The sequence below is a fragment of the Lithobates pipiens genome, unplaced genomic scaffold (genome assembly GCF_037356315.1).
Source record: "Lithobates pipiens isolate NorthernLeopardFrog02 unplaced genomic scaffold, aLitPip1_a1.2 Scaffold_1, whole genome shotgun sequence".
Taxonomy (NCBI): domain Eukaryota; kingdom Metazoa; phylum Chordata; class Amphibia; order Anura; family Ranidae; genus Lithobates; species Lithobates pipiens.
This window is the reverse complement of record NW_027507685.1, coordinates 67813558-67885646: the sequence shown is the minus strand read 5'-3', so window position 1 is coordinate 67885646 and position 72089 is coordinate 67813558. Positions and strand designations below refer to the sequence as shown.

General features: G+C 46.0%; 1 protein-coding gene across 1 annotated transcript; it reads left to right on the top strand.

The window, feature by feature from the left end:
* The first annotated feature begins 11797 nt into the window (after positions 1–11797).
* On the top strand, positions 11798–63260 carry LOC143928102 (vomeronasal type-2 receptor 26-like). The gene is made up of 7 exons (XM_077452771.1): positions 11798–12142; positions 12289–12580; positions 20617–21423; positions 30506–30568; positions 39142–39147; positions 59519–59642; positions 61416–63260. Exons 1-7 carry the CDS (start codon positions 11922–11924, stop codon positions 62315–62317), a joined length of 2415 nt encoding a protein of 804 aa, XP_077308897.1. The 5' UTR covers positions 11798–11921; the 3' UTR covers positions 62318–63260.
* Positions 63261–72089: the final 8829 nt, after the last annotated feature.

The following is a 72089-nucleotide window of genomic DNA, read 5'->3' as shown; positions in this document are numbered from 1 at the left end:
GGGAAGAAGAAATAGGGCCACGAGAGGAGAAACAGAATATAGAAAAAATCTTGCACCTAACACACGGGACATCGAAAAATCTTAATACAATAGAAATTAATTACAAAAGCCTTGCTAGAAGGTATAGGACACCAGACAGGATGAGGAGATACCAGGAAGAGCAACTCGGGATGTGCTGGAGAGGGTGTGGACAGCAAGGGAGTGCGGCACATATCTGGTGGGAATGCCCAAAAATTAGAAAGTACTGGAGAGAAACATTACCTTTAATAAAAATAATAACAGGAACTCAGGTACTAGAAAATCCATGGACATGTCTTTTCCATGGTACAGACACCCCAACTCAAAAGTACAAAGAAGGCCTCATAGGAAATTTAATAAACGTAACAAAGAGCTTGATACCAAAAATTGGAGACAGGTGGAAGCCCCAAAATTGAGGGAATGGATAGGAAAAGTAGAGGATATGTATAGAATAGAGGGATGGGAAGAGGATGAGAAGAGTGGGGAAAAGAAATTCCGAAAGAAATGGGAGCAATGGAAACTGTTTAAATCAACGAAGAAATATGAAGAGGTAGTAGGGCTATGGGGGGGGGGGGGAGTAGGGTGCATATATATATATGTATATTATGTTTTATACTTTTTGTACGGAACTTTTTTTTAAATAAAGATTAAAAAAAAAAAAAAAAACTATAGCCACTGTAATCCAGCCCAAATCGTATGTTACTTACTGTTTAAAGAAACTTTAAAAAACTTGTTTCCAGGGGTTAGGCAGCGCCATCTTAAGTATTGTTTTCTGAGTCCACAGTGGAGTGTATTTCCGCCCTTACATTGAGCACTTCCTGTACTGTTAACCAAGTCTCCTTCTCAATCCAACGTTTTTATGTGTCAGAAACCATGAATCAGACTGAGACAGAAGTACAATTAAATCACACTTGTTTATTAATAAAAATAAAAAGGTAAATAGAAAAAACGTAGTCAAGCATAGCCAGAGTCCAGTAACCAGATCGGGTAGTCAGCCAGGCCAGAAGTCAGGGATCCAAGTAGAGCAACAGCAAGCAGGATAAGTAGCCAGAAGGGATGTCAGCAAGCCAGTCTTTAAACAAACCATAGGAGATGGTTTCTAGTGATGTGACCAAGGCGAAGGCAGAGGTGAAGTGAGCTGGAAGGCTTTAAGTAGGCAGGTCAGACGAGCATCATCAGGAACAGCTGGTAACTGTGGAGAGAGAAGAGAGCTGGCAATTAACCAACAGCTGAGCGGCCAGTCCAGAGAAGGAAGGGCAAAGCCAGCCCTGACAGTACCATCTCCTCAATGACCCCTCTCCCTCGGAGGGCCACCAGGCTTGAGGGGAAACCATCTATGGAACTCGCGGAGGAGGACAGGGGCATGTACATCAGAAGATGAAATCCAGGAGCGTTCCTCCGGACCGTACCCCTTCCAATGCACCAGGTACTGTATGCGCCCACAGAACCTACGGGAGTCAACAATGGATTGTACCTCATACTCCTCATGGTTCTCAACCTGAATAGGGTGAGGACATGGCACCGAGGTGGAAAATCAATTACAGACCAACGGTTTCAAAAAGGAGACATGAAACACATTTGAGATGCGCATACTAGGAGGAAGGTCCAACGAGTAAGCCACTGGGTTAATCCTGCGAAGGAAAGGCCCAATAAACTTCAGTGAGGGAACACGAAGCCGGAGGTTGCGAGAAGACAGCCAGACCCTGTCCCCAACCTGGTAGGAAGGGGCAGGCAGGCGTCTGCGGTCAGCATGGAGTCTGTACCTATCATTAGCATGACGCAAAGCCTCCTGGACTTGTACCCAAGTGGAATGAAGACCATGGAGATGCTCCGCTAATGCAGGAATACTCTGCGGAACAAACGAGTCAGGCAACATGGAAGGTTGGAAACCATAATTTGCCATAAATGGAGACAATCGGGAGGCAGAATTCAAGGCACTGTTGTGAGCAAACTCTGCCCAAGGTAATAGGTCAGACCAGTTGTTATGATGGTCAGAAATATAGCAATGTAGGAATTGCTCCAAGGACTAATTGGCTCGTTCTGCGGCCCCATTAGACTGCGGGTGATACGCAGAAGAGAACGCAAGCTGGATTCCCAACTGTGCACAAAAGGCTCGCCAGAACCGGGAGACAAACTGACTGCCCCTGTCCGAGACAATCACCTTGGGTAGGCCATGTAAGCGAAAGATCTCCCGAGCAAAAATGGAAGCCAGTTCCTTAGAGGTAGGCAACTTCTTAAGTGGAATACAATGACACATCTTTGAGAACTGGTCAACCACCATAAGGATAACCATGTTGCCTTGGGAGTTGGCAATTCCACAATGAAATCCATAGACAGGTGAGTCCAGGGCCTCTCTCTATTGGGTATGGGTTGTAGGAGGCCCACTGGAAGGTGTTGTGGAGTCTTACTCTGAGCACACACGGGACAGGCAGCTACGAAGGCAGTAACATCAGCCCGTAGACTAGGCCACCAGAATTGTTGGGAAATGGCCCAAATGAGTTGATTCGTCCCAGGATGGCCAGCTGCCTTGAGAGAATGGTAAGTCTGGAGCATAGCAGTATGTAGACTCTTTGGGAAAAAGCAGCGGTCACAAGGTTTATCAGGAGGAGCATGGACCTGAGCAGCAAGAATTCTGTCACCCAAAGGAGAAGTAAGACTGGTGCGAACCGCAGCCAAGATACGATCAGGAGGAATCATAAGAACCGGAACCGACTTCGACTTGGAAGTGGAGGAAAATCGTCGTGACAAGGCATCAGCCCTTACATTCTTAGTACCGGGTAAGAATGAGACAATGTAATTAAAGCTCGACAAGAAAAGAGCCCATCGCGCCCTTCTGGGAGAGAGTCGCTCAGCCTCAGACAAGAATGTAAGATTCTTATGGTCAGTAAGAATAAGAAGAGGCACAGTGGTACCTTCAAGGAGATGTCTCCATTCTTTCAGGGTAAAATGATCGCCAACAGTTCTCTGTCACCAATCTCATAATTGCACTCAACAGATGACAATTTCTTGGAAAATAGCCACACGGATGCATAGTGCTCTCAGAGTTGGACGTTGAGACAGAAGGGCGCCAACTCCAGTCTCAGAAGCATCAACTTCTAGGATAAAAGGCAATGTAGGATGAGGATGTGCCAACACAGGAGCTGAAACAAAGGCAGCCTTGAGAGTCTCAAAGGCCTTAATGGACTCCGGAGACCAACTCTGTGGGTTACCGTCCTTTCTGGTCATATCAGTCAGGGGCTTGACCAGAGACGAAAAGTTATGAATAAACTTCCGATAGTAGTTGGCAAAGCCCAGGAAACACTGCAGAGGACGTAAGCCCACGGGTCGAGGCCACTGTAGGACTGCCGAAAGTTTCTATGGGTCCATCGAAAAACCAGCAGTGGAAATGACAGGAATGTAACCTGTTCACGATGGAACTCGCACTTCTCCAGTTTACAATAGAGATTGTTCTCTCTTAATTTCTGAAGCACACGACAGACATCTGTGTGGTGGCTCTCCAGGGACTTGGAAAATATGGGATATCATTGCGATAAACCACCACACACAACTGCAACAAATCTCGGAGGACATCGTTAATAAATTCCTGGAAAACTGCTGGGGCGTTACAAAGGCCAAATGGCATTACCAGGTATTTATAATGGCCTGTTCTGGTATTAAACGCAGTTTTCCACTCGTCATCCTCCTTAATGCACACGAGATTGTATGCCCCTCTCAAGTCAAGCTTCGTGAAAACCGTTGCTCCCTTGAGGTGGTCAAATAACTCTGTAATCAATGGAATCAGGTAGGCATTCTTAATCGTGACATGATTGAGACCCCTATAATCTATACAAGGTCTCAGTTCACCAATCTTCTTTTTCACAAAGAAGAAACCAGCACCAGCAGGAGACGAGGATTTGCGGATGAAACCTTGAGAAAGTGCATCAGCAACATGCTCTTCCATGGCCTTATCCTCCAAGACCGACAAAGGGTAAACCCGGCCATGAGGGGGTATGGCACCAGGTTGAAGGTCAATTGCACAAGACCGATGTGGAGGCAAACTACCGGCTTGAACTTTATCAAAGACATCGCTAAAATCACGGTACTCCTCTGGCAGGGAGGGGAGTGAAGAGGTGCACGGGACCTTGGATACCTTCAGTAAGCATGTCTCACTGCATTGTGGTGACCAGGAGAGAACCTCAGCACGGAGCCAGTCAAAAGAGGGGTTGTGCCTCTGTAACCAAGGATAACCAATAACCAGCGGAAACCTGGGTGAGGAAATAACTTGGAATTGGATTATCTCATGGTGAAGAGCCCTTAAGGCCATGGACAACGGAACCGTCTCATGAGTCACATGGGTAGGCTGTAAAGGTCTCCCATCAAGAGCCTCAATGGCAAGTGGAGTGTCACACAGCTGCAGCAGAATCGAGTGCTGCGAAACAAATGTAGCATCAATGAACAGGCCTGCAGCCCCAGAGTTGATTAGAGACTGTATCTCGATGGACGACTCAGCCCAAGAAAGGGTGACCAAAACCAGGGGCTTATCCTTCTGGATAACTGGGGACGAAACAATGCCACCTAAGGTCTGCACATGACAGGACCTAAAGGTTCGGGTGTTCCCTGGACGGGTACGACAAGACTTCAAAAAGTGACCTGCCTGGCCACAATAAAGGCACAATCTCTCCCTCCTTCTAAAGGCTCTCTCATCTGCAGAGAGACGCGTGAAGCCCAGGTGTATGGGTTCATCTTCACTGACCAACTCAGTACCAGGAGGCATGGGAGGTGGGACTACAAAGCTCGGAGGCAAACGTACAGGAGGCTTTCACAAGCGCTCCTTAAGAGAAAGTCTTTCTCTGAGTCTGGAGTCAATGAGGATGACAAACGAGATCAACTCTCCAGTTCAGTGGGTATATCTCGGGCTGCTATCTCATCCTTGATGGAATCCGAGAGACCATGAGAAAAAGCAGCCACTAGGGCCTCATTGTTCTAAGCAACCTGTGCTGCCAGAGTACGTAATTCAATGGCGTAGTCAGAAGCAGTTCTCGTACTCTGTTTGATGGACGTGAGGCACTTGGCAGCAGAAGCGGAGCGTTTGAGAATGTCAAATACCCTTTTAAAGGAGGCCACAAACTGAAGGTAACTCAAGACAACAGGCCAAGGCTCTCTCAGAAAGCAAAGATATCACGAAACCTACTTTGCTTCTGTCCATGGGAAACGCCTGGGGCAGCATCTCGAAGTATATCTCAACCTGATTGAGAAACCCTCTGCATTGAACTGGATCACCCCCAAATCAGGGGGAGGCAGAGCAGAACCAGACATACCTCTTATAGAGGTAATACTCGAGGCGGGTGCCTGCACAGAGACTGGCGCAGCAGCAGGGACGGCCTGCGACTCAGGTTGTACCAGAGCAGCCACCGTGGGGGATTCCAGGTGAGCCATGCGATTCAGGAGCGTTTGTAACGTCATGGCAAACTGATCCATGCGGTGATCTTGCTTATCCAATCTGGAAAAAAAATTACCAACAAGTGGATTGACTGTATCTTCTGAATTCATGGCCTTCGCCTATTGTCAGAAACCATGAATCAGACTGAGACAGAAGTACAATTAAATCACACTTGTTTATTAATAAAAATAAAAAGGTAAATAGAAAAAGCGTAGTCAAGCATGGCCAGAGTCCAGTAACCAGATTGGGTAGTCAGCCAGGCCAGAAGTCAGGTATCCAAGTAGAGCAACAGCAAGCAGGATAAGGAGCCAGAAGGGATGTCAGCAAGCCAGTCTTTAAACAAACCACAGGAGATGGTTTCTAGTGATGTGACTAACGCGAAGGCAGAGGTGAAGTGAGCTAGAAGGTTTTAAGTGGGCAGGTCAGATGAGCATCATCAGGAACAGCTGGTAACTGTGGAGAGAGAAGAGAGCTGGCAAATAGCCGACAGCTGAGTGGCCAGCCCAGAGAAGGAGGGGCTAAGCCAGCCCTAACACTATGGCAACCCTGCTTCCCTGCTCATAGCGGACTTGTTTTATTTCATAGTATTTACTTGTGCCAATTGTCTAATGTTTGCCTTTGTCAGTCTTATCAGCTTCAACTGATAAGACTGCAGTAATGGCCAGGTTTACACTGCATATGAGGACACATGGTGTGTAGGATGAAGCTCTGAATGATTCTGCAGCCTCCTGGGATATCAATGGTGTGCAGTAGGAAGTCCTGATAGCAGATAAACAAACACATAGAGAGTGTGCCGTAAATCAGGGGAGATCTGGGCATGCTCAGTGACGTCATTCTAAAGAACAAAAAGGATTACAATAATACTAAGCAAGTAAGGAGATATCTACAAGCAGTGTTCATTAGGGTTTTTTTATGCTGATTTACATGGGACAACGTTGTCGGGGAGAGTTTACAACCACTTTAAAGGTACAGGAACGTCGCACAATTTCATTCCTGCATGTCAGTCTGACTTGAGGGGAGATTTCAGAGACATCTGTGTGGGATTCTGCACAGATGTCTATACAAATCGCACCCTGAAGTTGCCAAAAGTAGTACAGAAACTACTTTAGGGAATCGGTGCGGCACCGCAAATATTGCATTGCACCGATTTGAACAGTGCCATTACCGGCAATTGCCATCGATTTAGCATGAGATTAGACAAGTCAAAATGCATGTCAAATTGCATCAATGTGAACCTAGGCTTAATCTATCTATTATTATATATGTGCTCCAACTTTGGAGACTCAAATTATATGCCCTGTACACACAATCGGACTTTCCAACAACAAAACTGGGGATTTTTGCTCGAAGGTTGTTGGCTTGCGGTCACACAAATGTTGGCCAACAATTATGAACGTGGGAACGTGGTGACATACAAGACGTACAACGAGCCGATAAAAAGGAAGTTCAATAGCCAGTGTGCCACCCTTTGGGCTCCTTCTGCTAATCTCGTGTTTATCTCGTGTTAGTAGAAGTTTGGTGAGAGACGATTCGCGCTTTTCATCCTTGTGCTTTTCAGCCTCATGCTTTTCAGTTCGTTTCTGCTTTTCAGTTTGTGCTTGTCGGTTCGTATCTGTTCTTCAGTGTGTGTTGTCAGTTTGTTCCTGTCTTTCAGTGCGTTCTATATATAGTTCGCTTCTGATTTTCAGTGCGTTCTTGTCCACTCGTTTCTGATCTTCAGCTTGTTCTTCTCAGGTCCTTTCTGATTTTCAGTGCGTTCTGTCAGTTTGTTCTGAGCAGCCATTTGTTTATTAGCCATGTTGCGGTTACATACTTGTCGTAGAGTTCGTGCTGTGGTTGGGCTTGGTGTTGGAGTTATTGCTTTATTCCAAGTCCAGTCCATGAACGGGGAGGAGGCATTCTTGGACCGAGAATTGGTTGCTTAATCGTGACCAATTCTCTCATATGTCTTTGTTGCGGGAGCTTCAGGAGAATAATCCTGAGGATTTCAGGAATTATCTCTGGATGACGGTCCCTGTCTTTCACCGTCTGTTGGCTTTGCTGTCCCCTTATATTACGAAACGGGACACCTGCATGCAGCAAGCCATCTCTCCCAAACAAAGGCTCATCGCCACCTTGCGGTACTTGGCAACGGGGAGAAGTCTGCAGGACATCAAGGTCATGACTGGGATCTCCTCCCAGGCCCTGGGAATCATTATTCCAGAGACCTGTTCTGCCATCATTCAGGTCCTGCAGAAGGACTATATTAAGGTAAGTTTTAAACTTTAACATCTCATTCTATGTATTTAATGTTTGCTAATGTATTGTATTTATTTCATCATTCCATAATTATCATGATTGTAATAAGCTGTGAATGTCCTATTTGTCCTCATGCATGCTGTAAGCTTTTAATGCTCCTTTTTTGTCCTTCATGCATATTTGCCTTCACTAAACTCCCCAGCATGCTATCATGGGCCCATACACACCTAGCCTAGTCGCTTAGTGTATTTTGTCAGCTCCATTCCAGAGCTTACCTTAAACACCCCTTAAATGTGTGCAAATGTTAATGTTGTCCTTAAATTCAGATAGAGGGTAAGAGGCTTTTTTTGGGGGGCCAAAACTTATTTGGAACCCTCCCTCCTCCCAACCGCTAAGTCAACGATACCAATATTCTAACTGCTGACTTTGCCAAACCCATACACACTATACCTACCTCTTTTTTGTTCATATTTATGGATGAATTCATCAAAGCATGTAGTGCAAGTGCCTGCCTGAATACTTTAAAATGGTACTGTTTAAAGTTGGGTTCTCCTATTATCCTGATAGGTAATTGCAGAATGTAAAAATGTGCTTCAATTTGTACAGTGTGTATTCATATTTTTGGATTAAGAAACTTCTTATCTGCCCAGTGGGCTACCAATAGTGTAAGTAAGGAGGGGCTGGCCAAAGTAACACACATTATTTATGCATTCAGTTCTCAATGAAGTGGAGAGGATTACCTGTCCAAAACATCTCCCACCCACCCTAAAATGTTTACAATGGGCCATCTGAGAGGGTGAGGAATCTGATAAGTGGACCTTATACGTTTGTCTTTGAAAACTATTTTTAATAAATGTTATACTTATGTTGGCCAATAATGTTTGTGTCTAATCTGCTTGCAATGTTACGTGCAAAAGTTGTTGTTTTTTTCTTGTTTGACTCCACAGTTTCCTTCCAACCCACAGGAATGGCAGACTGTGGCCTCCCATTTCCACCAACAGTGGGACTTTCCCAACTGTGGTGGTGCAATAGATGGGAAGCACGTCCGGACCGTCCCACCACCCAACTTGAGGTCACACTACCTTAATTATAAGGGGTACAGTAGTAAACTGATGTTGGCAGTGGTGTTGAGTTCCTTTATCTGGACTTAGGGAAGAATGGCCATATGTCTGATAGAGGAGTAAGGGACAGAATCCAGGCCATCGCTATCAACACTTCCTTCAACAATTCCTTCCACATCACTTGAGGCTCCTGAAGTCCAACCTGGGCCTTCCACCCAGGAAGAAGATGTGGAGGAGCCCAGCTTGACCCAGGTATAGCATTGTTGAACATATTTCTTGTCAAAAATTGAATGATGTTAACTAGATGTTATTGATCACTAATTTCAGATTTAACAAAGTGGTTTACATATCAATAGACAGTAGTAGCCAAAAATGATTGGGACAAGAATAAAAAATGCTGGGGTCAGAATGATAGTCTTTTTATATTTTTTAACATTCAATTTACACCAGTCATGAGCTCAAAATTGTGTGTGATTGATGACCAAAAACCTCAAACTATGTACCATTTTCCTACACAGGAAAGTCTCAGCCAGGAGAAGGCCGTGGCAAGCAGTCTGACGGAATCCCGGGTTCCTCCTCTCCACCATCCAACCAAAAAGATCAAGGAGGCAAGGAATCTTGAGGAGTCCGCGGCTGCTTTCCTAAAAAAAAGGCTAATGCGGCACTTAACACGACCCCTGTTGGCCACAAGGCATTTGGATGTGTCACTGCAAGCAAACTAGAACACATGAAGGAGGGCCAATGCACGATCTGTGAAGAAATTATTCTGAAGGCCCTAAACAAGGGGACGAGGGGCAAACTCACAACTCAAACCCACCTCTGTGAGTTGGACCATACTCTTCCACCACCTCCAGCAACACCACCAACACCACAGCCACCCAACCCACCCCAGCAGCGTGGAAGGAAGTGTTGAGAGTGATGGCCTGGCTTTGGTGTGGTCTGGCAAAAGAACGCAGGTTGTTGTAAGGCCATAGCCTCGGTACATATATGTCATCTGCTGCTGCTCCCGATCTCTCTGGGTCCTGGCCCGTATTGTGCTCCCTATTGAATGGACTCCTCAGGTTACCAATTTTGACAGTCAAATAATTGATGTCTGCCCTGGGGTACAAAGGCTTCGCCAATTCCAACTGTTTCTCCAGCGCTTCCTTCTTCTTTATTTTGTTATGACCCTGTGCTCCCTATTACATTTCAAATTTTTCTAAAATACAATGTCAAATTAACAAGGGACACCAACAGAGTTGTATCTTTGAGGTTAGAAAATACAAGATAATAATTGTGTTGTAACTTGACACACAAAACGAAAAATAAAAATTAATAATTTGTCCCGTGACAAATGTGATATCTCCATTATGAACGCTAGTTTTACAAGACTGATCGCTTCTGGCTTCTACTTGATTCTGAGCATGCGTGAACTTTTGTGCAACTGACTTGTGTACACACGATTGGAAAGTCCGACAACAAATGAACCTGCTAGCCAACATTTGTTGGCGGAAAGTCTGACAACAAATGTTCGATGGAGCATACACACAGTCGGACTTTCAGCCAACAAGCTCACATCCAACACTTCCCGTCTGAAAATCTGACCGTGTATACGCGGCAATAGAGTTAGGACTGCAGTAAACTGGGGTGCTGTGATGTGGCCTCTGCAGCTTACCCATGAATTTGCAAAAAATTTCTTTTGCAAAAGTGCAAAATATATTACATTCATAAAGTGCAAAAGTTCATAAATTGATCACTAAAGTACTCCTGTGCAAACAGTTCATGCATGCCAGTGTCCCACACTGTATAGAGCAATCCTGATGGCGCAGTGCTCAGACATTCACCGTTGTGACACCTTCACCATAAATCAGATGGCGGGCTTACCAGACCACCAGCGATCTTCCTTACTTAGGAAGATCATTCAGGGTACCCCTGATGACGTTACATATAACAAAATGATCATAGGGATGATGCACACACGCTTTTTGAATTAATGACTGTTTGAAGGATAGCACTGGCTATAGTGGAGAGATTTATAGCCAGTAGCATCTTTGTTTCATATGTAAGTGCACTAATTTTAAAACAAAAGGTTGAGACCATACTACACCATGAGGAGTCTCTCTGTTTTTCGCCCATTTTAATTCTGAGGATTCATCCATCCATTCCATCTGAGACGGTGAGCTGGATTATCTTGTCACCGTAAGGGGAACACAGTGAGGCTGGCAGGGGGAACACTTCCGGATTTCCATCCGAGATCCCAATAAGCGCTGAATGATCTTCCTGAGTAAGGAAGATCGCTGGTGGTCTGGTAAGCCCCGTCTGATTTATTGTAAAGGTATCACAACGGAGAATGTCTGAACCCTGCGCCATCAGGATCAATCTATTCAGTGTGGGGCACTGGCATGCATAAACTGTTTGCACAGGAGCACTTTAGTGATTAATTTATGAACTTTTGCACTTTATGAATGTAATATATTTTGCACTTTTGCATAAGGCCATTTTTGGATTGAATAATATGTTTTGATTGGATTTTCTGTTCACTTCAAAGGTTTTGCACTGTCATATATGGTGTTTTGCACATGGTAATTTTATTTAGCACTGCACATAAGGATGTACATATTTGATTAACCTGGTATTTAGGTTTTAGTGCACAGCTGCTGTATTCACTTTTGATAACACACTAGCATTGATTTTTTTTTCTATATATTATTTGTTTGTATATACTGTAACTTAACCTGTCCATATCTCTAGACCTACTGATTACTGACCACAAGGGTGGTTTTAATAGGACTCAATTGCCCACACAATGAAAGGTTCACCCTAAATAAATGATTTCAATTTACTTTTATACTTGCACATTTTTTTTTTTACATGTACTGTATATTCTGTTAATGACCCTGGGACTTAGCCATCTGTGCTTAGTAAGAACTGCATCTCCAAAATTATAGTCATTATTCATAAGGTAGCAATTTCATCTTCACGCTATGCAATCACTATTCCCTCTGGGCAGTTCACATATATAAATGTTATTATATAAATGCTAGAACACCAAAACATCTTAATACAATGTTAGCAGAACTTAGTCTTGAAACTTATACTGAATATTTATGTAGTATATTTTTGAAAATACATTTTGACATTTAGAATTTTAAAATTTTTTAAATTTATTGACGTACTAAATATCACGTAAAAAAGGGCATGCAGCCATGATGTATATAGAAAAGAATGCAATGATATTGTTGTTTCTGTGTGGTGGTACATGTCAGTCTCTACAATATGGCTGCAGACCAGGTAAACCTTATCCTCAAAGACCCTTCTACATGAGCGGAGACATTCTAATAGGAGGACTATTTGACATACACATGTACTACAAAACTGAGGCTTTTAACTATTCAAGCCCTCCACATCTCCAACAAAGGAAGATAAGGTGAGTGTTATTCATAGTGCTCGCATTATTGTTATTTTTATTATAATTTAAAAGAAAGTTATATTAGCATGATTTTTTTTTTCTATTATGTATTAAGACTCAATAAAACATGATAATAAAAAAGTGAACATTTTAATCATTTTCAGCATGCTGCTTGAAGACTTCTACAACTTTTTAAGTTTAGTATTTGCCATGGATGAGATCAACAGCAATCCTAACATATTACCAAATGTAACTTTGGGCTATAATATATATGATTCCTATGTTGACCTCCTCAGAACCGTCCAAGGTGCTGTTCTTATTTATTCAGGATACACTTTACAATATCCTAACTATAATTGTGATCAGTATGGAGTTCTCGCTGCTGTCATTGAAGGGATGTCATCTAGCTTTTCTTTACAATATGCTAATATATTCGGAATGTATAAGTATCCCCAGGTAAAATACCTACTTAAAATAAAAAACAAATATTTTGTAATGCATGCATAATAATGATAGATAGATAGATAGATAGATAGATAGATAGATAGATAGATAGATAGATACACTTGTTTTTCTTAGTTCTTAATGGTGATACTACAATTTATGAAGTTAGTCTGTCCTCCAATTGTTTTAATGGGTTTCCTCTGGGTGCCCCACTGTTCTCCCAAACACTTACTAGTAGGTTAATCATCCCCAAACTACACTCACCCTAGAGTATGGAAGTTAGCATTGGAAACTCCTGCTGTGACTGATGTGGACATTTCTATATATAAGTGTAAAACATTCTATAAAATATCATCACTAAATAAATAATAAACAATTCCTACAATTTTCACCTATTCTGCTTATTTCAAACATTTTTTGTAGTGACAGAAAGAAAGATTGCCAGAACAGAAGGGAGAGATCAGGTCTATGGTAAAGTGTACTTAAAGGGTAACTCCACTTTCATGGGGCAAATAAAGAAAAAATAATAGAGCATATACAATTGGGACACAAATCATATTGTAATTGAATTTTATTAAAAAATTCCCTTTGCTTTTCAATCTGCAGCTCAGTAATTTTCTGAAAATGCAATGCAATATGGCAACCTGGAGGTTTTGTGTACACAAAAAGTGTACAGAACGCCCCTAAGAAACATAATTTCCTGCTTGTGTGATTGACTCACTGATTTTCCCTGAAGTCTGCACTAAGATACAAGTCAGATTTCAGACATCCCCTGAAACAAAAATGTCATTTTTAGTGAGATACTTCCAGTAGGAAATCCTGTGGGACGCAGACCCTACAGCTTTCCTCGTTAATGCCCTGTGGGTGCTGCAGCCGATTGATAATTATGAAACCAATCCCATTGGATTGACTTACCCGCAAGGGCACAGACAAACACACAGGGATTTCTTCAGAATAAGAAAAGGTAGGAATCTGCAACAATCCTTGTATTGTACATAGACCACTCAGAGGGTAATGTTTTTTAAAGCTTAAAAAAGAAAAGTAATGAATTGGATCTTGCCAGGCCTTATCTCTGGCAGCTGCATTTGTTTTCTTTAGTCATGCTTGTTTTTTTCATTTGGGGATCCTGCCAGGAGCTTCCTGTCCTAGGGTGACAGGGCTACTCACCACATCTATGGGGATCAATTGTTATCACTCTAAGCCATGAAATGTGCTAGCACTTCAAAACATCTCCCTCTTCTCTTTTACATTTGGGGAAAGATCTTCTGTGCAGTAGTTCACTGAGATTACCTAGGCAGGAAGATGAAAGTGCTTGAGATAACTCTCTAGAGTGCAAAGTACACAGGGCAGCAGTGGATTTCTGGCAGGATCAATATATATATATATATATATATATATATATATATATATATATATATATATACACACAGTGCGGGTAAAATAAGTATTGAAGATGTCACAATTTTTCTAGATAAATATATTTCTAAAGGTGCTATTGACATGACATTTTTACCACATGTCGATAACATCCCACGCAATCCATACATACACAGAAACCAAATCAAACACGTTCATAAATTAAGTTATGTGTAATAAAATTGAATGACACAGGGAAGAAGTATTGAACACGTTAACTGAAATTTATTTAAAACTTCATACAAAATCATTTGTTGGTAATGACAGCTTCAAGCCACCTCCTGTATGGAGAAACTAGTCGCATGCATTTCTCAGGTGTGATTTTGGCCCATTCTTCCACACAATGGACCTTCAAATCTTGAAAATTATGTGGGCCTCTTCTATGAACTCTATTTAGCTTTTTTTTTTTTATATTTTATATTGGATTCAAGTCAGATGATTGGCTGGGCCATTCTAGCAGCTTTTTTTCTTCTTTGTTTGAAACCAATTGAGAGTTCCCTTGGCTTTGTGTCTTGGTACATTTTTCCATTCATCAATCCTTCAATGATATGAAGTTTTCCAGTACCGTATGCTGAAAAATAGCCCCACACCATGATGTTCTCACCTCCAAACTTCACTGTTGGTATGGGCCTCTTTTTGGGGTGATGTGCAGTGCCATTTGACCTCCAAACATGGTGTGTATTATGGCATCCGAATAGTTAAATTTTGGTCTCATCTGACCATACTTTATTCTCCCAGTATTTCACAGGCTTGTTTAAATGTTGCGCAGCAAACATTAAACAAGCTTCAACGTGCTTTTTCTTCAGCAATGGAGTCTTACCTGGGGAACATACATACATGCCATGGCGGTTGAGTGCATTACTTATTGTTTTCTTTGAAACAATTGTACCTGCTAATTCCAGGTCTTTTTTAACCACTTGCCGCCCGCCCTATAGGGAATTGACGGCGGCAAAGTGGTTTCATAATCCTAACCGGACGTCATATGACGTGATTAGGATTATGAGCCGCTGCGCGCCCCCGGGGGCGCGCATCGCGGCGATCGTTGTTGCGGGGTGTCAGTCTGACACCCGGCAACTACGATCTCGGTAAAGAGTCTCCGACGGAGACTCTTTACCATGTGATCAGCCGTGTCCAATCACGGCTGATCACAGTGTAAATGGGAAGAGCCGGTGATCGGCTTTCCCTCACTCGCGTCTGTCAGACGTGAGTAGAGGAGAGCCGATCGGCTGCTCCTCTGACAGGGGGGGTCTGTGCTGATCGATTATCAGCACAGCCCCCCCGAGGATGCCCACACTGGACCACCAGGGACACCACTAGACCACCAGGGAAAAGGTAATAAAATCCATAATCCTCCCTAGACCACCAGGGATGCCAGTCAGCACAATGGGTGCCAATCAGTGCCCATAATGGATGCCAATCAGTGCCCACAATGGGCATCACTGATTGGCACGCATTATTGTTTGGCACTGATTGGCATCCATTACTATAACACCGATGCCGCCTATGAGTGCCCACCTGTGCCGCCTATGAGTGCCCACCTGTGCCGCCTGAGTGCCCACCTGTGCCGCCTATGAGTGCCCACCTGTGCCGCCTATGAGTGCCCACCTGTGCCGCCTATCTATGCCCACCTGTGCCGCCTATCTATGCCCACCTGTGCCGCCTATCCATGCCCACCTGTGCCGCCTATCCATGCCCATCCGTGCCGCCCATCCGTGCCGCCCATCCGTGCCAGCTATCAGTGCCAATTTGTGCCACCTATCAGTGTCCGTCCGTGTTGCCCATCCGTGTCGCCCATCCGTGTCGCCCATCAGTGCCGCCTATCAGTGCCACTTCATTGGTGCCCCATTGGTGCCCATCAGTGCCACCTTATCAGTGCCCATCAGTGTAGCCCCATCAGTGCCCATCAGTGAAGGAGAAAACGTACTTATTTACAAAGTTTTGAAACTGAAACAAAAAAAATCATTTTTTTTTTCAAAATTTTCGGTATTTTTTTATTTGTAGCGCAAAAAATAAAAACCGTAGAGGTGATCAAATACCACCAAAAGAAAGCTCTATTTGTGGGAAAAAAATGATAAAAATTTCATTTGGGTACAGTGTAGCATGACCGCGCAATTGTCATTCAAAGTGCGACAGCGCTGAAAGCTCAAAATTGGTCTGGGCAGGAAGGTGTTTAAGTGCCCGGTATTGAAGTGGTTAAAGGGGTTGTAAAGGTTTAATAAAAAAAAAAAAAAAAGCGAACATATCATACTTACCTCCACTGTGCAGTTCGTTTTGCACAGAGTGGCCCCAATCCTCATTTTCTGGGGTCCCTCAGCGGCTGTCTCGGCTCCTCCCCACAAGAGCTAACCCCCTCTGGGAAGCGCTCTCCCAAGGGAGTTAGCAGCGCGCTCCCGTGTGATACACTCGGCGACCATAGCGTTAGCGACTTCAGGAACTTAACATGTACAGTCTGGAGGAAAGAAAAGAAAGGGGAGACATGACTGAAACCTTTAAATACATCAAGGGGGTGAATAAGGTTCAGGAAGGCATGAAACCAAAATCAAATCAAGAACACGGAGACATGACCTCAAACTAACTGGAGGAAAGTTCAAAACAAATCTTAGAAAGTATTATTTTACTGAAAAGGTAATTGATGCTTGGAATAAACTACCAGCAGAGGTAGTAAGACAGTCAACAGTAAATGGCTTCAAACAGGCTTGGGTTAAACATAGATCTTTAAGTCAGACAACAAAGTTAACACAAAAAAAAAGTAAAATAAAAAACTGGGCAGACTTGATGGACTACTCAGTCTTTTTTTGCAGTCACTTTTCTGTTTCTTCTGATAATTCTTTTTACTCCTCTGTCAGAAATCTTGTGAGGAGCACCTGGCTGTGGCCTGTTTAAGGTTAAATTATGTTCTTCACACTTCCTGATTATGGCCCCAACAGTGCTCACTGGAACATTCAGAAGTTTAGAAATGCTTCCGTAATCAAATGCCATCAGTGTTTTATGCAACAATAAAGTTGCTAAGGTCTTGCTTTTACCCATCATAAGATGTTTCTTGTGTGACACCTTTGTAATGAGACACCTTTTTATAGGCCAACAGTTGAGCCTAAACCAGCTGATATTAATTTGCATGGACAAGGGACAGGATTGCTCTTTGTCTTGGCTTTCCATGCCTTTTTGCACCTCCTTTTCTTGATCTGTTCAATACTTATGCCCTGTGTCATTCCATTTTATTAAACATAACTTAATTTCTGGACTTATTTGTTTTTGTTTCTTTGTATGTATGGATTGCATGGGTTGTTGCCAACATATTGTGAATATTTCACCTTAATAGCACCTTTACAAATATATATTACCTAGAAAAATGGTGACTTGTTCAATTATTGTTTTACCCACTGTATATACAATCTATTGTCAAATGTTTTGGGATGCTTGCCTTTACACACACATGAACTTTAATGGCATCCCAGTCTTAGTCTGTAGGCTTCAGTATTGAGATGCCCGCCCTTTTCAGCTATATCAGCTATACTTTTCAACTCTTCTGGGAAGGCTGTCTACAAGGTTAAGGAGTGTGTCAATGGGAATGTTTGATCATTTTTTCAGAAGCGCATTCGTAAGGTCAGGCACTGATGTTTGACGAGAAGGCTTGGCTTGCAGTCTCCGCTCTAATTCACCCCAAAGATGTTCTATCAGGTTGAAGTGCAGGCCAGTCAAGTTCCTCCACCCCAAACTCGCTCCTCCGTGTCTTTATGAACCTTCCGTAGTGCACTGGTAAGCAGTCATGTAGGGACAGAAAGGGGACACCCCCAAACCGTTCCCACAAAGTTGGGAGCGTGAAATTGTCCAAAATGTCTTGGTATGCTGATGCCTTAAGAGTTTCCTTCACTGGAAGTAAGGGGCCAAGCCCAACCTCTGAAAGACAACCCCACACAATAATACCCCCTCCACCAAATGATTTGGACCAGTACACAAAGGAAGGTCCATAAAGACATGGATGAGCAAGTTTGGAGTGGAGAAACATGACTGGCCTTCAGTGATGTTGGACAAGAAGGCCTGGCTCGCAGTCTCCACTCTAAATCATCCCAAAGGTGTTCTATCGGGTTGGGGTCAGAACTTTGTGCAGGTCAGTCAAGTTCCTCCATCCCAAACTCTCTCATTCATGTCTTTATAAACCTTGTTTTGAGCACTGGTCCAAATCATTTGGTGGAGGGGGAATTATGGTGTGTGGTTGTTTTGCAGGGGTTGGGATGCATGCTCCCAACTTTGTGAGAATAGTTTGGAGATTGCTCCTTCCTGTTTCAACATGATTGCGCACCAGTGCACAAGACAAGGTCCATAAAGACATGAATGAGCAATTTTGGTGTGGAGGAACTTGACTGGCCTGTATAGAATCCTGACCTAATCGATAGAACGCCTTTGGGATGATTTAGAGCCAAGACTGCGAGCCAGGCTTTCTCGTCCAACATCAATGCCTGACCTCACAAATGCACTTCGGGAAGAGTGGTCAAACAATCCCATAGACACACTCCTAAACCTTGTGGACAGCCTTCCCAGAAGAGTTGCAGTTGTTATAGCTGCAAAGGGTGGGCCAATTCAATCAGACTAAGACTGAGATACCATTAAAGTTCATGTGCGTGTAAAAGCAGGTGTCCCAATACTGTGTATATATATATATATATATATAAATAAAATAAAACATTGTTACAACACAACCAGTGTGAGACACAAAAAGTAATTTCAGTTTAACCACCTCCAAGTACCCAATAATGACATACTGTAGGTTCATGGGTCAGTGTGTAGAAAGAGACACAATGATTTTATAGTTCAAGAATCCAACTGGCCACTACATTGAATTAATACATACCTGGGGTATCTAGCCACCTACCCCATATCCTTTAAATTTGGGTCTACAGTCAGTCTGTGTTAGAAAAACAAAACATTCCAGCTTTAATGTGGCATTCATGTATTATTTATACTTCTCCACAGATGTAAGATTTGAAAACTTCCAGTGTCTTCGAATTACCTTTCTAACTTGAAAGATGCACCTCATTACAATTTCCTTAGTAGTAATCTGTACAGAGATCATCCATATGCCCTAAAATTCATAGTTTAGAGTTTATCGTAAATTAAAAAATTGTATTATGAGTAGTAATTACAGCGTGCCAGTATCTATTAAGTTTTAGGCATCTACAAATAATTTGGATAACAAGTTAGTTTAGTTATTCTAAATATTTGGAGCAAGCAGTTCTGGTATTAAAATTATTTTTATGAGACCTGCTCTCCCTATAAAAGAAAGTGGGAGTTTAGTACACACTTTGACTCAGTATTTCATAAATAGAGTAGAAACGTTACTCTGGCAATACTTTATGAGGTGCAAAGTACGGTAATTGAAATACCCATATATTTGAAAACATCCCTAATGCTGCGTACACACGACCAGACTTTTCAATGGGCTTGGTCCGGTGGACTGGAATCCGTCGGACAATTCGATCGTGTGTGGGCTCCAGGGGACATTTTCTTCCCAAAAGTCCGGCGGACCTAGAAATAAAACTTGCTTCAAATCTTTATGACGAACTCGAGTCCGGTTGAAAAATCTGGTCGTCTGTGTGCTAGTCCGATGGACTAAAACCAAAGCTAGGGCAGCTATTGGCTACTAGCTATGAACTTCCTTACTCTACGCCATCACGTTCTAATCCGTGTGACGTTTGGAGTGATCGTGTGTGGCCAAGTCCGTTTGTTTGAAAGTCCGGCGGACCTCAGCTGCAAAGTCCGTCGGATTGTCCGCCAGACCAAGTCCGTCAAAAAGTCCGGTCGTGTGTACGCAGCATAATTGGTGTAGGCCATAAAGGAGTAATGGGAGAAGTAGAGTATCATCTACAAAGATCATGGTTTTCTCATGTATCTCTCCATAATTATAACCCACAATATTTTAAATATATTTGATTAGGCAGCAAGTGGCTTTATGGCCAAGGCAAACAATAATGGCAAAAACAGACCATCCTTGTCAGGTATTCCTATTCAGGGCAAAGGGTGAGGAAAGTTTACCCCTTCATGTATTTTATACAAATATTCCGTAATGTCAATGGCCTTAGTGGCATCATGCGATAGCAAGGCCCTAGTGCCTGAGTTGTAGGGGGGTATCTACATTTTAATGAATAATCTACAGCGGTTAAAAGAGATGTATGTTTTTTGTTTTGTTTTTTAATCATACTTACCTAGGTGGATACAGCATTGGTTTAATGTTGCATCTGTCCCCCCGGCCCCTCTATCACTGAGAACCGAGAACACCGAGCTTCGGCTGTACTTCTCCTTTAACTGATGTTGATTTGTGAAAGATAAAATAGCCTGGTTTGGGTGGATTACTGTAGAAATGATCTCACAAAACGTATCCAACATTACCTTAGCTAAAATCTTGATATCACAAGAAAAAAGAGAGATGGGCATGCAAACTCCACTACTGAGAAAAAAAATATGACACTGCTATCTTCATCCTCTGCTGACTTCCCAAATTCTCTTGCCTCTTACCTCGTCACAATGTAGGATGTTTCTTCACTTTTAATTCACTATGATGCATGCCAACTTATTTTTGACCATCTGCATAATTCTGCATACATTTTTATTGTCTCAACATTTTATTCTGTTGCCAGATAAGTTTTGTCTCTCAGGATCCTTTACAGGGAGACAAACAGAAGTTCCCCTACTTCTACCGAGCTGTTCCAATTGAAAACACTATATATGCTGGAGTAGTAGCCTTATTAAAGCACTTTGACTGGAAATGGATAGGCATTATATATCCAGATTCAGACAGCAACGTCAATGCTATAAAAGTAATAAAACAAATGCTAACAGAAATTGGGGTATGTATTGACTTTACTTTAATTGTGCCTGCCATTAATGATTACAGCCCAGATAGGATACAGAAGATAAAGATTACTATTGCTAGGTCAACCGCAAATGTCATACTAGTATATGGATCTAAAAATGATGTATATTACCTGGAACTAAATGTTCACATTACTCAAATACCAAAGAAAATCTGGATCCATACTGCTGACTCCAGTTTCCGAATGTTCACACGAGAAAATGATACGATGGTCAATGGTTCTCTGAGATTTATAATAAACAAAAAAGAAAATCCAAATTTCATAAAATTCATCAAGGAAGTTAATCCGAGTAGGTTTCCACCAGGAAGGACATTTACAACGTGGTGGGATGAACTTTGTGCTAACCGATGCCCATTCAATCCAAGAAGGCGGAACTGCACAGGGGTGGAGAATGGCAGACTAATTGTATATTCACATTGTAACCTAAGATTCACAGGCATGAGTGATGTCGTCTACAATTCTGTCTATATCTTGGCCTATGCATTACAAAAATTGTATCAAGAGATACCTATAACTGAAAGGCTAAATGACAAATATAAACTGAAGTTTCAAGATTTACGGTCTTGGAAGGTAAGAGAAAAGTAACTAAACACCTCTTTTGAAATTTACTTCTACTGTACATTACAGTTATCAATAGTCCCTTTCAAATAAATTTTAATGGGTTCAGTTCTAGCGCTGATTAGTTCTGTATTAGAAAAAAACAATGACATTACCTGGCTTATCCAGTCAAAACCAATATTTTGCCTTGGATGAATTTCAGCAGGCCATATTACCCACTAGCTTTGCATATCTTTTGATGACTTTTGTTTGGAGAAAGAGAAATTAGCAAATCTGTTACTCAGCCCCACCAACCTGCTTAGAAGGATACAATGGCCTTACCCTCCCTGATCTTTTCTTTCAGTAAAGATACATAAGGCCCCCTATTTTTAGCTATATTACTGTTATTTTCAGGTTTCAATTGACATTATATATATATATATATATATATATATATATATATATATATATATATATATATATATATATATACAGTGGATGTGAAAAAGTGTTTGCCCCTTCCTCATTTCCTGTTCCTTTGCATGTTTGTCACACTTAAGTGTTTCGGAACATCAAACCAATTTAACCACTTGGGTACCGCGCTATTGCCGAATGACGGCATTAGCGCGGACCTAGATTTCCGGGACTACGTCTATTGACGTCGTCCCGGTTACGAGCGGCCTGCGCGCCCCCTGAGGGGCGCGCGCGGCGCGCTCTGTGATCGGCGAGTCTATGAGACTCGCCTGATCACCGATCCGTGCAAGGGGTCGATCCCGACCCCTTATCACGTGATCAGCTGTCAGCCAATGACAGCTGATCATGTGATAGAACGGAGCCGGTAATCGGCTATTATTCCTCCTCGCGCTGGCAGCGCGAGGAGAAAAAAAAAAGCCGATCACCGGCGGCCGTGATCGGGACATCAGTCCCGATCACGGCCAGCAATGCAAGGCACCACATGCCACCTGCCAGTGCCCACCTGCCTCCCGCAGTGCCATCCTGAAGTATAACTAAAAGTAAAAGTAAGTGCCCCCCGTCTGTGCCCATAGTGCCCACAGTGCCACCCACAGTGCCACCCACAGTGCCACCCACAGTGCCACCCCACAGTGCCACCCACAGTGCCACCCACAGTGCCACCCAATCTGCCTCAAAGGTGCTGCACCCCAGTGCCGCCCATCAGTGCCCAGCAGTGCCGCCCATCAGTGCCCAGCAGTGCCGCCCATCAGTGCCCAGCAGTGCCACCTATCAGAGCCACCTATCAGTGCCACCTATCAGTGCCCATCAGTCCCATCTATCTGTGGTACCTATCAGTGCCCATCCGTGCCACCCATCCGTGCCACTTATCCGTGCCACCCATCCGTGCCATCTTATCTGTGCCCATCTTTGCCCATCAGTGCCGCCTTATCTGTGCCCATCGGTGCCGCCTTATCTGTGCCTATTAGTGCCGCCTTAACTATGCCTATCAGTGCCCACCAGTGCAGCCTATCAGTGCCCACCAATGCAGCCTATCAGTGCCCACCAATGCAGCCCATCAGTGCCCACCAATGCAGCCTATCAGTGCCGCCTTATCAGCGCACTTCAATGAAGGAGAAAAATGACCCGTTTGCAAAATTTTATAACAAACTATTAAAACATGATTTTTTTTTTTTTTTTTTGCATCTTTTTTTGTTTGTTTAGCAAAAAATAAAACTCCGAGCTGTAACTAAATACCACCAAAAGAAAGCTCTATTTGTGGGAAAAAAATGATAAAAATTTCATTTGGGTACAGTGTTGTATGCCCGCGCAATTGTCATTCAAAGTGCATCAGCGCTGAAAGCTGAAAATTGGTCTGGGACTGAGGGGGGTTTAAGTGCCCAGTAAGCAAGTGGTTAAACAATAGTCAAGGGCAACACAAGTAAACACAAAATGCAATTTGTAAATGAAGGTGTTTATTATTAAAGGTGAAAAAAAATCCAAACCATCATGGCCCTGTGTGAAAAAGTGATTGCCCCCTAAACCTAATAACTGGTTGGGCCACCCTTAGCAGCAACAACTGCAACCAAGCGTTTGCGATAACGTGCAATGAGGCTTTTACAGCGTCCTGGAGGAATTTTGGCCCACTCATCTTTGCAGAATTGTCCTAATTCAGTTACATAAGAGGGTTTTCGAGCATGAACGGCCTTTTTAAGGTCATACCACAACATCTCAATAGGATTCAGGTCAGGACTTTGGCTAGGCCACTCCAAAGTCTTCATTTTGTTTTTCTTCAGCCATTCGGTGGTGGACTTGCTGGTGTGTTTAGGATCATTGTCCTGCTGCAGAACCCAAGTTCGTTTCAGCTTGAGTACACGAACAGATGGTCGGACATTCTCCTTCAGGATCTCTTGGTAGACAGCAGAATTCATAGTTCCTTTTATCACGGCAAGTCTTCCAGGTCCTGAAGCAGCAAAACAGCCCCAGACCATCACACTACCACCACCATATTTTACTGTTGGTATAATGTTCTTTTTATGAAATGCAGTGTTCCTTCTACGCCAGATATACTTGGACACACACCCACCAAAGAGTTCCACTTTTGTCTCATCGGTCCACAGAATGTTGTCCCAAAAGTCTTGGGGATCATCAAGATGTGTTGTGGAGAAATTGAGACGAGCTTTGATGTTCTTTTTGCTCAGCAGTGGTTTTCTCCTTGGAACTCTGCCATGCAGGCCATTTTTGCCCAGTCTTTTCCTGATGGTGGAGGCATGAACGCTGACCTTAACTGAGGCAAGTGAGGCCTGCAGTTCCTTGGATGTTGTTGTGGGGTCTTTTGTGACCTCTTGGATGAGTCGTCGCTGCGCTATTGGGGTAATTTTGGGCGGCCGGCCACTCCTGGGAAGGTTCACCACTGTTCCATGTCTTCGCCATTTGTGGATAATGGCTCTCACTGTGGTTCGCTGGATTCCCAAAGCTTTGGAAATGGCTTTATAACCCTTTCCAGACTGATAGATCTCAATTTCTTTCTTTCTCAATTGTTCCTGAATTTCTTTGGGTCTCGGCATGATGTGTAGTTTTTAAGGATCTTCTGGTGGACCTTACTGTGTCAAGCAGCTCCTATTTAAGTGATGCCTTGATTGTGAACAGGTGTGGCAATAATCAGGCCTGGGTGTGGCTATAGAAATTGAACTCAGGTGTGGACAACCACAGTTATAGTATGTTTTAACAAGGGGGCAATCACTTTTTCACACAGGGCCATGATGGTTTGGATTTTTTTTCACCTTTAATAATAAACACCTTCATTTACAAATAGCATTTTGTGTTTACTTGTGTTGTCCTTGACTATTGTTTAAATTGGTTTGATGTTCCAAAACACTTAAGTGTGACAAACATGCAAAGCAACAGGAAATGAGGAAGGGGGCAAACACTTTTTCACACCACTGTATATATATTCTTTTTTTATAGGGATGCCTATCCTGGTAAGTTAGCGTTTTGAAATGAGCATATTGAGCATATTGCATGGAGATGCAGCAAGGTTAAGTCGCCATTTGCTGCAAGAAAATAAACTAGCCTCCATGGCTGTATGGTAAAAGGTAAAAATTCAGCTGAGAGACATCACCGGTGTTCATAAAAATATAAGAAGCTGATTAATCAGATTAGCATTTGTCAATGTCTGAAATATCATGATTGGGCATATTGACTTTTTAAAGTAGAACTAGATATTAATAAATCCTTAATCAATCACCAATTTTCTGGTGCCTTTGGAGATAATTGTCACAGTTGCTAGTGTGCTTATGTCAACTCTCCACTGTTCTTTCAAACCCTCAAATGGCATGTTTGCAGTACCATGGCAACTGCAGATCTAAATGGAGGCTAAGATGGCAATCTCTTTGACAGCTAGGAGCATTTAAGTGAAAAATAAGGCCAAAAAAATGAATATTTCTGCATAGTTTCCAACATTCCGAAAAAAATGAATAGGGACCCTTTTTTTCTATGTAGGCAGAGTCTTATTTCAATTAGGGGCAGGGCATTCGTTTGTAGGTGTGGTTAAGTGGGGGAGAAAAATGTGACGTGGTTTTAACAAAGTATTGAGCGTGGCTGAAAGGGGGCATGGTTAGAGTCTGAGATGAAAGAGGGATGGAGGGAGAAGGAAGAGAGGGAAAGAGGGAGAAAGAAAGGAAGAAAGGGAGAAAAAAAGAAAGAAACAAACAAACAAAGAAAGAAGGAAAAAAGAGGGATGGAGGGACAGCAGGCCCAGATCACCACAATAGCAATATGTGTACTCCAGAAAGTTTAACAATCCGCAGATAAAGATACTCCAAACACCATCCCCCCAGACAGATCCCATCAAACAGATACAAGATATGGTCATATACTGCAGACATGATACAGGTGACGATCAGAGAGTATGCGGACATGCTACAGGTGACTGTCAGAGATGGTGCAGTCATGCTACAGGTTACAGTCAGAGAGTGTGAGGACATGCTACAGGTGACAGTCAGAGAGTGTGCGGATATGCTACAGGTGACAGTCAGAGATGGTATGGACATGGTACAGGACAGTCAGAGAGAGTGCGGACATGCTACAGGTGATGGTCAGAGAGGTTGTGGACATGCTACAGGTGATGGTCAGAGAGGTTGCAGAAATGCTACAGGTGACGGTCTGAGAGGGTACGGATATGCTACAGGTGATGGTCAGAGAGGGTGCAGACATACTACAGGTGATGGTCATTGAGGGGGCGGACATGCTACAGGTGACGATCAGAGAGGGTGCAGACATGCTACAGGTGATGGCCTAAGAGTGTGCGGACATGCTGTAGGTGACGGTTAGAGGGGATGTGGACATGCCACAGGTGATGGTCAGAGAGTATGCTGACATGCTCCGGTTGACGGTCAGAGACTGTTCAGTCATGCCACAGGTGACGGTCAGAGAGTGTGTGGACATCCTACAGGTGACAGTCAAAGAGGGTATGGACATGGTGCAGGTGACAGTCAGAGAGGGTGCGGACATGCTACAGGTGACGGTCAGAGAGTGTGCAGACATGCTACAGATGACGGTCAAAGAGCGTGCGAACATTCTACAGGTGACGGTCAGAGTGTGCGGACATGCTACAGGTGAAGGTCAGAGACGGTGAGGACATGCTACAGGAGACAGTCAGACAATGTGTGGACATGCTACAGGTGATGGTCAGAGAGTGTGCGGACATGCTACAGGTGACGGTCGGAGAGGTTGCGAACATGCTACAGGTGATGATCAGAGAGGTTGCAGACATGCTACAGGTGACGGTCTGAGAGGGTGCGGACATGCTACAGGTGACGGTCAGAGAGGGTGCAGACATACTACAGGTGATGGTCATTGAGGGTGCGGACATGCTACAGGTGACGATCGGAGAGGGTGCAGACATGCTAAAGGTGATGGCCCAAGAGTGTGTGGAGATGCTATAGGTGATGGTTAGAGAGGATGTGGACATGCCACAGGTGACGGTCAGAGTATGTGGACATGCTACAGGTGACAGTCAGAGATGGTGCAGTCATGCCACAGGTGATGGTCAGAGAATGTGCAGACATGCTACAGTTGATGGTCAGAGAGTATGTGGACATGCTACATGTGACAGTCAGAGAGGGTACGGACATGGTACAGGTGACGGTCAGAGAGTGTGCAGCCATGCTACAGATGATGGTCAAAAAACGTGCGAACATGCTACAGGTGATGGTCTGAGTGTGCGGAGATGCTACAGGTCACGGTCAGAGAGGATGAGGACATGCTACAGGAGACAGTCAGACAGTGTGCTGACATGCTACAGGTGATGGTCAGAGAGAGTGTAGACATGCTACAGGTGACGGTCAGAGAGTGTGCGGACATGCTACAGGTGACGGTCGGAGAGGTTGCGGACATGCTACAGGTAAAGGTCAGGGAGGTTGCAGACATGCTACAGGTGACAGTCTGAGAGGGTGCGGACATGCTACAGGTGATGGTCAGAGAGGGTGCAGACATACTACAGGTGATGGTCATTGAGGGTGCGGACATGCTACAGGTGACGATCAGAGAGGGTGCAGACATGCTACAGGTGATGGCCTAAGAGTGTGTGGAGATGCTATAGGTGATGGTTAGAGAGGATGTGGACATGCCACAGGTGACGGTCAGAGTATGCGGACATGCTACAGGTGACAGTCAGAGACGGTGCATTCATGCCACAGGTGGCGGTCAGAGAATGTGCAGACATGCTACAGGTGACGGTCAGAGAGTATGTGGACATGCTACAGGTGACAGTCAGAGAGGCTACGGACATGGTACAGGTGACGGTCAGAGAGTGTGCAGCCATGCTACAGATGATGGTCAAAGAGCGTGTGAACATGCTACAGGTGATTCAGAGAGTAGTGGTTAATGATTCTTACTATGAATGGTGTAAGGTTATCAGTGGTGTACCCCGAGGTTCAGTGTTGGGACCCTTACTTTTTAATATCTTTATAAATGATATTGGGTCTGGGATCAAAAGTAAAATTTCCGTGTTTGCAGATGACACCATGCTATGCAGTGGAATAACCTCCTTACAGGATGTCTCCAATTTACCAGCAGACCTCAATGCTCTGTCTAATTGGGCGACTATGTGGCAGATGAGGTTTAATGTTGAGAAATGTAAAGTTATGCCCTTGGGGGCTAAGAATATGCATGCATCATACATGCTATTGGGAGTACAACTGGGAGAATCCATAGTGGAGAAGGATCTGGGGGTTTTGGGAGATCATAAGCTCAATAATAGCATGCAATGCCAAGCTGCGGTTTCCAAAGCGAGCAAAGTCCTTTCCTGTATTAAGAGAGGTATGTACTCAAAGAGAGAGATATCATTTTGCCCCTGTTCAAATCATTAGTAAGACCTCATCTGGAATATGCAGTTCAGTTTTGGGCACCAGTTCTCAAAAAGGATATCGGGGAACTGGAGAAAGTGCAGAGAAGGGCAACCAAACTGATAAGAGGCATGGAGGAACTCAGCTATGAGGAAAGATTAGAGGAACTGAATTTATTCACATGTGATTCGTTATGACACCAGCCATTGGATGGTTTGATAGTTTGGCTGAGAGCACAGCCAATGTGCAGTTAGCATTCCCGGCATGCCTTTTTTTTTTAACTGTTTAAATCGATGGGTTTACTTCCACTTTAAGCTTTCTAACAAAAGGAAGCACAGCCTGTCCCCCGCAATATATAATAAATACATGCAAGTCAAAGTAGCTATAAATATTTTTGTCCAACATTCCCTTTATTAGCCCTTGTGCACATGGTCGGACATTCTGACGGAAAATGTCCGATCGGATCATGTTGTCGGATAATCTGACCGCGTGTGGGCTCCATCGGACGGATTCCATCGGAATTTCTGACCGACAAAGTTTTAACACTGGGCTATAAAATTTTCCGACAACATTGTCCGATGGGACTTTGTCCTATCGTTTGTAGAGAATTCCGATCGGACAAAGTGCCACGCATGCTCAGATCAAATTCCTAGACCAAAGCTATTGGCTATCGGATTTTCCGACAACTTTGTCCGACCGTGTGTATGCAACACAAGTTTCGGACAAAATCCGTCAGACAAAATCGGACGGATTTTGTTGTTGGAATATCCAACCGTGTGTACAAGGGCTGAGATACATGAGTAATCCCCCATACACAGGATCTGAAAATCAGACAACATATGGTCTGTTTTTTTCTTTTTTTTTGCATGCTAGTCGTATATCGAACCTGAAGAGTTTACTAGAGTTATGAAAATTCTTGTACGACAGAATAAAAAATCGGAAGTGATGTCATGTGCTGTAGTGTATTTGTATTGTATTTTCGGACGACAACTGTACTGATTAAATGAAAATCATACGATCTAGTATTGAGAATCATTTTTGTGCACCTGCGATCGGATAAAATCGGATCGTGATTGGCTATAAAAAGCTGTGTACTAACAATCCAATTATCCTACGATCGATTGGAAATGGGTATTTTTCGTATGATTTTCAGATCATGTGTACGGGCCATTAGTTGTATTTGAATGGCAAACATACAGGATCTGCTTAATTACAAGGCTTGCAATTATTACAAAGGATTTGCAGAAAGAAGTCACATTTAAAACATATAGACGTATATCCACAATATACATACAATAGTACTTTTTATCCTGTGGCAACAGTGTAGATGTCATCTGGTGCTCAGTTGGAATAAACAGTAATCCAGCATTCTGGCAGGTTCATTAAAACGAATAATAAATGCCAGATAGCAGCAACAAAGTATAGCCACCAATATATGCAACTGTAATGTACCTACCATTTCTACTGCAGTCCCAATGTAGCGCTGTACAGTTTTAAGTCCTAAGATTCTAACTATTTTAAGCAACTACTGTGCCCAGGAGACACACTTAATCAATACTATTTTGTAGAAACCCCAAGGACTATGTCCAATGCTCGACCTTCAATAAAGCAGCTATCCGCACCCCACCCCTCACTTAATCCATGTAAGAGACTTCAAGAGACCCTAGATGCACCTCTTGCACTACAAGGGCCAACCTGCACTCATAGGTGAGCGGTTTCCAACTTCTATCACAGCTAACAATCCCCTTGCACATAATCTGGGGTGACACACCTTACCAGAGCAGAACTTCTATCCCACATGAATTTAGCTCTAGTTTTGCAACAAATGATCACCCAGTGCAACGCCAAACATGTCATATTGCATACTTGTTTTTCAAGGGAAGATTAAAAAGTAATAATAATAAAGGTAACTTGCATCTAGTTAGAGTTCATGTAAATAAAATGAAGATTTTAATTTATTTGCTAGATTTTTTTTTAAACAGTGCTGGCATTAATTGTTGTGGGCCCCATGTTTGGTTATGTTAATATTATTAATATTGTTATTACAATTACATTTATTTAATACCAATTACACATAATAGCAAGAATACAACACAGTACTAACTATAGCAAAGTAGTAGTAGCATTAAAATCACATTGTTGTCTGTACCTTGCAGTTACACAGATTTCTAAAAATGGTCAATTTCACAAACACAATGGGAAAAGAGATCAGCTTTGCTGGTGATGAAATATCGACTTGGTATGACATTTATAATGCAGTTTATTTACCGAATCAAACAATTTTATCAATAAATGTTGGAAATTTTAACTATCACGAGGCACCTGAGAAACAGCTCACCATTGATACAGAGGCAATCATTTGGGAAAGCAATTTTACCAAGGTTAGTAAATAAACTACAATGATTTCTGTATCTTTTTTAATATATTTAGCATATCTGCATCTAGAGCCAGCCTATGGAGAATTTAGAGGAGTACAAAGAATGCAAATGTGCCAGGAGCCAGGAAGTCACATTACCTGCAGGCACTCGCTCTGAAAATCACATTACTTTACTATATACAGTATATATATATATATATATATATATATATGTATATATATATATATATGTGTGTGTGTACTGTAGATTTAAACAATGGAATTGATCGCATCCACTTTTCTTTCTTTTATATATTGTTTATGCAGGCTTATATATGTACAGTATATATTTAGAAAAAAAAAAAAAAATCAACATAATTTTATCACATTAAAGCAGACCTTACATGAAAATGCAAGGCCTGCCTATTTGTTAGCCTCAACCACCAGAAAAATTGTTAAGTAAAAGTTTAAAAAAAGCCAAACAGTCAAAACTTGCAAATGTTTAGAAGCTGCCAATGCCTATGATAAGTAAACATATACCATCTGTAGTGATCCTTGGTTTAACACTATATACTGCACAACTTTGAACAAATCTTTCTAACCATCTAGAAAATGCCATAGGTTTTCACACCCAGGCCAGCCCTTCTACCCATCTACCCTCCTCTTCTACCCTTCACTCACTTCCAACCTTCCCACCATTTTAATTTGTTTCCTTCTATTTCACCTATCTTTCAGGCTTTTCCTCTCTTCACTAAGAAAACACTGTTTTCATTATATATATATATCCATATTTACTCTTGCCTAATACCTAAAATAAATAAAAATTAACTTTGACATAGCGCCACATACATATTATGAACTAACACAAACTAACACAAACTGACATGGACCATTTAGCCCACAAATCTACATCAATAGGAAACTGCTTAACATATTTTCTGTTCAACACATTTTCATTGATGTTATGTGAGTATAATGCCGCGTACACACGATCAAACAATCGGGTGGAAAAGTCCGGCAAACTCAAGTCCGCCGGACAATCCCCCCGTGTGTAGCCTCCGGCATACTTTTTTGACCCGAAAGTATGGCGGACTTAGAAAGTAGTTTTGCACTCCAATCTTCCCGCCGGACTTGCATTTCGGCGGACAATCCGGCCGTGGGTATGCCAGTCCGCCGTACTCTTGAAATGAACGGACTTTTCCCGCCCGGAGAAAAGTCCGCTCATTTCGCGCGGTTCTCCAGGTAGGCGGGGACCGCGAAGGAGACGTCACTGGCCCCGCCACCTGGTATGGACATAAACGGGAACCCCAACGCCGAAAAAATCGGCGTGGGGTTCCCCCCAGGTTCACATCAGACCCTTGTCCGAGCACGCTACTCGGCCGGCCAGGAAAGGGGGGACGAGCGAGCGCCCCCCCTCCTGAGCCGTACCAGGCTGCGTGCCCTCAACATGGGGGGTGCCTTGGGGAAGGAGGGGCCGCGTGGCCCCCCACCCCAAACCACCTTGTCCCCATGTTGATGAGGACAAGGGCCTCTTCCCGACAACCCTGGCCGTTGGTTGTCGGGGTCTGCGGGCAGGGGGCTTATCGGAATCCGGGAGCCCCCTTTAATAAGGGGGCCCCCGGATACCGGCCCCCCACCCTATGTGAATGAGTATGGGGTACAATGTACCTCTACCCATTCACCTGTGAAAAAAAGTACAAAAAAAACACAACACAGGGTAAAAATAGTTTATTGCACAGCTCCGGGGGTCTTCCGTCTTCGGGGGTCTCCTCGCCGGACTCCTCCACTATCTTCTGCTAGCTCTTTTGCTAGCGGAGGAGCCCGGCTTTCTTCCTCCCTGTCGACCTCTTCTTCCGACCTTGGGGGTCTTGTCCCCCTCTTCTGGGGTCTTGTCCCCCTCTTCGGTTCTTCTGCTGGGCCACCGCGCCTTCTTATAGCTCTTTTACAGGCGGTGGCCCAGCAGAAGAACCGAAGAGGGGGACAAGACCCCAGAAGAGGGGGACAAGACCCCCGAGGTCGGAAGAAGAGGTCGACAGGGAGGAAGAAAGCCAGGCTCCTCCGCTAGCAAAAGAGCTAGCAGAAGATAGTGGAGGAGTCCGACGAGGAGACCCCCGAAGACGGAAGACCCCCGGAGCTGTGCAATAAACTATTTTTACCCTGTGTCGTGTTTTTTTTGTACTTTTTTTCACAGGTGAATGGCTAGAGGTACATTGTACCCCATACTCATTCACATAGGGTGGGGGGCCGGTATCCGGGGGCCCCCTTATTAAAGGGGGCTCCCGGATTCCGATAAGCCCCCTGCCCGCAGACCCCGACAACCAACGGGCAGGGTTGTCGGGAAGAGGCCCTTGTCCTCATCAACATGGGGACAAGATGCTTTGAGGTGGGGGGGCTACGCGGCCCCCCATTCCCCAAGGCACCCCCCATGTTGAGCGCACGCGGCCTGGTACGGCTCAGGAGGGGGGGGCGCTCGCTCGTCCCCCCCTTTCCTGGCCGGCCGGGTAGCGTGCTCGGTCAAGGGTCTGATGTGGACCTGGGGGGAACCCCCACACCGATTTTTTCGGCGTTGGGGTTCCCCTTTAAGTCCATACCAGGTGGCGGGGCCAGCGACGTCTCCTTCGTGGGCCCCGCCTACCTGGAGACCCGCTCGAAATGAGCGGACTTTCCTCCGCGTGTGTGGGCGAGTCCGTTCATTTCAAAAGTAGGGCGGATAGTACGGCGGACTTAGTACGCCGTATTAGTCCGCTGAAAAAGTGCCGTGTGTGGGCAAGTAGCCCGTTCGGAAAGTCGGACGGACAGTCTGGCGGGAAGTCCGCCAGACTATGTCCGTCGAATAGTCCGCTACGTGTGTACGCGGCATTAGGCTGCAAAGCATGTGTATACAAACAGTAGGATCCGCCAAGTATACCAGATTAACAATACAGATATATAACATTCATGGTGTACATTGGGTTCCAACAAGCATAACAGTGTTCAGAATTCAGTGTGTATATATCTTGAGCCAACAACAGCATTGTATATCCATTAAAGATCCTTGATGTCCCAATCTGAACTAATAATCAGTGTGGGGATAGAGTGTTATAACATTGCTACCCTCCGGAGGTGCTATCCCTAGGAAAGCAAATATTGGAATACAGAATTATCTGGGACTTTACATATACCTTCACAGATATATTAAACAATAACACATGAATTATACAAATGTAACAATTTTATTTAAGGTATCACAAAATATTAAAAGGGTTTGTTTTAAAAACATATCCTCAAATCAGTTGTCCAGGGTCCTGGCCTTGGGATCCGATATAGTCAAAAATAGCGAAAAATAAAGTGAAAATGAAAAATGAAATGAAAATAGTGAAAACTCACTTCGTCAGGGCGTCAGATCCTGTTAAATAGTGCTATAATAATGTACAAAGAGTGTAAATAAGACAATAATCATTGAATGTCATATTACATTACATGTTATATGGCATATTGCCTCACAATTGCTTAACAACTGATATAATGAAAATAATCTCAACCATTAGTCTCTCTCTTTTCCTCCTTTCTCTTTCCTTCATTTCCCTCCCCTCCCCTGGACACTCATGAATATGTCCTTTAATTCACTTGTTAGTGTTTGTTATACCCAGGGAGGTAAATGTAAAGTCCCAGACAATTCTGTACTCCAATATTCCCAATCTGAGTCAATACACCTAGTGCTCAAAGGGTCAGAGGTATACCATAGGAACCAAAGATGGGTCATCAGAAAGAAGAAAATAGAAAGGAAAGGGGGTCAATGGTGAAAAGGGTAGTAAAGGATGAGAGGTATAGGAGAGAGTGGCAAGGGAAATCCAATAGCATTCTCTGAATATGACTATAGAGAGCAATTCAAATCTGGGGATAAAAAGTGCTTTAAATATCCAAGAATGAAAACCAACCCAATTTATAACTAGATTTTAAAGTATAGTTCACATGGAAGGGCAATGCATAATACAAACAAAAAGTAAATTTACAGGACAATTTACAGCTAGCCTGCAAAATACATAAATAAAAAACAAACTGACACTAACAATTTATATTAACAACGGAGGGTTTAGTTGCACACATTTGCACATGTACAGTATGCGGAAGCTGCACTGCCATGCCAGAACTCTTCTGTAAGGTGTGGTCCTAGCTCCTAAATATGAGAACCTCCAAGTTAGAGCGTATATAGCAGTGGGAAAATTAAGGGCAGGTATGTTTAACTAAACCCTCTTTTGTTAACGCAAGTTGTTAGATGTAGTTAATTTCAGTTTTTTTTTTTTTTTGCAGGTTAGCTGGTAAGTGTTAATATAGTGCAAAGCACTTCCCATGTGCCCCTTACTTCAAAAGTTATGCCGCATACACACGAACGGAAAAAGCTCTGATGGCTTTCCCGACAGAATTCACATGGGAGTCCGCTCAAGCTGTCACACCAAATTTCAACCGTCAAGACGGCGGTGACGTACAACACATACAACAGGACTAGAAAAGGGAAGTTCAATAGCCAGTAGCCAATAGCTTCCGTCTCCTAGTTGAATCTGAGCATGCCTGAGTTTTTGTGCATTGGAATTGCATACACATGATCGGAATTTCCCATAGAAACTTTTTCCATTGAAAAAATTGAGAATCTGCTCTCAATCTTTTGCTGGCGGAAATTCGGACAGCAAATTTCCGGTACACACAGTCGCATTTTCCGACGAAAAGCTCCCATTGGTCTTTTGCTGGCTGAAATTCTGACCGTGTCTACGCGGCATTAGCTTTAAATTGGGGTGGTTGTCATATGTGGTAGCACATTGGACGCCTTCAGCTGTCACAGTGCTCTTGCCAGGCTTCTAATATATCCTTGTTCCTTTAAGGAAAAATGGGCTCCCTCCAGACATACCTGCCTTCAATTTTTCCACTGCTATAAATGCTCCAATTAGGGGACTCTAATTTAGGAGTCAGGAACACAGTTTACAGAAGATCCACATATATTTGCACATGTGCATAGCTAAAATCTCTGTTTTTAATGTAAAATTTTAGAGTATCATTTTGTTTGCAGGTTAGCAGGTAAGTGTACTTTGTATTGTAAAAAGTACTTTAACCTAGGTTCATATATGTTATCAAACGTGACTTGAACATGGTTAAAGGTTTTCAGGGGCTTTTTTTAGGGGTTGATTTACTAAAGGTGAATAGACTATTTGCTTTACAAGAGAACATACACTTTACAAGGGAATATTCCCTTGGCCTAGTGAATGTGGTAAAAAATACCCAATCACGTGCAAGGAAATTAAAAACTGTATTTTTGTATTTTTATTTGCACATGATTGTTTCCACCTCATTAACTATACTAGGGGGAAATTCCCTTGCACAGTGAAAATTCCCTTGCAAAGTGAACAGCCTATTTATCTTTTATAAAATAACCCCTAACCCCCCTGAAAAAGAAGCCCTCCAGTGACATGCTGTCATCACTGAAGGCACTCTTCTTCCTTCTGGTGATAAGAATGGCCGAGCTGGTGATTATGTCACTCCCACGCATGGGAATCACTGCTTATGTCACGGCCCTGAAGGACTGGCACGGGTTTGCCGTTTTTTCAGACCGCATACAACGGTGACGTCATCAGCTGCATCTAAAGTAAATATCTCCTAAACAGTGCATGTTTAGGAGGTAGTTACTGTACCTATAGGTAAGCCTTATTATAGGCTTACCTATAGGTAAAAGTCATACAAGAAAGTTTACTTCCACTTTAAAAAGGGCTTTGCAGAGATCATGTCTATTTGATTCCCCAGTTTTTTAACAGCTGGGCACAACCACCAGATGTATAGAAAGGTAACTGGTTCACTATAGCCTCTGAAGTAGGGAGAGGGGGAGACAAGATCCAGCTAAATTGTGCTCATCATGAAGGTACCAAACATGCCTAGAAAAAAAATGTATGTTTTTCCAGAGCATACACATTGCTGGAACAAGATTTAGTGGTTTACCAAATTTGACGAAAGTCCTCCACTTTGATCAACGTTCCCAGTTAATTTTCCTAATGTAAGGAGGGACTGGAGAAATACAGCCCTAGCCAAACGTTTCGAAAATGACACAAATCTTAATTTTCACTAAATCTGCTGCCTCAATTTTAATGATGGCAATTTGCATATACTCCAGAATATTATGAAGAGTGATCAGATGAATTGCAATTAATTGTAAATTTGTCGTTGTTCCATGAAAATTAACCTAATCCACCCCAAAAAAAAAAAAATTCCATTGCATTTCAGCCCTGCCACAAAAAGTACCAGTTAACATCATGTTAGTGATACTTTTTTTCCCCTTAATATTTCTTTATTAAATGTTTTCATCATTACAGACCAAATGAACATTCTTATTGGGGAATATAGCACATATCTCAGTATTAAACTAATACAATTCCATTATTTCCAAAACATCACATAAGGTCAAACCAAAGCAAATTTCTGAAATATTTGCTTTCTTTTTCTATGGCCCCTTTCACACTAACGTCCCGTTCAGGCCCGCCTGTCAGTTTTTCAGGCGGACCTGAACGGGTGCTCCATAGAGCTCTATGGAGCGTCGGATGTCAGCGGTGACATGTCCGCTGACATCCGACCCGCTCCGATCCGAAAAAGTGTGACGGAGGAAAAAGCTATTTTTCCATCCGTCTGCGGATCGGATCGGGTGACGACGGGCACTGCGGTCCGTCGTCATCCGATCTCCCATAGGGGAGAGCGACGCTGTGACAGGTCCGTCCCTGCACAGTGTGCGGAGACAGACCTGTCATCTCCCTGCTCAGCGGGGATCGGCGGAGTGATCCCCGCTGAGCAAACGGACATCCACGGGGCGGATCAGAACTGATCCGCCCCGTGTGAAAGGACCCTTACACATATCAGCTATACAACATAAAAAGCATTATAAACATATACAAATAATAACAACAGATACACAAACATACAATCAAAACAAAGAAAATAAAACCCACACTCGTACAAATAAATAAATCAAGCAACTAATCCAATACTCACATGATGTCATGAGCTATATACCTATGTCTATGAGAAAAGTTACTACCGCAGGTGGAATAATTCACACCTTTCCTATCTACCCACTGATATGGCCCTCCATCCCCATTTTCCTTCTGAAACCATACTTCCTATTGTAAACTGCAATTGATCACACTACAAAGGAACAACAAAAGCCAATGAAGATGGGGCCAACCCTGGGGCCAATATCCACGGTTTCCACAGTTTGTTTAAGTTATTAGGTATGCTCCTATTACAATAGTTTTTTTGTTCCTTCAGAAAGTTATCATTTAGCCATTCCTCAAATGAGAGTAATAGGAGGCATCCATTTTAAGGCAATTAACGTGCTATAAACAATAGTCTCTTTATCAAGATAACCCAATAAGCACATCTTAGGATCCATATCAATATGAGTATAAAAAAACATCATTAATTGTAGTCACCACCTCTCACCAGTAGGGATGAGCCGAACACCCCCCGGTTCGGTTCGCACCAGAACTTTCGAACGGACCCCAAATTCGAACGAACTTTAGAACCCCATTGAAGTCTATGGGACTCAAACGTTCGAAATTAAAAGTGCTAATTTTAACGGCTAATATGCAAGATACTGTCCTAAAAAGGGTTTGGGGACCTGGCTCCTGTCCCAGGGGACATGGGTCAATGCCTAAAATGTTTTTAAAAATGTCAGTTTTGGCGGGAGCACTGATTTTAATGATGATTAAAGTGAAAAAAAAAGTGAAATATTCCTTTAAATATGGTGCCTGGGGGGGTGTCTGTAGTATGCCTGTGAAGTGCCACGTGTTTCCCGTGTTTAGAACAGTCCCTGCACAAAATGACATTAAACGGAAATAACACCATTTAAAACTGCTTGCGGTTTTAATGTTATATCTGGTTCCTGCAATATGGTTAAAAATCATTGAGAAAAATGGCATGGGTAGCCCTCTCTGCCCATTACCAGCCTATTTGAGTCTTGTACGCATATTAAGGGGAACCCTGTACCCATATTAAAAAAAGGAAATGCGTGTGGCCCCAGGCCCTATATACTCAGAACAGCAGTATACAGGCGGTGCAAACAAGACAGGGACTGTGTAGGTTTGTTGTGTTAAGTTGAATCTGTTTGTAATTTTCAACTGGTACATTTTTAAAGTGTAGCTCCAGTCAAAAAAACTATTTTTAAGCTTTTTGGAAAACATAGGGAAGGGTTATCACCCCTGTATAATTTGTTTTGTCGTCCATCTTTTTTCATCTCACTTGCTGTTGTCTCCTTCCGTTTGCAAGTAAGGTCCGGTTCACACAGGGGGCGACACGAGGCGACACGACTTGCCGTGCCGCGACCTGACAAGTCGCCCCCGTTCTGTACTACGGAACCGTTCTAAGAGGAGTGACTCGAGGTTCCTGTACTACTTTTGGATGACCTCGGGGCGACTTGCATTGACTTCTATACAGAAGTCATTTGCAAGTCGCTGCTGAGGTCGCGGCGCGTCAAGTCGTGTCGCCTCGCATCGCCCCCTGTGTGAACCGAGCCTAAGAGATGTTTGTAAATTGGATGTTTGAAAGTAGGGGCCTGCCCTATATGCTCTGCAGAAATGGCGGAACAAGGTGTTGGTTTTGCCACAACATTGTAAGCCCTCAAAGTGACTCTTGGTGGGCGCTGGAGCGCCCTGCTGTGAACGATTATATCAAGAATTGTAATTACATGCCATTGTTGAACAGTGGTAGAAAAATTGACCTTTGGTGGTTGTGGTGCTGGTGCCACAACACTATAAGTCCTCACCGTTACTCTGGGTGGGCACAGGAAGGGGCCCTCCTGTGAAATATTATATCAAAAATTGTAATTACATGTCCCTGTTAAACAGGGGCAGAAAAATTTGGCCTTAGGCACTGCTGCTGGTGCCACCACACTGCAACCTCTCCCATATACTCTAGTTTTATTGCAGGAATTAGCCCTGCTGCAAAGCATTGCATCAAAAATTGTAATTAAACGCCCCTGTTAAACAGGGGCAGAAAAATTGGGCCTTAGGCACTGGTGCTGGTGCCACCACACTGCAACTTCTCCCATATACTCTTGTTTGATTGCAGGAATTAGCCCTGCTGCAAAGCATTGCATCAAAAATTGTACTTAAATGCCCCTGTTAAACAGGGGCAGAAAAATTGGGCTGATGGCATCAACCAGAACCAGAAATGTTCTTCCAACATATCAGTGGAGGAGGAAGAGGATAGACAATCAACATAACAGGACAGTCACTCAGCATCAGCATAGGCAGTCTTAAAGGGATGTGATATTTCAAAAAAAATTATTCTGTTACATCAGCTTCAGGTGCTTGGTAGCTGTGGGTGATCCAAGACTGATTCATCTTGATGAAGGTCAGTCGATCAACTGATTCGGTGGACAGGCGCACCCTGTGATCGGTAACAAAGCCACCAGCAGCACTGAAGGTGCGTTCCGAAAGAACGCTGGATGCAAGACAGGCCAGTAGCTCAATTGCATACTGTGCAAGCTCTGGCCAGTGATCCATCCTCAAGATCCAGTAAGCCAGAGGATTTTCGGTGGGAAAGGTGTCCAAGTCTGACCTTGCCCCTAGGTATTCCTGCACCATGTAAATCAGACGCTGGTGATGGGTGCTGGAACCGATCATACCTTGGGGCTGCGGACTAAAAAATTGTCTGAAAGCATCAGTCAGACGACCACCTTCTCCACCGCTCCTTATGACCGATGCCTCAGCAACACGTTGTCCAGGACCAGGAGTTTGTAACCTCCCAGTCTCTGGGAACGCGTTGCACAGACCTTTCTGCAAGGCCTCCCGGAGATGTCTCATCCTCTGCTCCCTCTGCGATGGCAAGATAAGGTCGGCAACCTTACCCTTGTACCGTGGATCAAGGAGAGTGGCCAGCCAGTAATGGTCCCTCTCCTTGATCCGAAGAATACGAGGATCCTTCCGCAGGCTTTGCAGGATCAGGGAGGCCATGCAGCGTAGGTTAGCTGAGGCATTCGGTCCGGAGTCCTCTGGGTCACTAAGGACAACATGATCCGCAGCTACCTCCTCCCAGCCACGTACAAGTCCACGTGTTTCTTGGGACTGTAAATCATCCCTACAAGACTGCTGCTGCTGCTGAGTGCCAGCCTCCACCTCCATGCTGACACAATCATCCTCCTCCTCCTCCTCTTCCTCCTCCTCATCCTCTTCCTGTGTGATGGGTGGCACAGCAGGAACACTGTCTGGATAAAGGGGGCCTTGAGAGGCAAGGAAGTCCTCCTCTTCCTGCCTCTGTTCTGCCTCAAGTGCCCTGTCCATTATTCCACGCAGCGTATGCTCCAAGAGGTGGACAAGAGGTACAGTGTCACTGATGCATGCACTGTCACTGCTCACCATCCTTGTGGCCTCCTCAAACGGTGACAGGACAGTGCATGCATCCCTGATCATGCCCCACTGGCGTGGTGAGAAAAAACCGAGCTCCCCTGACCCTGTCCTGGTGCCGTAGTCGCACAGGTACTCATTGATGGCCCTCTGCTGCGTGTGCAGCCGCTGCAGCATGGCCAACGTTGAGTTCCATCTGGTGGGCATGTCACATATAAGGCGGTTCTTGGGCAGGTTCAACTCCTTTTGGAGCTCAGCCAGCCGAGCACAGGCATTAAACGATCGGCGGTAATGCACAGAAACTTTCCTGGCCTGCTTCAGGACATCCTGTAAGCCGGGGTACCTGCCCAAGAACCGCTGCACCACCAGGTTAAGGACGTGAGCTACACAGGGCACATGGGTCAGTTGTCCCTGTCGGAGGGCGGAGAGGAGGTTGGTGCCATTGTCACAAACCACCATTCCTGGCTTAAGCTGGCGTGGCGTCAACCACCTCTCGGCCTGCCCCTGCAGAGCTGACAAAACATCCGCCCCAGTGTGGCTCCTGTCCCCCAAACAAACCAGCGCAAGCACGGCATGGCATCGTTTTGCCTGCGTACTTGCGTAGCCCCTGGAACGCCTACGAAGCACCGCTGGTTCTGAGGACAGAGCACTGGAAGAGGCCATGGAGGAAGAAGAAGAGGAGGGGGTGGAGGAGAGAGGTGTGTCACAACCAATAGTAGCATTTTGGAGGCGTGGTGGCGGAACAACCTCCAACACTACTGCACCTTGTCCTGCATCCTTCCCAGCTGCCAGAAGAGTGACCCAATGGGCCGTAAAAGACAGGTAACGTCCCTGTCCATGCCTGCTGGACCATGAGTCAGCGGTAATATGCACCTTACCACTGACCGCCCTGTCCAGCGAGGCAAGGACATTGCCTTCCACATGCCGGTAGAGAGCCGGAATCGCCTTCCGTGAGAAAAAGTGGCGTTTGGGGACCTGCCACTGAGGAACCGCACATTGTACAAACTCACGGAAGGGGGCCGAGTCTACCAACTGAAAAGGCAGCAGTTGAAGTGCTAGCAATTTAGCCAAGCTAGCATTCAACCGCTGGGCATGTGGATGGCTGGGAGTGAACTTCTTTCGCCGGTCCAGCAGCTGGGGCAGGGACATTTGCCTGCTATAATCGGACGTGGGTGTCATGAACCAGATGTGACCAGAACTGTGTGACTGCGACAGAGTGAACCAGACACAAATAAGTGAAGGTAAATTTATTAAGCAAACGCATATAAATGTGAACACACCACCAATACGAACCAAGTGAACAACCAAACAACCAAACAGTAAATAAACCAGCATATGTAACAAAAGGGAGTACCGGAATCGTAGTCAAGCCAGGCCGGGGTCATAAATAGGAGGTCAGCAGATGGGGGGACAAGGAGAAGGGAACAGGTACAGGAGGCAGGATGCAGGGATCAGGTAACAGGGATCAGGTAACAGGGATCAGGTAACAGGTGACAGGTAACAGGTGACAGGTAACAGGTGACAGGTAACAGGTGACAGGTAACAGGTGACAGGTAACAGGTGACAGGTGACAGGTATCAACAGGCTGCAGGTCAGGGCTCAAGGACAATACCAAGGCGAAGTGTATATGAACTTGCCGGGTATTTATAATGGCTGCTGTCAGTCATGTGACGCCTGACTGCAGAGGGCAATACCTGCTCCATACTGCCAGGATCCCTCCGCTGGTGGACACCAGTACTGCGGACCAAAGATGACATAATTCCAGCAGGAGACACCTGCTGGTGGATCGCAGTACTGCATGCCAAATGATTGATATTACCAGCGGAGGGAACCTTTCCTGACAGTACCCCCCCTCAAAGGAGCGACCTCCGGACGCTCCAACTAGCAGTTGCTGGGGAAAGTCCACTGCGTCAAGCTGGGCTATGGGCAAAGTCACATTAGGTTGGGTAATGGACACTTCAAGCAGGGCAGCAGACAGAACCACATCGGACCGGGAAGCTGGCACATCGGGCTGGAAGGCGGGCAGCGGCACGTCAGGCTGGAAGGCGGGCAGCGGCACGTCAGGCTGGAAGGCGGACAGCGGCACGTCAGGCTGGAAGGCGGGCACATCAGGCTGGACAGCAGGCACATCAGACTGGAAGGCATCGGACTGCAAGGCCGGGACATCAGACTGGAAGGCGTCGGACCGCGAGGCCGGGACATCAGACTGGAAGGAATCGGACTGCAAGGCCGGAACATCAGACTGGAAGGCATCAGACTGCAAGGCCGGAACATCAGACTGGAAGGCATCAGACTGCAAGGCCGGAACATCAGACTGGAAGGCATCAGACTGCAAGGCCGGGACATCAGAATGGAAGGCATCAGACTGCAAGGCCGGGACATCAGACTGGAAAGCATCAGACTGCAAGGCCGGGACATCAGACTGGAAGGCATCAGACTGGAAGGCCGGGACATCAGACTGGAAGGCATCAGACTGGAAGGCCGGGACATCAGACTGGAAGGCCGGGGCATCGGACTGGAAGGCATCAGACTGGAAGGCCGGGGCATCGGACTGGAAGGCATCAGACTGGAAGGCTGGGGCATCGGACTGGAAGGCATCAGACTGGAAGGCCGGGGCATCGGACTGGAAGGCATCAGACTGCAAGGCCGGGGCATCGGACTGGAAGGCATCAGACTGGAAGGCCGGGGCATCGGACTGGAAGGCATCAGACTGGAAGGCCGGGGCATCGGACTGGAAGGCATCAGACTGGAAGGCCGGGGCATCGGACTGGAAGGCATCAGACTGGGAGGCCGGGGCATCAGACTGGAAGGCATCAGACTGGGAGGCCGGGGCATCAGACTGGAAGGCATCAGACTGGGAGGCCGGGGCATTAGACTGGAAGGCATCAGACTGGGAGGCCGGGGCATCAGACTGGAAGGCATCAGACTGGGAGGCCGGGGCATCAGACTGGAAGGCCGGGGCATCAGACTGGAAGGCATCAGACTGGGAGGCCGGGGCATCAGACTGGAAGGCCGGGGCATCAGACTGGAAGGCCGGGGCATCAGACTGGAAGGCATCAGACTGGAAGGCGTCGGACCGCGAGGCCGGGACATCAGACTGGAAGGAATCGGACTGCAAGGCCGGAACATCAGACTGGAAGGCATCAGACTGCAAGGCCGGAACATCCGACTGGAAGGCATCAGACTGCAAGGCCGGAACATCAGACTGGAAGGCATCAGACTGCAAGGCCGGGACATCAGACTGGAAGGCATCAGACTGCAAGGCCGGGACATCAGACTGGAAAGCATCAGACTGCAAGGCCGGGACATCAGACTGGAAGGCATCAGACTGGAAGGCCGGGACATCAGACTGGAAGGCATCAGACTGGAAGGCCGGGACATCAGACTGGAAGGCCGGGGCATCGGACTGGAAGGCATCAGACTGGAAGGCCGGGGCATCGGACTGGAAGGCATCAGACTGGAAGGCTGGGGCATCGGACTGGAAGGCATCAGACTGGAAGGCCGGGGCATCGGACTGGAAGGCATCAGACTGCAAGGCCGGGGCATCGGACTGGAAGGCATCAGACTGGAAGGCCGGGGCATCGGACTGGAAGGCATCAGACTGGAAGGCCGGGGCATCGGACTGGAAGGCATCAGACTGGAAGGCCGGGGCATCGGACTGGAAGGCATCAGACTGGGAGGCCGGGGCATCGGACTGGAAGGCATCAGACTGGGAGGCCGGGGCATCGGACTGGAAGGCATCAGACTGGGAGGCCGGGGCATCGGACTGGAAGGCATCAGACTGGGAGGCCGGGGCATCGGACTGGAAGGCATCAGACTGGGAGGCCGGGGCATCAGACTGGAAGGCATCAGACTGGGAGGCCGGGGCATCAGACTGGAAGGCCGGGGCATCAGACTGGGAGGCCGGGGCATCAGACTGGGAGGCCGGGGCATCAGACTGGGAGGCCGGGGCATCAGACTGGAAGGCATCAGACTGGAAGGCCGGGGCATCAGACTGGAAGGCATCAGACTGGAAGGCCGGGGAATCAGACTGGAAGGCATCAGACTGGAAGGCCGGGGCATCAGACTGGAAGGCATCAGACTGGAAGGCCGGGGCATCAGACTGGAAGGCCGGGGCATCAGACTGGAAGGCATCAGACTGGAAGGCCGGGGCATCAGACTGGAAGGCATCAGACTGGAAGGCCGGGGCATCAGACTGGAAGGCATCAGACTGGAAGGCCGGGCATCAGACTGGAAGGCATCAGACTGGAAGGCCGGGGCATCAGACTGGAAGGCATCAGACTGGAAGGCCGGGGCATCAGACTGGAAGGCATCAGACTGGAAGGCCGGGGCATCAGACTGGAAGGCATCAGACTGGGAGGCCGGGGCATCAGACTGGAAGGCCGGGGCATCAGACTGGAAGGCATCAGACTGGGAGGCCGGGGCATCAGACTGGAAGGCCGGGGCATCAGACTGGAAGGCCGGGGCATCAGACTGGAAGGCATCAGACTGGAAGGCCGGGGCATCAGACTGGAAGGCATCAGACTGGAAGGCCGGGGCATCAGACTGGAAGGCATCAGACTGGAAGGCCGGGGAATGAGACTGGAAGGCATCAGACTGGAAGGCATCAGACTGGAAGGCCGGGGCATCAGACTGGAAGGCATCAGACTGGAAGGCCGGGGCATCAGACTGGAAGGCTTCAGACTGGAAGGCCGGGGCATCAGACTGGAAGGCATCAGACTGGAAGGCCGGGGCATCAGACTGGAAGGCATCAGACTGGAAGGCCGGGCATCAGACTGGAAGGCCGGGGCATCAGACTGGAAGGCATCAGACTGGAAGGCCGGGGCATCAGACTGGAAGGCATCAGACTGGAAGGCCGGGGCATCAGACTGGAAGGCATCAGACTGGAAGGCCGGGACATCAGGCTGGAGGGCGTCTGGCTGGAAGGCCGGGACATCAGGCTGGAAGGCGTCTGGCTGGAAGGCCGGGACATCAGGCTGGAAGGCATCAGACTGGAAGGCCGGGACATCAGGCTGGAAGGCGTCTGGCTGGAAGGCCGGGGCATCAGGCTGGAAGGCGTCTGGCTGGAAGGCCGGGGCATCAGGCTGGAAGGCGTCTGGCTGGAAGGCCGGGGCATCAGGCTGGAAGGCGTCTGGCTGGAAGGCCGGGGCATCAGGCTGGAAGGCGTCTGGCTGGAAGGCCGGGGCATCAGGCTGGAAGGCGTCTGGCTGGAAGGCCGGGGCATCAGGCTGGAAGGCGTCTGGCTGGAAGGCCGGGGCATCAGGCTGGAAGGCGTCTGGCTGGAAGGCCGGGGCATCAGGCTGGAAGGCGTCTGGCTGGAAGGCCGGGGCATCAGGCTGGAAGGCGTCTGGCTGGAAGGCCGGGGCATCAGGCTGGAAGGCGTCTGGCTGGAAGGCCGGGGCATCAGGCTGGAAGGCGTCTGGCTGGAAGGCCGGGGCATCAGGCTGGAAGGCGTCTGGCTGGAAGGCCGGGGCATCAGGCTGGAAGGCGTCTGGCTGGAAGGCCGGGGCATCAGGCTGGAAGGCGTCTGGCTGGAAGGCCGGGGCATCAGGCTGGAAGGCGTCTGGCTGGAAGGCCGGGGCATCAGGCTGGAAGGCGTCTGGCTGGAAGGCCGGGGCATCAGGCTGGAAGGCGTCTGGCTGGAAGGCCGGGGCATCAGGCTGGAAGGCGTCTGGCTGGAAGGCCGGGGCATCAGGCTGGAAGGCGTCTGGCTGGAAGGCCGGGGCATCAGGCTGGAAGGCGTCTGGCTGGAAGGCCGGGGCATCAGGCTGGAAGGCGTCTGGCTGGAAGGCTGGGACATCAGGCTGGAAGGCGTCTGGCTGGAAGGCCGGGACATCAGGCTGGAAGGCGTCTGGCTGGAAGGCCGGGACATCAGGCTGGAAGGCGTCTGGCTGGAAGGCCGGGACATCAGGCTGGAAGGCATCAGACTGGAAGGCCGGGACATCAGACTGGAAGGCCGGGGCTTCGGACTGGAAGGCATCAGACTGGAAGGCTGGGGCATCGGACTGGAAGGCATCAGACTGGAAGGCCGGGGCATCGGACTGGAAGGCATCAGACTGGAAGGCCGGGGCATTGGACTGGAAGGCATCAGACTGGAAGGCCGGGGCATCGGACTGGAAGGCATCAGACTGGAAGGCCGGGGCATCGGACTGGAAGGCATCAGACTGGAAGGCCGGGGCATCGGACTGGAAGGCATCAGACTGGAAGGCCGGGGCATCGGACTGGAAGGCATCAGACTGGAAGGCCGGGGCATCAGACTGGAAGGCATCAGACTGGAAGGCCGGGGCATCAGACTGGAAGGCATCAGACTGGGAGGCCGGGGCATCAGACTGGAAGGCATCAGACTGGGAGGCCGGGGCATCAGACTGGAAGGCATCAGACTGGGAGGCCGGGGCATCAGACTGGAAGGCATCAGACTGGGAGGCCGGGGCATCAGACTGGAAGGCATCAGACTGGGAGGCCGGGGCATCAGACTGGAAGGCATCAGACTGGGAGGCCGGGGCATTAGACTGGAAGGCATCAGACTGGAAGGCCGGGGCATCAGACTGGAAGGCATCAGACTGGAAGGCCGGGGCATCAGACTGGAAGGCATCAGACTGGGAAGCCGGGGCATCAGACTGGAAGGCATCAGACTGGGAGGCCGGGGCATCAGACTGGAAGGCATCAGACTGGGAGGCCGGGGCATCAGACTGGAAGGCATCAGACTGGGAGGCCGGGGCATCAGACTGGAAGGCATCAGACTGGGAGGCCGGGGCATCAGACTGGAAGGCATCAGACTGGAAGGCCGGGGCATCAGACTGGAAGGCCGGGGCATCAGACTGGAAGGCCGGGGCATCAGACTGGAAGGCATCAGACTGGAAGGCCGGGGCATCAGACTGGAAGGCATCAGACTGGAAGGCCGGGGAATCAGACTGGAAGGCATCAGACTGGAAGGCATCAGACTGGAAGGCCGGGGCATCAGACTGGAAGGCATCAGACTGGAAGGCCGGGGCATCAGACTGGAAGGCATCAGACTGGAAGGCCGGGGCATCAGACTGGAAGGCATCAGACTGGAAGGCCGGGACATCAGACTGCAAGACATCAGACTGGAAGGCCGAGACATCAGGCTGGAGGGCGTCTGGCTGGAAGGCCGGGACATCAGGCTGGAAGGCGTCTGGCTGGAAGGCCGGGGCATCAGGCTGGAAGGCGTCTGGCTGGAAGGCCGGGGCATCAGGCTGGAAGGCGTCTGGCTGGAAGGCCGGGGCATCAGGCTGGAAGGCGTCTGGCTGGAAGGCCGGGGCATCAGGCTGGAAGGCGTCTGGCTGGAAGGCCGGGGCATCAGGCTGGAAGGCGTCTGGCTGGAAGGCCGGGGCATCAGGCTGGAAGGCGTCTGGCTGGAAGGCCGGGGCATCAGGCTGGAAGGCGTCTGGCTGGAAGGCCGGGGCATCAGGCTGGAAGGCGTCTGGCTGGAAGGCCGGGGCATCAGGCTGGAAGGCGTCTGGCTGGAAGGCCGGGACATCAGGCTGGAAGGCGTCTGGCTGGAAGGCCGGGACATCAGGCTGGAAGGCGTCTGGCTGGAAGGCCGGGACATCAGGCTGGAAGGCGTCTGGCTGGAAGGCCGGGACATCAGGCTGGAAGGCGTCTGGCTGGAAGGCCGGGACATCAGGCTGGAAGGCGTCTGGCTGGAAGGCCGGGACATCAGGCTGGAAGGCGTCTGGCTGGAAGGCCGGGACATCAGGCTGGAAGGCGTCTGGCTGGAAGGCCGGGACATCAGGCTGGAACTCCGGCTCTGGCACTCCGGGCTGGGACAGATTGGTAGGTGTGGAGGCAGGTTGGGTTAATGGTAAGATCATTTTGGTTGGGAAAAACTTTCGCTTTTTCTTTGGCTTAGCTACTGAAGCTCTGTAGGTGACTGCAGGACTGTAAATAAGGGGTGCAGCAGACTGGAAAGGAGGATTGTGATATGGCAGAGAAGAGGTACCAGTAGCTGGGGAAAGAACTTGTGGGTTAGTAGACAGCGGAGAGGAGGCAGGTGATTTGAATGCAGGGTAAGTACAGGGAGCAGAGACTGGATAGGAGTATTTGGTTGGGAGCAGCGTGTACTGGGCTGCAACTGAGGTTGACATGGCTGATGGGGAAACATACTTTTGGGTAGGCTCATATCTGATGGCAGAGGTGGATTGTTTGGCTGGGGCTGATTGCACTATGTCAGACCATGCTGAAAGTAAGGGTTGTACAAACTGAAGTTTTAGCCTCCCTGTCTAACAAAAGACTGAGCAGATACAATGCACTCAGCAATCACCTGTGGGGAACAGGCTGAGTAGTGTTCACGAAAATCAGAAGGATCATCTTCAAAAAGCCATACTAAAGATACAACCTGATTCATATCAAAAGGAGGAGTGAAATCATCACGGCCATCTGGGATACAGGGCAGGGCTAGCTCAGTACAGATCTTTATCAAAGGCTGCACCTCCCCAAACAATATATAACCCTGATCAACCAGGGATTGAGCCAAACGCATAGCTGCAAACAACTGGTCACTAGACCATCCTTTCAAAGCCTGGCGGCAATAATCACCACTCTCAGATGCCAGCAGAGAAAGATAAATGATCTCATCAGCATTCATGTTTGCAACCAAACTAAAGCAAATGGTTCCCCTGTGCAGCCACTTCTGGTCAGGAATGGCCTTGGTATTCTGTCATGAACCAGATGTGACCAGAACTGTGTGACTGCGACAGAGTGAACCAGACACAAATAAGTGAAGGTAAATTTATTAAGCAAACGCATATAAATGTGAACACACCACCAATACGAACCAAGTGAACAACCAAACAACCAAACAGTAATTAAACCAGCATATGTAACAAAAGGGAGTACCGGAATCGTAGTCAAGCCAGGCCGGGGTCATAAATAGGAGGTCAGCAGATGGGGGGACAAGGAGAAGGGAACAGGTACAGGAGGCAGGATGCAGGGATCAGGGATGCAGGGATCAGGTAACAGGGATCAGGTAACAGGGATCAGGTATCAGGTATCAGGTATCAGGTATCAGGTATCAGGTATCAGGTATCAGGTATCAGGTATCAGGTATCAGGTATCAGGTATCAGGTATCAGGTATCAGGTATCAGGTATCAGGTATCAGGTATCAACAGGCTGCAGGTCAGGGCTCAAGGACAATACCAAGGCGAAGTGTATATGAACTTGCCGGGTATTTATAATGGCTGCTGTCAGTCATGTGACGCCTGACTGCAGAGGGCAATACCTGCTCCATACTGCCAGGATCCCTCCGCTGGTGGACACCAGTACTGCGGACCAAAGATGACATAATTCCAGCAGGAGACACCTGCTGGTGGATCGCAGTACTGCATGCCAAATGATTGATATTACCAGCGGAGGGAACCTTTCCTGACAGTGGGTGTACCGCTAGCAGAGTTCCCGGAAGCACTTGGCTGTGACACACCTAATTCTACACCTTCATTCCTCTCAGAGTAGGTTTCAGAGATGACTGAAGGTCTAGTGGGGTTGGAGATGCCAGCTGATGAGGAGCAAGGAGAGGTCCGCTTTGTTCTTTGGTGTGGGTCTTTGAGGTACGCTTGCCAACGAGCTGCATGGCAGGTCAACATATGTCTGGTCAAGCATGTGGTGCCCAAGCGGCTGATGTTTTGGCCACGCGAGATACGCTTGAGGCATATGTTGCAAATAGCAGTGGTGCGATCTGATGCACTCGTCTCAAAAAAGGCCCACACCAAAGAACTTTTAGAATAACGCGCAGAGGCAGCGCCCTGCACAGGCGGAGCTCTGCGGTGTGATTCAGTCGGTGTGCTGACCCTAAGCTGGCCCCCGGAGGGCATCCTGCCTCGTTGGACATGTGCCTCCTCCTCCTCCTCCTCTCTCCTTCCAGGCACCCACATGGAGTCAGTGCCCTCATCATCCCCTCCCTCTTCATCGCTGTAGCAAACCTGGCAGTATGCTGCAGCTTGTGGAACATGACTGGCAGATTGCTGTCCTTCTTGAGCATCCCCTCTCTCTGCGCTCACGCTACTGCCTTCCTCTAGCTGAGTGTCATCATCAGAGCCCACAAAACACTGGGCATCCTCCTGGAGCATGTACCCAACACTGTGCTCAAAGAGTTCAGGAGACTCCTCAGGAGGACGTGGTGGGTCTAGGGAAGGAGTCACTGATGATGACATTGAGAGGAGGGAAGACGATGCGTTGGCAGCTGTTTTGCTAGTACCCTGAGACTGGGTGAGAGAGGATGAGGAGGATGAAGAGGGCTTGGTCATCCACTCTACCAAGTCGTTGGCATGTTGCGGCTCAACATGTCCAGCTGCCGAAAAGAAGGACAAGCGTGTCCCATGGCCACCTGCTGATGACAATGCACAGCATCCACGACCAGCACTGTTGTCTCTAGACACAGAGCCTGCTTGCCCTCTTTTATCGGCTCGCGCCTGTCTGCCTCTCCTTGTTGGCCTTCCAGACATGGTAATGGCCTGAAGGGAGTTGGGTAAAAAAGCAGTTGGGTAGTGTATATTGTGCTAGAGGCACACAACACCCACTAACTCCTGCAGATGCCTTTATTATAGAACACCAGAGATAAAGGGGTATATACAGATGTATACTGTGCTGTGCTGGAGGCACACACAACTTCCAATAACTCCTGCAGATGGCAGGTGGGCTCAAATAGAGAACAGCTATGTAGGTGGATATAGCGGTATGTACTGGGTACAGAGCACGCAGACAGCACGCACTAGCTCCTAACACTACTGACTGCAAGCTGTATTATAAAAGATAGATCACTAGCTATATAGGTGAGGTGAATATAGCGGTGTATACTGCGGTCAGGGCACGCAGACAACAACCACTACACAACAGCAAGATCGAAAATCGGCCGAAAACGATCGGTGTGTACTGTGTTGAAGGTACACAGAACACCCACTGCTTCAGACGCCAACACACTACACAAGGCCGCCGCGCTGGCGGCCTTATATAGTGTGGGGCGTGCACTACACAGCCTGAGCTATGATTGGCCACAGGCATCCTGCCTGTGGCCAATCATGGCTCTCCTCGCTGCTGGCGCTGCAATTGGCCAAGCATGCGGGGTCACAGTGCATGCTTGGCCAATCATGAGCCAGCAGTGCACTGCGCCATCGCAGTGCATTGTGGGCCGTGAGCGCCACACGAATTTGGCGCAAACGGACCAAAATGTTCGGACTTCGCCGAACGGACGAACAGCCGATTTTTTTTTTTTTTTTTTAAAAAGCCCATGGCGTGCAAACACACCCAAAAAACTTCCACCAGGTGCATAAAAAAAGTGCACACACATAAAGAGTGAAACACTAAAAAGTGCAGACGGGTGCCTGATGTCCTCCAAAAGAAGGACCATACCCTGATCCCCCGGGGCGTTAGGCTCCAGACGGGGACTGAGGTACCAGACTCAACAAGTGGTCCCCGGACGAAACCGGAAGACCTCCTTTCCCCGGGAGGACTGCCGAAACAGAACCTCCTAGGTACTTGGTACTGTGGGGGCTTCCCCGAAGGTAGGCCCCCCCTCATGGAGATTGGACCAAGCCAAAAGGCCTATGTCCGCTCTCCCAGAGACTTTCAGGATTGGTCCGAGGACCGACACCCTACTCATCAAACGTGCAGTGACAGACTGTGACAAGACACACACAAATAAAATAAATAAAAAGTGAGGAAGGGATAGTGAAGAGGAGAGTGAAAAGTGGCCATTGTGCAATACAATGACGGACGAACAGCCGATGTTCGAGTCGAACGTATGTTCGACTCGAACACGAAGCTCATCCCTACTCACCAGTATCTAACCAATTTAGGACACTTTCACAACATATGTATTAGATCAGTGGGAGACTTTTGGCACCATGGGGAATCACGCCTACCCCACTTAAATAAAAATACCGGTGTTCTATATACCCTATATATTATGAATAATTGAGACAAACATTGTGCAGGTGATAATGAAACTAAAGACACCCAAAATTCCAAAATTGTTTGCCAGACATCATCTGAAATATCCCCTAGGTCTAACTCCCACCCTCTTCTACCCGAGATGAAATAATGCCTTTTTTCCTCAGTCACTAATGCTAATAAAGTTAAGAGTGGCATCGATCTTATTACTATATTTTCCCCTTTAAACTGAGACTGTACTGCATGCCGTAATTGTAGATGTTTAAAAAAATTACAATGAGACCATTTAAAAGTTCCTTGCAGACCCTGAATGGAGCGTAGAACGTTATGTGAATAAAGTTGGGATATATATTGTAAAACCCCTGGGAACACCAACACTCGAATCCTTCCAATTTACATAGTTCTTTATAATGCCTATTCCCCCAAAGTGGTGAGTACTCCGAGGCATGGGCGTCCGCAGATAAAGACAAGGGGGGTCAAGTGCCCCCCCTGGAATCAGCAAGGTGTCTACACACAGACGCTGGTGTCCGTGAGCAGTCCTTGCAGGCACGGCAGGGAGGAGAGGGGGCGCCAGATTGTGAGCTGCACTATGCTCATAACACTCAGGAGAAGCTCTTGAGTAACTTGCCCAGCTGTCACATTACCTCTGAACTCTGATACAGCCGCACACTGAACTGAGGCTGTGCTTGCCTCCTTCTCTGTAGCTGCAGCCGTACCAGACAGGAGAAGGACTATTCTCCCAGGTTTGGCTGCTGTCCAAGTCAGAGTGATCACAGTCAGAGCAGCAGTGAGGGTAGGCGGAGCAGCAGTGAGGGTGGGCGGAGCAGGAAGATAAAGTTCACTCAGTAGCCACTGTCCAGCCCAACAGTCACCAGAGCTCACCCCAGACCATCTAATAAGTTCCTGAAGCCATGGAAACTGCCATTAAGGTTAAGTGCTAAATGATATTTGTAGAACAAGCTGGGTTAGTGTCAGCTTGTTCTGTGCCATGGTCTGTCTGTAATCACCAGTGCTTGCAGATTACTGTTTAATTATCAGTATCCAGCAACTCTTATAAGACCCCAGACCAGGACAATTATACTACTTTCCAGGCTCATCACAAATCTGTAATGGACATTTTAGGCTAACTAAAGAAACCCAACATTAAGCGCAGTTTGGAATCTTCGCCCTGGTCACCAGATAAACTTGTCCTGGCACTGGAAGCGCTGCAAGGTCAGTGTCACTGGACACAATAGGAGACAGTAGCATTTGTATGGCCACAATAGGAGTTATACAGTATGGGCAGAATATCATCTTTATGCTATTGTGCCTATATGTATATGCTGTTACACCCATATAGAGGTACACCAGCATGTATATGGGCTCAAAAGCAGCTATATGGGTACAACAGCATAAAGATGCTATTGTATCCATACAGATTTTAAAATCTCCACTGTCTTAAGCCAATGGTGCACCATGCAGGTGTAGTTTTTTTGTAATTGATTGATTGCCTAATTGCATGTTTATTTATACCTTCACTTGCTGTGGTCGGTCTCAGCATATTTTGCATGTGGCTCAGATCGCCACAGCAAAACCAGGTACACTCTCTCCCCCAAAAAGTGCCAAATGTGGCAGTGGAAGGGGGGAGGGTGCAAACAAGTGGAGCTTCCCCTTTTGGGTGGAGCTCTGCTTTAACACTGCCACAAGCCACCAATAGGGAGGGTAGATTGAAAGTAGAATTCCAGCTTGCGCTAGCCTTAAAAACGGACCCCTGCCCCCTTACCCCTAACACCTATGCGGACTAACCTATTTTCAGACTGTTCCAGTCTGGTCATGTTCTCTCACTTGTGTGATCCAGCAGCATATGCAAGGGAGAGGAGGGAGCACCAATAACAACTGTGACATGGGAACCTATGGGTGACATCACCTCATTAGGCTTGATTAGCCGTTGCCAACCGCTTTCTCACACTACCAGACCTTAAAATTATGCCCCCCCTCCCCCCCGAAAAAAAGACGCCCATGCTCCGAGGCCCCTAAAATTTCATTATACTTCTTATTTCCTGCCAGACCCCATTCATAAGTGTCAATGTTGGACCTTTACAGGTATAAGAGAAAGTTCCAGATTCCAGCCAAGCCAGAAGATTGTAAGAACAACAATTACTTACAATAGGGCCAACAATTCAACAATGATATTGGGCGGGTAGATTTCAGAGCCAAAGGGTCCTTTCCTGGTTTTGGTAACAAAATGATACAGGCATCACCCATAGAGTCTGGAAGCTTAAATGATTCTAAAGCCTAGTTAAAGCGGGGTTCCACCCTAAAGTGGAATTTCCACTCATCGGAACCCTCCCCCCTCCGGTGTCACATTTGCCACCTTTCAGGGAAGAGGAGGGTGCAGATACCTGTCTAAGACAGGTATTTGCACCCACTTCCGGGCATAGACTTCCACGGGAGTCTATGCTGTTTCCTGTCCCATCGCGCTGTCTGCTGGGACACACATGGGTCCTAGAGACAGCACGGACCATTCCCATTGTGCTGCGTGACTCGCGCATGCGCAGTAGGGAACCGGGAAGTGAAGCCGCAACGATTCACTTCCTGATTCCCTCACCGAGAATGGCGGCAGCAGCAGCCGAGAGCCGAGCAATCGATCGGCCTCGGCTGCAGACATCCCTGTACCCTGGGACAGGTGAGTGTCCATTTATTAAAAGTCAGCAGCTGTAGTATTTATAGCTGCTGTCTTTTAATATTTTTGTTTTCAGTGGAATCCCTCTTTAAGGACTTTTAACAGTTCTGGAAGCAAAACATCCCCATATTGTTTATACATTTCTGATGGTAGACCATCAATACCCAGGGCTCTATCATTTGGGCAGCCTTGACAAGTTCCTCTAATGTCAGAGAGGCATTAAGTTCCTGTCTAGAAATTACAGAAAGAGAGAGGAGAATGTTAGTGATTCTCTCATTAACACAGGTGCTAGTGTTGACGAGGACAAGGCTGGAAATCCCTCTGTAAAGCTATTTGAGTTAGAATAACAGACTGGAAGTTTTAAAAGGAGGGTCATGCTTGAAATTATTGTTCTTCCTATGTTAACCATGGTTACCTGCAAGGAAACATATGCAGTCACTATTGCTTTGCATAAAAAGGATTTGCAGGCAAGGATATTGCTACTACTAAGATTGCACCTAAATCAGCCATTTATCGGATCATCAATAACTTCAAGGAGAGAGATTCAATTGTTGTGAAGAAGGCTTCAGGGCCCCCAAGAAAGTCTAGTAAGCGCCAGGACCTTCTCCTACAGTTGATTCATATGCGGGATCGGGGCCCCACCAGTGCAGAGCTTGCATGGGAATGGCAGCAGGCAGGTGTGACTGCATCTGCACACACAGTGAGGTGAAGACGTTTGGAGGATGGCCTGGTGTCAAGAAAGGCACCAAAGAAACCACTTCTCCCTGGGAAAAACATCAGGGATAGACTGATATTCTGCAAAAGATGCAAGGATTGGACTACTCAGGACTGGGGTAAAGTCATTTTCTCTGATAAATCCTCTTTCCAATTGTTTGGGGCATCCGGAAAAAAACCTTGTCCGGAGAAGAAAAGGTGAGCGCTACCATCAGTCCTGTGCCATGCCAACACTATGACATCCTGAGACCATATATGTGTAGGGTTGCCTCTCAGCCAAGGGAGTGGACTTACTCATAATTTTTCCTAGGAACACAGCCATGAATAAAGAATGCTACAAAAACATCCTCCGAGAGGAACTTCTCCCAACCATCCAAAAACAGTTTGGTGAGGAACAATGCCTTTCCCAGCATGGTGGAGCACCTTGGCATAAGGTAAAATTGATTACTAAGTGACTAAGGGAACAAAACATCTAAATTTTGGGTCCATGGCCAGGAAACTCCCCAGACCTTGATCCCATTGAGAACTTGTGGTCAATTCTCAAGGAGGTGGGTGAACAAAAAACCTCCACAAATTTTGACAAACTCCAAGCATTGATAATACAAGCATTGTGCTGCCATTAGTCAGAATGTGGCCCAAAAGTTGATTGGCAGCATGCCAGGGCGAATTGCAGAGGTCTTGAAAGGTCTTGAAAAAGAAGGGTAAACTCTGAAAATATTGACTTTTTGCATAAACTCAAAAATCTGTAAGGTAAACTTACACACGACCCCCTCCTTGCTCCCCGAGTCATGCTGACCTGCATGGTGACAATCTCCTGTTCTGAGCCCCAGTATAGCCGTTTCAGGGGTCCGGCACTTAGAAATCCCATCAGCTTTCTCTCTTCTTCTTCCCTGTTGAGAGGACAGGCTATGCGGGTTCTCATTGGTCGGCTCCTGCCCCTGTGACAGCGCTGACCAATTAGAATGCTCCTAAACATCCCTCCTGATGGGGTACGTTTAGGAGATTAAGCTCTGGGGATTTGTAAACCCCAGAGCTGTGAGGCGGCTATACCGGGGCTCAGAACAGGAGATTGCCACCCTGCAGGTCAGCGAGACTCGGGGGGAGGGGCGAGGAGGGGGTCCTGTGTAAGTTCACCTTACAGATTTTTCTGTAAAGGTGAACTTACCCTTTAATGTAATTGTCAATAAAAGCCTTTGAAACTTATAAAAAACACGAAGCAGCAGACTGTGAAAATTAATATTTGTGTTAGTCTCAAAACTTTTGTCCAGGGCTATAGATCCAAGGATAAAATTATAGATGGCAAGATTGGGTGAGTTGGGGTCATTCATGCCTTTAGATTATTCTAAATGAGTTAAGGATAGATGAGCTTCTCTAGAGTGAATAGTATTTAGGATATACAAACACCAGATATCCACGCTTAGGAAGAAAGAACTGCGGCCTCCCTAATTGGGAACACCACCTAGGTGGAGTCCTGAAATATTAAAGCTCTACAAAAGGGAAAATGGCGCTGTTCAAAAAAAAATTTTTTGTTAGAAAAAACCTATGTGTAAATTCATAAATATAGTCTACTAATGTGAATATTACCAACATTCCATATAAAGTGAGTAGTGCTTCAATTAAAAGTAAATAAACCAAATATATGTATAAAACAGAAATGTGAACCAAAGTGTAAAAAATATATATAAAAGTGTAAAAAATATATATATAACAGTAATACTTCAGCACATCAAAATAATAAAGTGACAAGTGCTTAGTGCTGTGTGACTCAATCCCTAAAAATGTGTATATATGTGTATTAATAAACACAAATAAACGTGTTGAGAAAAAACAACAAATCCAAAAAATGTTTTCCGTGTGCTCTTCCTGCACACAAACCCTATGTATGATAAAGTGACAAGTCTCCTGACCTGGAAAGGCCTAGATAGCGTATAGGCTATGTGTATAAAACAGACATAACATGAGAAAGGAGAAGTATAGGGATTGTCTGACATATAAGGCTTTACTAAAGGCCCACACAAGGGCACATGAGACATGATACTGCAACATAAATGTAACAACTACAAAGATTTTAAGTACCATTAATTTGCCAGTTAGAATAGTAATGTGGGTATAGAAATTATGGGGCACCAGTGTCAAAAAAGAAAGCTAGCTACCAGTACAACACAGGTGGCCCCCATTAGCCTAGGATATGTACAGGAACTAAAACCCAAACATCAGAACCTCAACAAAGAGGTCGGGGAAAGGAGAAGAGCAACATGGCACCTCAGAGACTCGTCCCTGTATCGGAGAACAATAGGAGGCTGTCCAGCATCAGCCGACACCTTCTATGTTGCAGGAGTAATGTAGTAAGTAGATGAGATGACAGCAGGAAAAATGGTCAAGGAAGAAGAGGGGAAGAAGAAAAGAGAAAAGAAAGAAGGGTGAGGTGGGGAATCCCAGGGAGGGGGTCATAGTGAGCCATTTTGAGGTTCCAAGCCAACTTACAGCAGTAGGACATCATGGGAGAAAGGGGGACTCATCAAAATTGGAGGGGAGGTAATGTGCAATCCAGGGGCTCCAAAGCTGTTCCTATTTATCAACTCTGTCTAAGTAAACCACCTCTATTTTAGTGTGGATCATGGCCCAGGTAACCCTGTTTTTAGCTTCCAGAGTGCTAAGGTGAGCAGACTTCCAAGACTTAGCAATCGTCTGTTTTAACAGGAGCTTGGAATTGGACTTCAAGGAAAACAAGCTAGAGTTTGGCTTGAAGGCAACTTCATAGGTTACACCTGTTTTCATTTCTTACTAACCTTGCAGGTAAAATATTCACGTGGTAGTTAAGTCCACTTTTTGATTTTTACCGACAGGTAAGCTTATAATAAAGCTTACCTGTAGGTAAAATGAATATCTCCTAAACATGCACTGTTTAGGAGATATTTGTTCTTTTGGCAGCCGGTGACATCAACGGTGCATGCGCTCTAAAGGAATGGCATACCCATGCCATTCCTTCAGGAAGCTGTGCCATGGCTGTGACTCCCGCACACATGCCATCGTCGCAGCTTGGCTATTCAAGCTGCTGGAGGCTGCAAACCCGGAAGGATGGCCGGGTGAAAATGAAAGCCCTGTCAGCGGTGACAGCGCCCTGCTAGAGGGATTTGTTCTAAGGTAAGTATTTTATAATGTCCCAGTATGCGATGCATACTATGACATTATGCCATTGCCTTGTAGGGAATTTTTTTTTTTTTTTAAGGTCCGCAGTTTACTACCACTTTAAAGTTATTATGACTTTAAAAGCTGATGATATGAGTTAATTCACTATAAATACAGAGCTCTAAATACTGTATATGTCCATGTAAAATATAGATTCCTCAATCGGTGTGCAGTGAGAGCTGTCAACCTGGTGGCAGAAAATCTACCTGGGAAGGACAGCCAGTTTGCTGCTTTTACTGTGTTCCTTGTTCAGAAGGACAATTTTCCAATAAGACAGGTTAGTTTTGCATTGAAATTGGCTTTGGTCATGTTTCATATAATAATGTTATTATTAATGGTAATGTTTTTTTTCCATCTATGTTTATGTATTAAGGCAAAAAGTTATTTTGTAAAAATTCACAGCAATTTTCTTTTGACCACTTCTGCAATGTGTGACTGAGGCAGGGGATGAGGTCAGAGTGCACCATGTGTGTAGTATTCCCTGTCCTTCGGTTCTGCTGCTTTTCCCTTTATTCACACTTGCTGTTTGAAAACTGTGAGTTGCTGTGTTAAGCCAATAGCTGTAGAAGCTGCTGCTGTCTAAAAACATCAGACCACCTAACACAGTGTCAGTGATACAAATAAGTGGTTGAACCGCCATTTTAACCCAACACAGCAGCTGGAGGGGGTTGTACACATGCGGAAAAAATTATACATCCTGTCACATTTGACAGGCAATACCACTACTCTAGCTCTGCTCTCCTCAAGGACACTTGCCTGCACCAATGGACCAATAATCACTGTCAGCAGCTAATTTTGATATCCCCTCTACTTAAGCACCCTCTGCATGCCATCATCCAAGGATACAAGCCACAGCTGCGCTCAAATGTCCACACAAAAAAACAAAAATCCAACATATCTGATCAGAGCAAGGGAACAATGTGACATGGCTCAAGCCTGTGCTTCAGGTTCTAAGTGCTTCTCCTCCTGCATTTACCGTAACTGAAAGTGCATCTACACTTACTCTTATTCCCCTTGTAAAACCCAACAGATACTCTCCAGACCATGAGTACTCCTAACAACTTACCAAGACAGATTTAAAAAATAGTCTTGAGTCTATGTACTCCAAGCTAGCCAATGCATTCCAGACAAAATGACACAAATTGACAAATACTCCCTCACAGGAATTAGCAGCCTAAGGAAGCTGCACTGAAACTTGCATTGAAAAATGATGATAAACTCAGCCTTGCCTACAGCGATCTCCTCAGAGAACATGAAAATCTTGTCATTGCTTTCAGTCAGGTGGAAGACCTGGAAAACGGAAAGAGGCACAACAACCTCAGTGTAGGGGCCTAACGCCAGCTATGACCAAGCTTTTTCCATCTCTATTGCTTGATCAGGACTCTAGCTCATTACCCTCTGACTGTATACTCAGAACACTGCAACCTAAGCCCCCATCCGATAAACCACCCTAGGAGCTAGGCCATTATATTATGCATAAAATACTTTCTAATCAAGGAAGAAATACTTAGAGAAGCCAGAAATATGTAGAATATTACATTGGATATAAGTAGGCTCCAAATCTTCCCTGATATCTCTCCTTCCATATCGATGGGGCTTCCATTTTAGGCTCATTATTCCAAGAGTGGGATGTAACTTACGCAAATGTACCAAATTTATATTGGTTCAGAAAGCAGCAGATACATTTCTCAAAGGATGGTATTATACACCTCTTAGACTACACTCTAGCTATACAGAAGTGTCCATCGCTTGTTTTTGAGGTTGTTCCGCTCCAGGCACATTGATACATATTTTTTGGAGGTTAACAAACTCTCATCCAATTTAACAGGACAGCCAACACATTTAGCTTTCTTTTTGTACCAATTTGAATCTCTATATTACTAGTAATTTCATGACTCTTCTGATAAATGGGATGCTTGGTCTTCAAGTCACCACCTATTTCTCAGTTTAATGTTGTAGTCTTTTTAAAATGCTATGCTAGTTTTTCTTTATATATACTCCCCTTAAATGATAATGTTATTGTTTATATGATGATTATAAATTTTTCCAGATGCAGTTGTATGTATGGATTGTCCAGAAGATGAATGGCCCAACACAGAGAAGACTGCATGTGTTCAGAAACTTATCACATTCCTGTCTTATGAAGATCCTATTGGCATCGTCCTGACTTTTATCGCTATCTTGTCCTCTGTTGCAGCAGCAGTTGTTCTTGGGATATTTATTAGGTATCAGGACACTCCAGTTGTCAAAGCCAACAATCGAGATCTCAGCTACTTAATTTTAACATCACTTATACTCACTTCCATTTGCAGTCTCCTTTATATTGAAAGGCCAGAGGGGATATCTTGTTTTTTGCGGGAAGCAATTTTTGGAATCACATTTTCGGTGTCTGTGTCCTCCCTTTTGGCAAAAACAATGATTGTGGTGATAGCCTTCAATGCCACCAAACCTGGTAAAAGCTTAAAAAAGTGGGTGGGGCCCAAAGTTCCTAAATACATTGTTTTCATTAGTTCATTCATTCAAGTATGTATTTGTTTATTGTGGCTGTTTATAGCTCCTCCTTCTGCTTACAATAACACACAAGCTGAAATTGCAAAGATTGTTGTGGAATGTGATAAGACAACAGCCATTGCGTTTTATGTCATATTGGGATATTTGGGTGTTTTGGCATCTATTTGTTTTATTGTTGCATCTTTTTCAAGAAAACTACCTGATGCTTTTAATGATGCTAAACTGATTACCTTTAGTATGCTGGTCTTCATCACAGTTTGGATATTCTTTATCCCTACCTATCTCAGTGCTAAAGGGACGGCCACAGTGGCAGTTGAGGTATTTGCAATTTTGGCCTCATGCTCTGGGATGCTGGGCTCAATATTTGCTCCAAAATGTTACATAATTTTATTAAAACCTCATAAAAATAGAAAAAGCTTTGTCTTGAAAGGCTCTCTATAGTTGGGCCATTGATTGAATAAAGGTCATCACTCATAAATATTCAAAACATTTTTTAATTACTTTCTCTGCATATCATTGCTTATACAGTAAAACTTCGGAATGTCTATGATATTTTTTGAAATTCTATTGTGCCTCCCCATGACAAATGTCAATGTGGAAGACAGATTCATGTACCTTTTTGAAATAAACACTCCAACCTCAGTGCATCTGAGCTCCCTCTCCACCTCTGCACCTGTCACACAGGTAGACAGCTCTGAGAATTTGTGAAGCTGGGTGGGCAGAGCCTAATGATTCAGAGACACTAATCCCCCATCAGGTTCACTCTCCTTGTGATTGACAGCAGGCAGTGGGCATATCTATAGCCAATACACAGTTTGCTATTGGCTATAAACCAATAGCCTGCTGTCAATCTGAAGGAGAAAGCAGATCAGGCTCCGCCCATTTTCAGTGTCACTGATTGCGAGGAGGCTGTCAGCTGTGAAGCTAATGCCCCATACATACGAGCAGAATGTCCAACAGAAAAAGTCTGACGGGAGCTTTTCATCGTACATTCCGACCATGTGTATGCCCCATTGGACTTTTTACGTTGAATATTCAGATGGACCTAGAAAGAGAACAGGTTCTAAATATTTCTGACAGAGCCAATTCCTATCGGGAAAACCACTTGTCTGTATGCTGTTCCAACGTACCAAAAAGGACGCATGCTCTGAAGCAAGTAGGAGGTGGAAGCTGTTGACTACTGGCTATTGAACTTCCTTTTTCTAGTCCCGTCGTACGTGTTGTACGTCACCGCATTCTTGACGGTCGGAATTTCGTGTGATCGTGTGTACGCAAGACAGTTTCTGCAGAATTCCGTTGGAAAAACCTTCAGAATTTATTCAGACGGGAAAACCAGTCGTGTGTACAGGGCATACCAGCATCCTTAACAACCAGTGACAGGTGAAGGGGGGGGGGGGGGGGGGGGTGACAGCAAACATGCTGCTCTTTTTCACAGAGAACAGAAACAGGCACTCTACCTGTCTCTGTATGCCGAGTCTAAATTGGTCTTAATTACCTACAGTTTAATTATCTACAAACTGCAGATAATTAGCCCAGATAGCAAGTAATTGTGCTGCAAGTTTGAAAATGACTTGTTAAGCTCTTGCTAGACTTGCCAGGCTTCACAAGTTTGTTGCACAATTGCAGCAAGTCTGCATTGCATGACTCCAGATCAACTTTCTTTGCAAACATTCTGCAAGTCTGCTGCAAGTTTTGGTTCAGTTATGTTGTGTAAGACTGCATTTACACCTGAGCTTTTTCAGCTCATAAAACACCTTAAAAAACGCCTGAAAAATGCCCAACAAGCAAAATCCTATTAATTTCAATGGCACCTGCTCACATCTGAGCGTTTTGACACCTTAAGCAAAAGGCCTGAAAAACGCCTTAAACTCAAAAAAGAACATGAGATTCTTTGGGGCAGATTATAAGCGTTTATCTGCTTTTACATTGGTGACTGAATAAAATCATGGCAAAATCGTGGTAAAAACGCACGTCTTTGAAATGCTCAGGTGTGAATGCAGCCTCATTATATAGCCTAGTAGTTATCCCACCACAGGGACCACTGTGGCTGAATTTTCATCATTGCTCCCTGCTGTGTGTAAGGCCGCGTACACACGCGGGGACTGTTCGCTCAACTTTGTCCGTCAAACAGTTTCAGCGAACAGTCCGCTCAAAATTAGCATGGACGGACTTGCCCACACGCGACGAACGAACAGTTTGCTGAAACCGTGCGCGATGACGTGAACGGCACGTACGACGGGACGGAAAATAGGACGTCCTATACACTGCATTACAACTTTCGGCGTGTAAATCCTTTCTGAGCATGCGCGGAACTTAGTTTGACAAACAAGCCTACACACGAGGGGACTGTTCGCTGAAACCAAGTTTCAGCGGACAGTTTTTCGGAAATTCCGAAAAACTTTGTTCAGCAGACTGTTCGCTGAAACTGTCCGCTGAAAGCCCACACACGGGCGGACTGTCCGCCGAAACACTGTTCAGCGGACAAAGTTGGGCGAACAGTCCCCGCGTGTGTACTCGGCCTAAGGTTTTTCTTTAATTGGTGCCGGGGAGTGGTGTGCAGAGAGGTGAGTGGTATCCATGAGATCTACATTTGGCATGTAATTTTTTTTGGGGTGGGGGGGTGGGGGGCTTTGTTAGGAGGGGGACTTCCTGTCCCACTTCCTCCTTCCGCTCAGGGACTGCCAAGGCAACTTCTCCTTTCGCCTTAGGCGGCCCTTCCCTCTAGGCGATCTCCTGGGACACGTGACAGGTCCCAGCAGATCGCCTGTCCACTTCGGGTGTGCAGCGCAACTCGCGCATGCCTGGCCGTGAATCCGAAAGCTGTCATGGCTGGGTGCCCAGAGTGGCAATGGAGGCACCGGCGGAGAGGAGAGGGAGAGGAGCGAGGAACAGGTAAGTGTCTGTTTATTAAGTCAGCAACTACACTTTTTGCTTAAAAAAAGCCTGGAACTCTGCTTTAAGCAAAGACCACAACAGGTCTAGTGGAGCTTTTAGGAGAGGAGAGTGGAGTGAAATGTAATTTTCCATAAAGGATCCATATATTAAGGCCTTGTCAGGCCAGCTGTGGATTTCGATGCAGGTGAGGAGAGGAGAGTGGCATATGGGGGCTTTGTTTAGGTGAGCTTATAGGGCACACTCCTGGTGGATGCCTGGATGGTGGGAACAATTGTGTTCACAACTTTCAAGAACTGTTTTTTGAGCACGTGGTCTTCACATCTCATCACTTTTTGATGCACATGCATGTTATTATTTGGACTTATTTTATTGTTTTTTTATATAAAATCAGATGAATACCTGCTTTCGATTCAAGCACTTTTATCACGTTTTCACATATTATCGCATATTATTGTATTTTTTTTTTTTTTTTAATTGGGGGTAGGCATTTATGCATATTTCTCTTTTCGCTGTTTAGCTTCTTGAATTAGTGCACTTTATCTTTCACATAGTATCGCATATGACTGCAATTTTTTTTTTATTGTATAATTTTTATTGTTTTTGAGAATGTTCTTTTTCATATTCTAAATGTTCTTTTTTATGTTTTGCTAAATGTTCACCCTAATAAAAAAAAACTAAGATGTAATCCAGTGTTATGTATTGATTTTATTCAAATATTTTAATGTTTTTATAAAGATCAGTTTTTGTCTTAATGCATTATTCAGTGAACTGAGGTAATTTTTTTAGGAAAATGGTAAAACATTAGGCCAAAAAAGCTGAACTAAAAATATTTCAATGAGAGCTTTTTTTTTTCTACTTCAGCCACTTTGTCTTAGATTTTTCTGACAGTTCACTTCTCTTCACTTAATGAATAGACCTGATAAAAACGGACACTTGGACAAGCAAAACAAACAAGAAAAACTAGTGCCAAAGATATTAATGGAAGATTGAGGAATTAAATAATATTGCTGCCACCTAAGTACTGGTGAATCACCAGCGTAGATGTGTGTAGCCTATTGCATTAGGGTGTACACCCCAAGGATCAAACACACATGCGTGTGTGTATTTATAAAACATATACAGACACACACACTCTTATGGTAGAGCCGGTACAGTGAAAGAGAAGTATGGTAGCACTTCATGAATGGCAGAACTGGTCAGAGGGAGATATTTCCCATCTCCCTGCTTGCACACAGAGCGATAATGCTAATGCGCTTGGGGTGATTAGGGTTTACCCAGGCACACCTGGCACACTCCCTGCGCATGTCTATGATCACCAGTTAATTGTCAAGAAAAAAGAAGCAAGCAGCACAAATCTATAATTGCACAATCTGTTGATAGTGAACCCACTTCTATTAACCTAATGCCTTACTGTACACATGTGAAATGCATTCAATCCAACAATCATGTATAATGATAAACTCTGTGTCATTGCATAAAATAATTAATCTAACATACAAAAATGATTTGTTTCTATGTGCTGACACATTGAACAAAACGGAAAATTTATTATCAATTACTTACCGTAATTTTCCTTTCCTGATGGACTCCATGGCAGCCTATGTGTGGGTTAACTCCACCTCCTATCCAATGCTATAGGACCCCACTCCCATAAATTTGAGCTCACCGCTAGAGACTACGTTATGTAATAAGCCAACTCTTGACCAACGGGTGGGACCTCCATCTGCTATGGAGTCCATCAGGAAAGGAAAATTACGGTAAGTATTTGATAATAAATTTTCAGTTTTCCTGACAGACTCCATGGCAGCCTATGTGTGGGAAATAACTAGCTAGTCCATGGGGGTGGGTATGCTGAACAAAGAAAAATTGAATTGAACCTGTCAACCAACAGGATTCTTAAACCAAAGTTCACAGAAGATAGAGAAGCAGGCTCTATACAGTAATGCGACATAAAGGTATTAATAGAGGCCCACAAGGCCACTTTGCAAATGACGTCTGGAGCCACATGCCAGGCTGCTGCCTACGAAGCTGCCATACCCCTGGGGGAATGTGCTGTCACTGCCTCTGGAAGAGCCAAGCCCTTAGCTCTATAAGCCTGCTGAAAAGACTGGATGATCCAGGCCGGAAATTGTTTTGGTCGAAGCTTGTTTCCCTTTATATGCCAAAGTGCAAAACAAACAAGTCGGAGTGTAAAAAGGAGGAAGTAGCTTGCATGTATTCCTTAAGTAATTCACCCACATCCAGTGAATGTGAATCGGAGGACCCTTGGGCCCTAATTGTAGGTAGGACAATTTCTCAGTTTTTATGGAACACTGGGGTGACTTTCGGGTTTGAGCTGAGCACAGGGATGAGGACCACCCAGTCCGGGAAGAAAGTCAGAGATGGTTCTTCATGACTCAAGGACTCGATCTCGGAAACCCTTTTGGCTGAAGTGACAGCGACTAGGAAGGCAACTTTTGCAGAAAGGTCTTTGACAGAAAGCGGAGTGGACCCCGGGGTACTTGAAACAGACTTGAGATAAGGTATTTGAGATAAGGGGAAGATCCCATTTGGGTAATCTCGGTCTTCTTTGGGGCCTAAGTCTTGCTGCCCCATGGAAGAACTGCCGGATTAGAGGATGAACAGCCCATGACATTCCAGAGAAGGCTGACAATGCTGAGACTTGGACCCTTAGGGAACTGATGGATAGAGACAGATCTAGGCTGGATTGGAGGAAACTCAGGATATCCTGAACTCCTGGATCTCTGAATGATCTGCCTGTAGAGGATGAGAATCCTATGAACTTAGCCCATATTTTTCCATAAACCTTATTGGTGTTTGCCTTTCTCAAACTCATGAGGGTGGAAATCACTCTTGAAGCACATCCAAGAGTTTCCAGCCTCTCCCTCTCAAGAACCAGACCATCAGTCTCAGTATCGCCAGACAAGGGTGCAAGACTGCCCCCTGAGAGAGAAGGTCCGGCCTGAGAAGGAGAGGCACTGGGTCCTGGAAGCTGAGCTGGATCAGGAGGGGAAACCATGACCTGTTCAGCCAGTAAGGTGCTACCACCACCACTTCGACCGCTTTTGTTTGGAGTCTCAGAAGAAACTTGATTATCGGGAGAAAGGCGTATGCCCTGTTGAAGCTCCATTGATTCGACAGAGCATCCACTCTGAAGGCCTGACTGCAATGGACCAAAGTGTAATACTTCTTGATTTTGAAGTTGCAGGGGGATGCAAATAGATCCACTTCAGGAATGACTCCCAAAAACAGAATCCATTCAAACGCCTACACATGAAGAGACCACTTGTTGTCCAACTGAGTGCGAGACAGAAAGTCCGCTTGGACGTTCAACTCTGGGGACAAAAACCGCTGAAATGTTGGCCAGGTTCTTTTGCGCCCAGGACACGATTGGCTCGACTTATTGGAGCAGGGTGGCCCTCAGAGCGCCTGCTTGCCTCTTCACATAGGATACCACTGTGGTGTTGTCCATCTTCAGTAAAACCGACTCCCCTTTGAGGAGATGAGAGAAAGATTGGAGGGCCCACCAGGCTGCCCGTAGTTCCAGGATGTTTGAGCCTGGGTTGTGAAGATGGGCATCCCACTTGCCTTGAGACAGTTCTGACCTGCAAAGGGCTCCCCACCCGGCACCGCTGGCATCGTTCGTGACCATGACCCATGAGACAGGGACAATGGAGTGGCAGGTGAGCAGATTTCTGCACTGGAGCCACCAGAAAAGACTGTTCCTCATCATATGTGAATGGACTGATTGATGTCCCCTGAATACCATTGTTGAAGGAACCCCATTTGAAAAGGGCATAACCTCCACAGAGACCATTTGACCATGGGGGTGGCAGAGACCATTGTGCCGATGATTCTTAAGCACTGTGAGGCCTTTAGGCTTGAGGAGCTTGAAGCCTGTTAGATTCTCTCTCGGATGATTGGAATCTTGTCCAGTGGGAGAGAGATGGTGTTTTCTACCGTTTTGAACTGGGCCCTTAGGTATTCCAGGTGCTGGGCTGGTTCCAGATGGCTTTTTTCCAAGTTTAGGAGCCACCCAAATTTGGACAGAGTGGAGATAACTTGCTCCCTGTGGATCAACAGCCGCTCCTTGCCCTGGGACAGTAACAGGAGGTCGTTGAGATAATGGTACAAGCACATCCCTCCTGTTCTGATGAGGGACACCACAGCTAGAAGAACTTTCAAAAAGACTCAGGGTGAGGTTGTCAGCCCAAAAGGGAGGCAGATGAACTGTAGATGTTTTTCCCTGACTCTGAACCAGAGGTATTTGTAGAATTCTTTTGCCACCGTCACATGAAAATAGGCATCTTTCAAATTGATTGAGATTAGCCAATCACCTGGCTGATCTGCTTTTTGGATGTTAGAGAAAGTCTCCATTCTGAATCTTTTTCGGATATTATAAATTTGTTTAGATAAGTTAAGTCTATCACCGGGTGCCATGAACCATTTTACTTTTGCACAAGGAAGAGAGGGGAGTATACCCCCTGAAACTCTTAGTACAGGGAGCCGCGGTGTCTGTTCCAAGGGACAATCAGAGAATCCATGTAGGACAGTTACACCTGCTTCTTTTCTTCTGACCGTGGTAGCGGGGTGGAAATAAATCTGGGGGAAGGAGTACTGATGAAGGACCATGTGTGGCCTGTGGAGACCGTGTTGATGGTCCAGAAATCCAAGATCGTCTGGGTGGGTCCAATCTCAAAATGACTTAGCTGGCTTTAGTCCACTAGATGCCTGGCTCTTAGCAGATTTTTGGAAGGAAGTCTGACCTCTGCTCCAATTTCTTCTGAAATCCTGGCCTGGCCTGTAGGAGCATGCTTCCCTTGAATGCTCAGTACTGGGTCTTTTGCTCTGGGGTTTCTTCTGACCAGACGCCTATCCTGGGATAGGAAGCCTGACTTCCCACCCCTGGCTCAGGCTATAGCGCTATGCAGCCTGTTACCAAACAATGAGGGTCCTTCAAAGGGAATCCTACACCAGGCCTGCTTAGATGCTGGATCAGCAAGCCAAGCGCGCAACCTTAAGGCCCGCTTAGTTGTGACCAAGGATCGCATAGTCCGGGCCAACAGGAAGGCCGTTGCCAACATCAATTCCTGGACTGCCGAAACCCCTGGCCAGTTTTTCTGAGACCCCTCTGGGTACAGAGTCCACATTCTCTGTCCAGGCTTCCATGGACTTGGAAATGGCTTTGAGGGCCAAGGCGGGTTTGCAAACCATACTAGCTAACTCGTAAATTCTTTTGAGATCTTGGTCTATTCTCTTCTCAAGCCTGTCCTTGCCTAACAGAAGAGTGACGTGTTTAGCCAGTCGCATCAGAGCTGCGTCAACAAGGGGAGCATTTTCCAGATGTTTCACTTACTCTGCATTGAAGGGGTATAATCTGGAAATTTTGCTTGACATAGAAGTCTTCTTATCTACCTTGCTCCACTCTTCATTGATAATATACTTTAATTCACAATGAGCGGAAAATTGGAACATTCCTTTCCCAGATGTTTAAAGAACTTCCTCTGCTTAACCGGAGGAGTGGAAGGATCTTCCCACTAGAGGGCCTCTTTGACCGCCTTAATTAGTGGAGAAACCAGGGTGAAGTTGAAGGCATGGACAAATTCATCTCCCTCCAATTCACTATCTGAAAAGCCGGGGGAGGCATTATAAGGCTGGAATGGGCCCGGATCTTCCTGGGCCTCATCAGCCACGGAGCCAAATAGAGTGGTGGACTGGCTCTGTGTGCGGGTTGTACCCCATTTGTTTAGTGATTGCCGCACCACGCGCTTAACAAGAAACTCCATTTGTTGGTTCTCTGTCTCTTTCTCCCCAACCACCCGGACATAACACGGATCACAGAGTGATTGGCCCTCCAGGACTCGTGTCCCACATCCCCAGCAGGCTCTGCGATCAGAGCAGCTGTCATGGCGGTGGGTGTGGTGTCTGGAGGAGGAATGGGAACATCTCCTCTGTTGATGGGTCCTAGACGGAGAGTCACATCTGGACCTAGATGAGGAAGGATGACGTTGCGGCCTGATAAGGCCCCTGTTGTACTGGACAATAAACTGGTGCTCCAACCTAGAAGGGCTAAAAAGGAGAAGGGTAGAAATCAAATCTTGTTAGGGAATACAACCATCCCACGTGAACCTGGTCCCCTCCCCTCACACACTCCACATACCTAGAGCATGAGGGCTGGCCACACGGAGGCAGCGACTTGTCCGTGGCACCCTGGCGGATGATCGGTGACAATCCTGCAGCTTGTAGAACGTCCCGGGAGAAAAAGAGCAAATAGCATGTACCTATCCCTTTAAGAGCCATCTCCGCCCCCTCCCTCCCCTGCACCATAAACCTCCAGGCTGGCTTAGCTTAACCTGGGAACCCTGGTGCATGGAGGGGCTGTCGCAAGGTGCCCACAATGATCCCCAGTATGACCAAGGCTCACAGGGATTTAAATATCCCAGCCGGAATTACGTCTCCACCACGCATTCCAGGCACCAAAGAAGGGAGAGAAGGGGAAAGGAGAGACAAAACCCAAGCACAAAAACAAACACTCGCTGCCATGGCAGAACCTAAAGACCTGCCAGCCGATCCATGCCTGGGCAAAGAGAGGCCATCCCCACCACTGGACATAGAGGCCTGGAGCTACTCACCCGCCAATGGCTGGGCCCTGGGCTATCCTGACACCATTAGAAGGTATGCCCAGCGTTAACCTCGATCGATTGGACGTCCGTAAACGTAAGTGCATTGTTTTTAGGTCCAATGAGGAGGACAAAAAAGCAATGCAGTCTCTAGCGGTGAGCTCAAATTTATGGGAGTGGGGTCCTATAGCATTGGAGAGGAGGCGGGGTTAACCCACACGTAGGCTGCCATGGAGTCTGTCAGGAAAATGTACTTAGTGCAAGAAAATATTATTAATTAGTATATTTTGAACACATATGGATTTTTGATGCATGCACTTTCCTAATGAATAATATTTTCTTGCAACAAGCACTTTGTTCACTGCACACATTTTTTCTTTTTGCACTTTTTTTTAACAGCATTTGCACTTTTATTGTTTTCATAGAAACAAAGAATTTTTGTATGATAGATGAATTATTTTAGGCAATGGATTGAATGTATTTCACACGTGTACTGTAAGGGATTAGGTTAATAGCAGTGGGTCAACTATCACCAGATTGTGGGATTATAGATTTGCGCTGCTTGCTTCTTTTTTTGTTGAAGACAAAAAAAAACGAATTGCATAACTCCGGCTATATACTTGTGGGACTTGTGCTGTAGACTTGGGGGGCTCTTGCTGTAGACTTACCACTGCAAATTTGCTCTTGCTATAGACTTG

Coding starts and splice junctions, on each gene's coding strand:
- LOC143928102 (XM_077452771.1), top strand. CDS start 11,922: ATGATGTATATAGAAAAGAATGCAATGATATTGTTGTTTCTGTGTGGT. Junction 12,143..12,288: donor CTCCAACAAAGGAAGATAAG/GTGAGTGTTATT, acceptor AATCATTTTCAG/CATGCTGCTTGAAGACTTCT. Junction 21,424..30,505: donor AAGATTTACGGTCTTGGAAG/GTAAGAGAAAAG, acceptor AACTATCACGAG/GCACCTGAGAAACAGCTCAC.